The 72,089-nt window shown below is 39.5% G+C and overlaps 1 long non-coding RNA gene across 2 annotated transcripts; it reads left to right on the forward strand.

The window, feature by feature from the left end:
* The first annotated feature begins 16,650 nt into the window (after positions 1 to 16,650).
* Positions 16,651 to 30,969, forward strand: LOC105731615 (uncharacterized). 2 transcript variants are annotated; one of them, XR_001110790.2, is made up of 3 exons: positions 16,651 to 16,829; positions 28,794 to 28,862; positions 29,865 to 30,969. It is a non-coding gene; the product is annotated as an uncharacterized LOC105731615 (long non-coding RNA). The 2 variants fall into 2 exon arrangements; XR_001110792.2 differs by lacking the exon at positions 16,651 to 16,829 and adding an exon at positions 24,139 to 27,578.
* Positions 30,970 to 72,089: the final 41,120 nt, after the last annotated feature.

Genomic DNA, 72,089 nt, shown 5'->3' on the forward strand with positions numbered 1-72,089 from the left:
CATTTACTTCACTTGAGGTTGTTTCCATTCTCTTTTCTCCAACAATATTTTTTCTGTCTGCAGAATGTTACTCCCTGATTTCTTAGGTTCTTATTTTCCACTATTCACCTACTCAACTCTCCAACCACATTTAAATAGCATATTTAAGGAAAATAAACAGACAAATAGTTAATTCATCAAAACATCCATTTTCAAAGTCACTGTTTGAATTCACAAAGATGCAGTTTCTAATCTCAGCTTCATAATTTTCCAACATTTAATTAACCTTTCTGCACTCTGTTTCTTCTCTTACCAAATGAGGATAACAATAACCAACTCAAAATACAAGTGCATAGCACAGGGTCTGATACATGCAAAGTACTTAATAAAAGGAGGTTAACAAAATCGCCCAATGTTAACAGATGCTTGATGATAGCTTATTAATAAATAATTAGCAGTTCAAAAACAGCCAGATTCTTTTCCAAATACATGTGTTTGTGTCTATATACTGCCTTACATAACTTTGGACATCCTCAAAAGTAAATAAAGACACAGAAAATCCACTAACTTAACATTTCCCTGACTACTTATCACTTATCATTCCATGTCCTTTATGCATAAAATCAAACAGATCTATGCTTATACATAAAATAAGAGCATTCTTTTAAAATTATTATCTTGTGTAGTGTTTTTACAGCTCTCTGACTGCTACAATTGTCTGCAGCACAATTTTTTATTACCTCATAAACAGACCCAAAGTCATGATCACGTCCTCATGTACTCCCTGCAGCCCAGCAGTCCCCATAAACGTCGTTGACAACACTGATGAGTGCGAAGCAGCATGCAAAAGGGCTCATCACGTTGAAAAAGGATTTCCATAATTTTTGTTGTTCATGTCTCACATTGCTCCTTCACTTAAGACTGACTCCATTTATGAAATCATTGCTTTAGCAAACCCTTAATAAACTATGTGGTTTCAAGGGGGACCTCATAAAAGGGAAATTTTTGCTAATATTTTTTGCGTATGTTGTCCTAGCAGATGACCAAAAGTGTGAAGGTATTGATTTCTCTTTGTATTCTTTAAACTAGATAAGAGCATCTGTTCTAATGTTAGAAACATGGTCAGGATGACCATGGTAAAGACGTCCTTAACTTGTTTATTGACATAGCTACCAGGGAACAAGAGTCACTTTTTTAAGGAAGTTCTTCAATGGAAGCCCAAGTGATGTCAGGGTACCGCTATCACTCACAAAGCAAAGATGTCTGCTTTCCCAATTTAGCAAGTGATAAAAATGTGTCAGCAATTACTATTAATGGTCTATATCAGGTCATCGTGTTCATCACCAACCTACATTTTTCAAAGCCTTATGAGACTCGATTGTCCATAAGTAAATTTATAGTTTCAAGATTGAATGTAGAAAATATACACCAGCTTGAAAAATAAAGCTATATTTGGGTACTTGGTTTCAAGTATGATTTTTTTTTTTTTTAAAGAGAAAGAGAGAGAGAATAGGAAGGAGGAAAAAGGAAGAGAAAGAGAGAGAGAGAATGGGGAGGAGGGAGAAGGAAAAAAAAGAGGGAGAGAGAATGGGAGTATTGCTTTCTTGCCCAGGCTAGAATGCAATTTAGTAATGGGTATTGAAAACCTCTTTTATACTGATAATTATACTTAATGATGTAGTCAGGAAGGAATAAGGGAAGAAGATAACAAACAAACAGCCAACCAATATTTAATTTAAACCTATGAAATGCTATGCGATTACTGAGGAGTGATTTACTTCCAATTATATAGTCACCTTTGGAATAGGTGTGAGGTGGTAATGTATGTTTTGTGTATTTGAAGTGGAGAGTTCTATAAATGTTTATTAAGTTTACTTGTTCCGGGTCTGAGTTCAAGTTCTGAATATCCTTGTTAATTTTCTATCTCGTTGATCTATAGAATCGTTAGCTCTTGTTGCATTGATCCTTTTGCCATTATGTAATGTCATTCCTGGCCTCTTTTGATCTTTGTTGCTTTAAAGTCTACTTTATCAGAGGCGAGAATTGCATCTCCTGCTTTTTGTTTATTAGTTTATTTTTACTCTCTGTTTGATTGGTAAATCTTCCTCCTTCTCTCTGAGTCTTTGTATATTGTTGCATGTAAGATGGGCCCGGATGCAGCATACCGATGGGTTTTGGCTTTTTATCCAATTAAAATATATATAAGTTTAATACCGGCGTTTGATGCTAGCTGGCTGTTTTGCCCATTAGTTGATGTAAATTTTTTATTGTGTTAAAGTTCTTTGCTTTTTGATATATTTTTGGAAAGGCTGATATTGGTTGTTCCTTTATATGTATAGTGCTGCTTTCAGAAGCTCTTGTAAAGCAGGCCTGGTGGTGGTGAACTCTGTAAGTACTTGTTTGTTCGCAAAAGATTTAATTTTTCCTTCGCTCATAAAGCTTAGTTTGGCTGGATAGGAACTTCTGGGTTGAAAGTTCTTTTCTTTAAGGATGTTAAATATTGGTCCCCACTCTTTTCTGGCTTGTAGGGTTTCTGCTGAGAGATCTGCTGTAAGTCTGATAGGTTTCCCTTTATGGGTAACCTGACCTTTCTCTCTGGCTGCCCTTACTATTTTCTCCTTCATTTTAACCCTAATAAATCTGGCGATTATGTGCCTTGGGGTTGGTCTTCTTGAAGAATATCTTTGTGGTGTTCTCTGTATTACCTGGAGTTGAATATTACTCTGCCTTGCCAGGTTGGGAAAATTTTCCTGAATGATATCCTGAAGAGTATTTTCCAACTTGGATTCATTCTCTTCATCACATTCAGGTACACCTATCAAACGTAAATTAGGTCTTTTCACATAGTCCCATATTTCCTGGAGACTTTGCTCATTCCTTTTCATCCTTTTTTCTGCATTCTTGTCTTCTCGTTTCATTTCACTGAGCTGGTCCTCGACTTCTGATATCCTTCCTTCTGCTTGATCAATTCGACTGTTTAAACTTGTGCATGCTTCGCGAAGTTCTCGTGTTGTGTTTTTCAGCTCCATCAATTCACTTATATTCTTCTCTAAATTGTCCATTCTCGTTAACATTTCGTCAAACCTTTTCTCAAGGTTCTTAGTTTCTTTGCATTGGGTTAGAACAAGTTCTTTTAATTCACAGAAGTTTCTTATCACCCACGTTTTGAAACCTGCTTCTGTTATTGGAACACACGTGTAATCTATTAAGCCTTGTTCCATTACTGATGAGGAATTGCAATCCCCTGTAGAGGGAGAGGCATTCTGATTTTGAGTATTCTCTACCTTTTTACGCTGGTTTCTTCCCTTCATTATATATTTGTCCGTCTGTCGTCTTTATAATTACCGGCTTTCTAACTGGGTCTCTGACGTCCAACTTGTTGATTCCCTGCGCTGAAATCTGAGCAATCCACTGAGCAGGCCAAAACAGCGGTGTTAAGATTGATGGTGCTTTTCTGCCCGGGAATCTCCGGACTCTGCACCAAGAACTGGCGGGCTAAGGCACCAGCAAAACTGCCACGCCGGCCACAAGAGTCGCCCTGGCGACCCGTGGACTCCTCCACTGGGAATCTCCTGGTCCGTGAACAACTAATATTCGTCTGAAAGTGTGGCGTCCTCTCGTTCCTTGCGCTTTCACTGGGAGGTACATGCCCGAGCTGCTAATCATCAGCCATCTTGGATCTCTCTTCCTCAAGTATGATATTTTAAATAAATACATTGAATAATTAGTGACACTAACTAAGTAGTCATCAGTTTTAGCGACTAATTGGTTAACTGGAGGATAGGAATAAGAATATTTCAGCCATTTTTCTTTCAGTAAGACTAAGTGACATAAAATAAGTATAAAGTATAAGAAATTGATTGACCTGGTATGAGTGGAATCACCCAGAGGTTTTTTGCGTGTTTTTTTTCTTATTTGGGGGTTCATCCTGATTCACTATTAGTGTATTTTTAAAAATCAGGAAGGAACACATCCAAACCTCAGGTCATAGGAATGGAATTATTAATAACATTGCTGTAAAACCAAAAAATGAGGGGAACACACTTTGTTACTCTGGCTAGCAGGAACCATGAACTAAGCAGCCATGTGGACCTTGTGACTCATTCTGGGAAAGAACTCTCCTCTGCCACTCTCCAAAGGGACCTGACCACTTCCACCAGACATAAGCCCAGCTCTTTCCTTTAAGCATATTGAGAGTCATCAAAGTTGCCTGGAGAAAGAAGTGTGTGATGTATCATCAATGTATGTGAAGACAGCGACTGGGATTGTGAGAGAGGCTCTGAATAATTTTCTTTCCTTAGCATTTATTTCAAAGTAAAAACAAAGTTGTAACAATGAAGCTTTGTGGAAAAAATTCAGAGTTCTCTTCAAACGAAAAACATTACAGGAATTATTATTATGTTTTACCTCAATCAGTGTTTTTTCAAGTAAATATGACACATGCCATTTAAAAACCTTAAGTTGGGAAAAATCACATTGCTTCCAATTAAAATAGTCTACCAGAGAGTATTTAAGTATTCCATGAGAGCCTGAAAACTAAATGCAGTTTGGGTTGTTTGTTTTTGTTTTTTTGTTTTTGATTTTTTCAGAAGGGGTGTGCTACAGTTATCTCCCAAACCCCTGCCTGTGGTTTAGTCTCTTGCAAATTTCCCTATTTGCTTAGAAGAGGAAAGCTACTTACTAGCTGGTTGAAACAGATTTCTCTTTCACACATCCTATCAGATCATACTGCAGTGGTTAACCCTCAAATCTCTGTTGCTAAAACCACAATGGCTTCTCATTCATACTACACAACCACACAATCATTACGGTCATCTGGGGTCTCTGGTCACCAGAATCAGGGAAGCAGTCACCATCTAGATGTTTCTTAGAGTCTGCCAGGTTAAAAGAGAGCTCAGAAAGTTCTCACACTAATTGCTAGACTGGAACCAACCCACATCAAATATTGGCCTGAACTAGTCACATGACACCATCCAACCACAGAAAAGCCAGGAAGTAAAAGCTTTCCTTGTGTTGGAAATATCGATGAACTGCATTAAACATGACCACACATATAACTGCACATCTACATTAATTACTTAGAGGTTGGCCTTCAATTGCTTCTTTCTGGCATGGAGGTGTCAATGAATTTAAAGTCTCTCACAATTTATGTGATATAAATTGTTTCATCTCCTCGTACCTCAATTTTTTATCATCTGACATTATTTTGGGTTCAATATATGGAGTATTTTGAGTGTAGTCATCATCAAACTAGCAGTTGACTATACATTCATCTTCAACGAAAATATGAAAATTCATCTTTTCATAGGCCAAATAACTCACTAGTTATCATCCAATTGAGAATTTGTGCTCTCTTCTTCATGCATAGGAGATTTTATGTTTTTCAATTGCAATGCAAGAGTTCACTAATTGGAAAATGCCTTCCCTCCATGAACCCACAGAATATGACTCAGCTTTCCAGTTAGAAAAAGAAAAGTTTTCAAAAATTAATTTTAATAGCTGCAAATTCAATGAATATCTTGAATACAGTTTGAGGACTTTGCAACTATTTTGAAAACATTTCAAAATATACTAATAGTAATTTTAAGATCATGTCTGCATCTATTTTTAGTCTAAGGTGTATAACATGAAGGTATCTGGCAAATGCTTTGAAATTGTATTGTTTCAAATTAGTGTTAAGGCTATTAATCACGAAAAGCTGCTATAATGACATACTACTGCTAGAAAACATACTTTAAAAATAATAAATAAAAGTTAATAGAATTTTGTGTTTAGAGGTCAAGTGTGATGGTCTTCACATGTTTATCTGTGTGAAATAAAAATGTACTCGGAACTGTAAAACAGGTAAAAGTAAAAGTGAGGCTGCTTCCCTGACAGCTGCAGGATGGGTGGAGTTGAGGCAGGGCTGGAAAGCTTTTCACTCTTACCATGTGGCTTTTCCCTTGCCCTCTCTACTTCATGATGGCTTCTGGGGCACTTTCAGAAAACCCCATGGTTTCATAGAGCGCAAGTTCAAATCTGATAATCTACAGCTAGTTAGAGGAAGAAACAAGATACAAAGAGGTCAACCAGTGGGCTGAAGTGGTTCAGCTAGTTGATTGAAATGCCAGGTCTCTAGCAGTAAAAGACTGCGGTTTGGGGCTTTTAAAAAATTATTTTATTGATAGACTCCAAGCATGAAGCATATTTTAGCAACATTTGCTATACCTCAGTCAGCATATATTTATTGTCTCTCATTTATTGAGTAGGGTGATATATCCTTGGTGTCATGGGATGAAGAAGTAAGTCACATTTCCCATCTCCAAAGAACTTAATGTCTGTTTGGAAAAGAAAAAATTATTTATTTTTCTAAATCTAACTTCTATCCATCTGCGCATTCCATGAGCACTTACCCAATAAATATTTTAGCAAACATCTTGTCTGTTAGGCATGCTCTATGCAATTTCCATATGCCTCTTCACCCCTTCCATATTTCCTCCTGTTACAGCCAGTACCCCCTTTTTTGTTTTCTTTATTCCTGGTCTCTTCTTCCTATTCTGTCTCCTCCTTTACCACCACCATATAAAATCTCACAGCAATCAAATTAAAGCCTGGAATTTCTTTGAGCATGGAAAATAGTCTTTCATTCCACATTTGAAGATAAAAGGATTAACATGCAAATGAATGGTTGAAAGCACAGGTTATACTTGTGTGACTAGATTTCAGTTAAAGTGCAATTAATCAATCCATCATCAGGTGTAAGTGAGGGATAACAGAGTCTTTCCTGTTTTCATAGGTGGAGAGGGTGGAGAAGAGAGAGGCGAAGGGAAGATAGTAAGAGGCCTTTGGGCAAACGAAGGGGATGGAATGGAAGAGGTACCATCTAGAAACAGAAGGCGGTCTGGGACTGCCCATGTCTTGATAGTTTCATCTGGGACAAATAGAAGCATTCCCCCTGAAGTATCTGTGGAGTGCAGCTGCAAAATGAAGGCAGCTCTGTGTGATTTATGAAAGGGCTCACATGATTTATGAAGACTTAAAAAAACATCAGCACAGCTGACTTTCTATAAAGGAGTTTCTTTCCCCGGGGATTGAAGGAGCTTGGAATTTAATGAGGGAAACTGAATCTACAATGAGAGACGATAAGGAAATGAGACTGTTTCTCACACAGACATACCAGAATTTATGTATCCTGAAACTCTGGCCTTCATAGGTCTCAACCAAACGCAGCTACTCCTTGGTCCCAAAACACTTGTTGGAACTCTTTCACTCTGCCCTTCACCCTGACACCCTTTCTAATACAGATCACCTCTGAGGATTGTGTCAGACATTTAGCTCGCCAGGACTGCCTGCCCCAAGTCCTCTCTTCCCCTCTCCTAGTTGAAATCTATATATTCTTCAAGTCTTAATCCAGTGTCACACAGAATCTCTGCTACCTCCAAACTTTTATAGTACTCTGTGCATGTCTCAATCATAGCATGAAATGTATTTTACTTTATGTTATTGGTAAACATGGTCTTTCAGTTGTGTGTGTGTGTGTGTGTGTGTGTGTGTGTGTGTGTGTAAGACAAAAACAGTTAAAATAAAAAATGAAAAGCAACACTTTGGGAGGCTGAGGCAGGCAGATCACCTGAGGTCAGGAGTTAGAGACCAGCCTGGCCAACATGATGAAACCCCATCTCTACTAAAAATACAAAAATTAGAAGGGAATGGTGGTGCATGCCTGTAGTCCCAACTACTTGGGAGTCTGAGGCATGAGACTCGCTTCAACCCGGGAGGCAGAGGTGGCAGTGAGCTGAGATCTCACCACTGCACTCCAGACTGGCAACATAGCAAGACTCAGTCTCAAAAAAAAGAAAAAAAGAGAGAGAGAAATGAGAAAGATTAAGGTGTAGACGGGCTGCGTGTGGCCAGTGGTATGATGTATACAGATAACAGATAACAAAGGAATCCCCATCTCTATGGGGATTATGTTACTTCCCCTATGCTACTTCCATTGAGTAGAGGATGGGGATTGCTTTTGTTTGCCCAGAAGCCATTCCCATGACCCTGGCATGGATGACAGGAGAATGGTGGTGTGGAACATGCTTGGGCATGGCCCGTTAACCTACTCCTATTTCTGTGGATATAGTGATTGGCTGAGGAGGAGGCAGGTGTCTCAAATCCAGCCAATAAGACTTCTTGCTCGTAATCTCTTGATCTAAAATTAGGTGAGAAGCATATTAGACTATGATGCTGGCACGTGTGGCTGCTGGTGTTTGCCTGCAGTGAAAAAGAATGAAGTCAGATAGACAAGTGAAGATGAAAGAGATGGAAGGAGAAAGAAATCTGGCTATTCTAAGTCCCCATTCCCATCCCCCAGGTCATGGTTCCTTAGGTCTTTTGTTTCTGGGATATACCCTAGGCAGAATATACCTAGGGCTCCTGTCCCCCTGGCAGCTGCATCATTCCCCACTCCCCACTTCTGCCCCAAGGATGGTCACTGCCTACGATACATTCCTCAGTGTGGCCTCTGAGCCCACGGCTCCCGCAGCAGAGACCGGACAGAGGGATGGGGCTGGGTGAGTGGGTGCACCTCCTGTTAGGGTTTCTATTTTGTTTTTTTTTGTGCTAATTTAAGCTGGATTTCTATCATTTGCAAGTAAGTGTCTTTGCTAAGTAGACTTCAATTACAGAGAATGATCTTAAGACTTGCATGAGTGGAATGAATTTTTAAATCGGAAATACAATCATTTAACAGGTAAAATAATTCTAACAGAACATCTTGTTTTATAAAAATAAACAAGTGTCCTGGTCTCAGTACAAGGGCCATTTGTCAATGCCCAGGGAGAAATTATGAGAAAAAAAAGAGGTGCCCTAACTTAGATATTTTAAATATAGTTACAATTGTGAAAGAAAAACAAACAAACAAACAAACAAACAAACAAACAAGCGTCATAGCAGACATGGCCAGATGCCCACCAAAGACTCATATTCTCTTCCCATGGCTTAGAGTGTGGCTGGGAAGAGGTCGGAATGACAGGCCTTTTTGGTAGTCAGGTGACTGGTTTCCACCAATGGCGTATGAGTAAAGGTGATAGACAGTTATGGAGCAGGTATACCTTCTCTACCTCCACATTCCCCTCGAAGCCTTAGGGGAAGACAGAGTCATAAGTGATTAAGTCCCTGAGTCATGACGTGGAAGCCATTCCTATTAATTCATAATAAGAATTATGAATTGCTCTGAGTATAGAATAAACTTTTATTGCACGAATCCACTGAGATCACAGAGTTTACCTATTATAGTAGCAAGTGATATCCTAAGCAAGTATCCTTGTTTGGAGAGCAAGCCACCAAGTCCTAGAAAAATTCTGTGACAAATCTTGTGTGTTGTTAGAAAAGAGAGCAACACCTACATAATTTATATCAGACTAGTCAGAGTGTTATCTGAAAACCACTCCCAGGCCAGAACAACAGTGAGATATATTTGAATATTTAGTATATCTGGATGTAGACAAGATAATTGACATGGATCTCTTGATATCCCTGAACGCAAGGCACATTTGTAAACAGCTGAACTAGAGGAGTTGCCTTGCATTGATTATTAGACTGATATTATCTGGAGGATGACTCTGGTGGGAGGTGACAGGACTCCATGCTGTCCTTAACCTGTACTGTACCTGCTTGGATGCGTTTTTAGAGATTTAATAAGAGATGTAACACATCATCCTTACCAGATTGGAGCCCTTGTGAAAAAGGAATGGATTCTAAGGTTTGGCAAACTTTTCCTGTAAATTACCACACAGTACATACTTTAGGCTTTGAAGGTCAAGGGGTAAAATTGAGAATATGTCATGATCAACCCCTACTAACCTCGTAACAAAAACCACAAATCAGCCTCACAAGGTAGGGTGAGGGAGACAGCGCTTAGGAGTAGAATGAGTTTAAGTGACTTTAAAATATTCCTCCCTGAACCACATCTCAGAGGAGTGGTCCAGGACTCTGGAAACAATACGAGGAGGCACAGAGTCTGGGATATTTGATGAGCTGTTTCCTGAAAGTGGAACTGATGTTTTCAGAGCACAGTCACCAGAAGTATTCCTAGACTTAAGCACAGCAGATAAGAAGATGATCCAGGAGCTGAGCTCCCAGTGATGGTCGGCCTGCAGCACCCTTAACCTCTTTCCAATCTTGAGGGTTTCTCTTCTTCATCAAGCTTCTTCAAGACATGGCAGGTGTCCGTGTCATGACTCTACCTCTCACCATAAATGTCTCATGAATATTTACTAACCAGTCAGCCTACCAGAACTTGCAAATTCTTTCATATATGAGCCAAGTATAAATTCTCCAAGCAGAGGGAGGTGGGGAGCCTGAGTGAGAGGCTTTGTGGAGTAAAATGCTCAGGGATCTAACTTCGTTGGATTCAATACAAAGTTTGGCTCCTGTTCTTTTTAACCTTGATCTTGAGGAAAAGATAATAACCCTAGGGGTTTTATTCGCCATCCTCCGACTGCATTGCATTATTGCTTTTAAAAACAAAGCAGGACAAACATGTTCTTCCGGCTTTCAGGCCAAGCTAATCCCGGATACCCTCCAACACTCACCCACACATTACAGTGCGGGAAGCTTCCCCATGTAAGGCTGAGTTCTCCAGTTTGGCTCATAAACAGGCAGCACACAAGTCCTCAGAAGCCCATTTAACAAGTGTCATCCAGGACTTACAAGCTGGCTGCAAAAAGAGAGAGGGAGCTCAGTAAAACATCCAGTGGCTTCAGACCTCCTGCAAACCAAATGCAGAGGCAGGCACGCGGGATCTCTCAGCAAAAGTAATTTCCAGAGCTTACTCATGGCCAGCGCCTGGCACTTTGATAGGCATTTAGAAGGGGTCCTATTACTACCGAGAATTACCAGGCAGCTGCTGCGGCTGGATTTTGCCCCAAGGGGGAGGGGTGAACTGCAGGTCAGGCCAGCACACTGCTGAGTCCAGGGGGCCCTGCATGGGGGCACAGCACCCCTCAAGCTCTTATTGTAGGAGCAGACACTGTGCTAATAAGTTCCATCAGGAGGGCGGCCAAGCCTGGGCACCAAGGTGAAAGCAGTACAGAAGGGACGGAGTTGCCAGCTTAGTCCCCATAAGGCTGGGATGCAGAGAAGTGAGACAAGCAGGCCGTGTCTCTCATCTAGCATCTCAAACAAAGGAAGTGTAAAGGGCTATTCATTTCTGCACATCAAGTCTAACAGTCTTTAAACAGACACCGAGAAGCTTGTTGTTTTAGTGGGAAGTTTGCTTGAGACAAGCCCCACCTGTTCCCTCGGCTCCCAAGAGACCCCTCTGTTTATTCAACCATCCAGCCGTTTCTTATGGGACTGTGATCAGGCTCTCAGCCTTCCAGACCCACCTCCTCTTGCCTGGGGCTGGGCAGGCCTGGTGTCCAGGGAGGGGGTGGCGCTGTGTGCAAGCGGGAGAGAGGGATGATGTGCCTGCTGGTCTCTGCCCTGTACCCTGGAGTCTGAATACTTGGCAAAGACTTCCAGTTTCAGTCTCTCTGGGTGAATTTCAGAAACTCCCCAGGAGAGCTGCACTCTGAGTGTTCATGGATGAGATTTTTCAAAAAGTAAAGAGTACATTCATTCCCTGATCGTTCCCTGGGTGTTCAGTCAGCTCTGGGCATTACTAAACTGCTCCTCCCCACACATCCCTGGTCCTCCCCTAAGGACAGTCAGGAAAAGCAGAGGAGCTCAATGGATGACATTCTTTGGAAGACAGGTGGGAATTGTGTGAAAGGAGCAAGGTGTTCTTGAGTGCTCCTGCCGGAGTTCCTGAGTTGCTGACAAACCCACTGGCCTTCCACAATCCCTGGTCAGGGACTCAGATCTCCTCAATCACACATTGCTTAAAACTCTTTAGTGCAAAGTGCAAAGTTATTAAAATGGTATCAGAGGCGCTTCATGTTCCAGGCCTTCCTGCCTCTCTGGTAACATCTATTAATGATTTGTTCTACCAGCCTCCCTGCTGCCCCTCATGATCAATTTGCCTCCAAGTCCCCACTCTCCCTCTGGCTCTCTCCACCTGCCTCACCTCTGGCCCCACAGCAAAGGCACCCACCCACCTGGCTGGCATCTACTCACCCTGCACACATCAGCATTGATGTTAGTACCCTCAGGTGGCCTTCCCTGACTCAGTATCCTCCCCACCCCCAAAATGTGTTCTGTGCCCTCCTAAGTCCTCTCTAAAACCTGATCCTTACCTTCATGGTTGAACGGTCACATCGCCATCATGCCTGCATCACTCACTAGACAGGAAGTTACAAGAAAGTCATACCTGTTTTCCTCACTGTTGTTTTCTACGCACCTAGCACAGAGCCTGGAATCTAGCAGGAGCACAGTGAAAACTGCCTCATTGAATGAATGAATGAACGTGCTTTCCCACTGCTTTGTTCCACTGGCTGGCTGAGATTACACCATCGCCTCTGCATCCACTGGCTCTCTGTACCATGGATGCTTAATGAAGGGTGCCTTGCATGGGCAGCTCTCCTGCACCTCCTCCTGCACTGCCCATAGGGTCCAGCACAACGGCTGCCCTCATTCCCATAGGAAACTGATCCAGGTGCTGACCCCTCCAGTCTGCTCCCTTGGATTACAGTTCACTTTCCCACATGGTGCCTAGGGACCCAACAAGTGAAGTTACAGAGATGCAACTTGGCATCAATAGTCAAGGACCATCCTCAGAATTGTAGCTGGCAGTGTTCTGTGGGAACTGCCAGGGAGTTGCTGAGAGCACTGCTGTGCTGGTGGGAATGCTTGCTGGAAGACTATGTTGATAGGGAGAATGTGGTGGCCCATCCTGTCACACACACATCACATAAAACCTCTAGGTGGCTCACGCCTGTAATCCCAGCAGGTTGGGAGGCCAAGGCGGCCAGATCAGAAGGACGGGAGTTCAAGACCAGCCCAATCAACATGATGAAACTCTGTCTCTACTAAAAATACAAAAATTAGGTGGGCATGGTGGCATGCTCCTGTAATGCCAGCTACTCAGCGGGAGAATTGCTTGAACCCAGGAGGTGGAGGTTGCAGTGAGCCAAGATTGTGCCACTGCACTCCAGCTTGGGTGACAGAACAAGACTCCTTCTCCAAAACAAAACAAAAAACCTCTAGAGCCGATGCAGTTCAGGACATTGTCCAAAGATGAAAATGGAGAGAATCATTCTGGAGGAAAAATAAAACACACAAACAACTCGACTTAACATAAACCAAGGTGGAGGAGGAGAGGAAAGAGGAAGCCATTCCTGGGCATGCTATTCAAGTACATGAAGGCTGCTTTTTGGAAGGTTGATTACAGCCTACAAGGCTATGAGTGTGCTTTGTTGGGAGGGGCCTGATCCATGAGCTCCCTGAATTATAAGCAAAACCTCAATGGTATGTACCTTTTTGTTCCTAGAGAGAGTCCATAACTTCCCTGCTGTGATGGAGGCAGTCAGTATTGACCAGCATGAGGGTCTCACTTTCACTCCCCCAAGCTCCAAGAGTGGCCCTGCTTCCAGGAGCATGACAGAGTTGAGTATTAATTACTTGCTGAATTTCATGCCGAATAAAACCACATGTGTCTTTCAGCTGTGGTTTGGAAACATTTCTACCCTGGATATTATCTATGAAAATTGGATGGGATTACATCACCTTGCTGCTGGTTTATGCATGTTCAAATTCCATGTCAGCAGAGAAGAGAAGGTGCTTCTGTGTGCTTCTCCTGGAGTTTTCCAGAGAGGCAGCAGACAGGCAGAGACAGGGTGAGGCCTGGCCTTAGTTTTCACATTGTGGAAAGAGCTATACCTGCCATCTTGGGAGCCAGGAGTTGGCCCAGCAGGCAATAAAAGGAAACCCATGACAGTTTGATTTTAAAAACTGAGTGGTGGGTTTGTGTGAGCCTGGTGGCAGCATGGAATAAAGAGAACATTGGAGGAGAAGCAGGGATAAAAGTTAGGCAGAGAGGCCTCAGAATTGCAGATGTAAAAGGTGGGAAGAGTTTTGAAAATTTTTTAGAATGAAGACATTGATAGGTATGATGATTCTTTAGACACTGCACAGTATGAGGAGGGGAGAATCATAGGTGAATTTCAGGTTTCTGGCCTAAGTGGCTGTTGCAAGGTGGAACCATGACATGTGAAGGTAGGGATGACAGGAAATAGGTCTTAGGGAAAAATAATGAGTCATGTTGGACTCCTTGAGCTGTGAGGTATCTATGTGACAACTATTGTACACATTCTGGGGCAAGGAGGTATATGCATTTGATGTGCTGCTGAAATGTGAAGGTGGGAAAGATGGCTTGGTGGGTGGGGGGGGGAGGTCATTGTCCCACAGGTGGTAGATAAACCATGAGTATGGATGGGATTACTCTAAGGTCAGTTGAGGACCTTACTGGGCCAATGAGGGAATCCTAGGAATTCTGATATTTCTATGAAGAAGATTGAGAAGAAATGCTCAACTTTGAAGGTGGTGTGTCAGATAGCAGTACAAAGAGAAAGGGAGTTGACTTGCAAGGATGCAAAATCTGAAGGTAGTGGTTACAAGAAATCCCGCATATGCAGGATTTCAAGATGCAGAATAGTAAAATGTATCAAATTATGTAAAGAATGAAGAACGATAACAGCATTTTTTTTAAACCTAAATGTTGATAGGGAGAATATTGGTGATTGTTGCTAGAGCAGTTTCAGGGGTTGTAGTGAGGGTAGAGGCTACATTATAAGGGTTTGAGATGAGACTGGACAGTGAAGAAATTCAGAGAGGAAATATAGTCTACTTTTTCAGGATGCTTGACTTACAAGAGAGAAGAGGGATAGGTCAAGGGTAAAAGGATATTGTTAAGAAAGTGGTTTAAGTGTTAAGATTTTTGTTTATTTGTTTTGATGGAGGAGATTTGATCAAGCTTATAAGCCAAATGAAATGAGACAGCAGAGCAGGATGGGTTGAAGGTAAAAAGAATACACTAGTAAGTGATAGAGCCAGGTCCTGAACAGATAGAAGCAGAGTGGGCCATGAGCACAGTTGAAGAGCTTGGCTGTTAATAGAAGAAAGGACAAAGTAGGAGAGAGGATGTGGTATCTAAAGCTTGAGAAATGTGTAGCCAGTTTCCTCAATGTCCTCCAAAAGTGATGTAGGATGCAAGCCAGCTTTTGAGAGAAGAAGGGTAGGTATAAGAGCGTGCTTGAGGAAATTTGTGTTTTACATCATTGCTCGAGTGGAGAGTGAGCTAATTAAAGGTCAGAAAAGGAATTGTCAAGAAATATTATGAGGAGACTAGGGAATTATAATTGCACTAATGTCCAGAGTTCCTACCAGCTTTTAACCACTGAAGTGTAGCAGTTGGCATGGAGCTGTGACCTTGACACAATGATGCAACTGAGAGCACGGATATGGAATTCACCTAGGAAGAAAGAAACATAGAGTAGATTGGGGGCTGCATCTTTTGCCATAATCTTTAATGAAAGTGAGGAGTGGCTGGAATGTGCTTACGAGTAAGAGTTTTCAAGCTAAGTACGTTCGGTTTGGGTCCCAGTTCAACCACTTCCCCACTTCCTTGGCATAAGATCTGACTAGTGACCTTGTGGCTTCTTGTATCTTGCAGGCCGAAGTGCTGGCTGGAATGCTTCTTGTATCATATCATTGGAGATTGGAAGAATTGAGCTGTCTCCAGCTGTGGGTGTTCAACCCAGCTCTAGTTTGTCAGCCAGTATCCTGCATGCATGAAAGTGGTGTTTAATCTAAAAGACTTGAGACAAGAGAGTAGGTTATCATGGGTTGTCTTTCTGCTGTAACCAGGCAATAAAATGAGAACTCAGCTCACTAATCACTTACCTGCCCCCTCCTGGACAAGACCCTGGCAAAACTAAAGATACAAAGTAGAGGTGTATCCAGGCTCTCCTATCATTCTTTAATGTAACTACTACTACTAATATCTTGTTAGAAAATAAAAAATCCAGGACAAATGCAAACCAAAATGGATTCTAGGACAGCAGGCACAAACCAGGACTCTGAAGCAAATCTGAAAGTATAGTCTCCCTAGATGGAAGGATGAACACTCACCCAGAGGGAAGGGTGCAGGGAAAGCAACATCTTTAGGGAAACAGTTCAGATCCAGCTGGAAGCGGGCCCAGGTCTAGATTCAGGCAGCTGTCCCCAAGCCCGTTTCCCAGTGGACAAATAAATCTCCACCTTCAGACACAACTAGAGATGCAGGCATTTTCCAGGCACTGCTTGGTCTGGTCAGAAGAGTGGGCAGCACTTGGGCATTCTTCCATCGCAGCCTTTTTAGGGTTGCCTTTTTATATTTTGCAGTGGCAGCAGCTCAGAAACATTTTTCTGCTGTGAAGATTAGCTTTCATCTTTGCATTCTGGTTTCTGGTTTGGAGGCCACAGAGATAATAAGGCTAAAGCCTTCTTCCTGTTGTCAGAAGTCTCCTTGCTTAGAATAAACAAAGTCTCCCAGTGCACAGGGTCATTGCAAGCAAACTAGGGTGATGCCCACCTGATGGAATGCAAAAGACCCACACAAAAATCTCTCCCAATGTTTTACACCACAGTCAATGCCTTATGATAACTTTGCCCTTGTAAAATATCAACAACCTCTGGAAAGATAGAATAATCCCTACTTTTTCATATTTCACTGTGAATTATTTTATCAGCCTTCTTTCCTTCAATATTAAAGAGGCAAGCACATGGAGAGACCTGGAATGAGAATGGTACAGAAGTAGGACTTACAGATCAAAAGGGCAAAGACAGGGCAAAAGGGTAAACAGGTGTGTGGGGGCAGGGGTGAGCCTGGTGAGAGCCAGGTGCCTGAGACAAGTTACCTACTACACAACTTTGTCAGGCGTGGTTCAACTGGGGGAATCTGGGTGAGTAGCATTTTTTTGTTTTTGCTCTTTGAATTTTGGTCTTAGAAACACTTTAGGTGAAATTACTTGACAGAGTCCATATTTGTTGTCCCTGTGTCTAGTCTGGACTTGGCAGCAAAAGTAGAAAGACTGATGTGTTGAGAAATAACTTTCTTCCCAGACTCTCTGGAAATATTTAATGTCTAAAATATTTGGATTGTTAGGATTTACAACTTTAATGGACATGCAGAGAGTAACAAGGACTTCCTTACTACTGAATCTGATCTTTCAAAGTTTTATTTTTATTTGCTTTATTGAGAAATATAATACAAACACAGAAAAGTATATAAAATATACATGTAAAATTTAAAAACAATAAAGCAGGGAATGAATGAACTATTTCTGCATGCAACAAAACGGGTCGATTTCATAAACAAAATATTGAAAAGCAGCCAGATTTTTAAAAAGTGCATACTATGTAATTCCATCAATACAAAGTTCAAAAGCAGGAAAAGCTAATCTGTAGTGTTGAAAGTCAGAATAGCAGCTACCTTTGAGAGAGGGTTAATGACTTGCTGTTGCTTCTTTTGTATGTTTTTGTTTGCTGTCTTTCTCTTCATTAGGATAGAGATTCAGATGAAGGGTGTTTTGGTGCTGGTGTGCTGGAGATTGCTGGCTTCATTCATTCAGCTGCATGCTTCTATTTGTACACTTCTGTGTATATATACTACATTTGAATAAAGAGTTTGTAAAAAATAAAAATAAAACAAACACCCGAAAACCCAGCATCCAAGTAAATACATGAATTGTGTCATTTTCTTAGATACCAGGTTCTGTGCTTCACCCCATCTCCCCACCAAATGTAACCACTATCCTGACTTTTGTGATACTCATTGTCATGGTTTTCTTTAGGATGTTACATGACTTTAGAATGCATCCAAATAATGTATTTTTTAGTTTCACTTATTTTTGAAATTCATACAATTGGAATCATACTGCATGTACTTTCTCTGACTTGATTTTTCTTATTATGCTTTTGTGATTGTTTTGTGTTGATGTCTAAAGCTGTAGTTTATTCATTTGTACTCCTTTATGCTACTCTATTGCATAAATATGCCATAGTTTATTTGGCCATTGGGTTTTTTCAATTATTTGCATGAGACTGAAATGTTTTGAGATAGCTACAATATACATGTTATTTATATATTACATATAGATAGTATATCTTTTATATTATAGTTTACATATTATATATGTACACATACATACACACACACACACTCACATACATTCTTGAATACATGTCTTGGGGCACATGATCAATAATTTATTTCCTTTGGGTAAATGCCTGGAAATAGAATTGTTCAACCATACTCTTTTCAGCTTTTTATTTGAGCATCTGTTAAAATGTTTTTTATTTCTTTAAAAAAAAATGGGTTATTTAACCTTATGTTAAATGGGTTGATCATCTCCTCAACACAAGATTATTTTGGGGGCACAAATTATAAATACAAGTGAAGACACGTTGTGAAGATTACTCTTCAAATGTCAGTATTCTCATTGCTTTTGAACTAGAGAAATTGTCCTACAAGAGTTGAGTATCATGTCCAAAATCACACTAATAATTTATTTTTCAAATCAAATTAGTCTCCATTCAGTAGGAAGATAAGTGTGAAAAAGTATCATCTTTTCAGTAACAATGGTCTCACTCTCAACATAGCCTTTTAATTTTTGCAACATTTAGCAAGGCATTATTCTCCTGAATTCTCAGAAGCCCCCTATCCATTAAATAAGCTGTAAGCAATATTGTTGAGGTCACTCTGAAGAGCTGTAGTACAGTCATGTGCGGTGCACTCATGAGAGCTGGAGAAGGAAGCTGGGGTACGCAAGAGGCGCAGAAGGTCCAGCCTCTCCTTAAAAGTCCTGTTTTCTATTGCCCACAGCCCCTTAAAAGAGCTATCTCCTCTGGGTATACTTCACCCTCCTGATCGTAGTGAACCCACACTGGGACGGCTGAAGGCAGACATCTGTCTTTGTGGCCTCTTCAGTGTTTCCACAATTAGGAAATGCTGACTGAGGCTGTGTTTCTCTCTCAGGGGCCTCAAGCTTCTCTGGGTCATTTAGTTGTGTAAGTAAGGAAAGTCCAGATAATGTCCCGAGCATCTTCCAGGTAGCTGAATCAGCGGCCACACAGGACTAGGCAGAATCCTGCAATGTATTAGTATTCGCTAATTATTTTTCATTCTCTGTGTCCTCTGATGGGATTCAGAGTGCACTTTGTGCCACTCGCCCCATGCTCAAGTAGCTCAAGACAAGCAACATGGACTGAAGGAATTCACCGTCTTTTCCAGATGAAGTGTTTATTTATAAATAGAAAGATTCTTCTAACAAAGGGAGGCAGATGTTCACCATCTTGATTCATTTCAAATGTGCTCGGACTAATTCAACAAGCTTCACACGGGGGATCAGAGGGCAAGCCCTGTTTTCCTGACATCCTTCAGGGTCACATTAAACCCATGTTGTGTTTTCTGAGAGATTAGAAACAGACTGCAAAGTGGACTCAACAGATTTTGGGAGACAACTTTCTGCACTGAATATAAAACCCCTCAACCCCCCAGTCTTGTTTTCCATGTGTATGATGTAGGAGTTCATTCATGCTAACTACCCTATTATTCAAAATCTCAGACATGCAGGGAGGCTTAGATGCCAATCATTTTACACACTATGCTCTGTTTGTCCTTCATCAAGGGCCAAGTGACTTCAATATGAATAAGACTCAAGAGATGTTAAGAGAAACATTCTTAATTTCATAACAATAAAAATATGTGTTTTTCAAACTGAAAAGGCAGCACTATATGAATAAGATTCCTTTGAGTCCAAGGGGTGATGTTTAACTTTGAGAAGTTTATTCTTGCCTGAAATAAAATGAAACTAGTAAATATCAAGTACCAATGCAGATTGACTGATTAGCAAATTGCTTTAATACAAACGGAGAGGCCAAATATTCTGACTTAACCATTTTTCATTGAAGTCTTTCACTAAACCTGACCACAGCTGTCCTTGAGGCCAGATGTTAGCTGTAAAAATCAGCGCATTTAATATACCGTGCAACCTCCTTGCCTTTTTAGACAGGCTGAAGCCCACAGCGTCTGTGTGTATTAGCCGTACATAGCTCCGGTCGCTGTGTCGAGATGCCTATTATCCCCATGTGGTTTGACGGTGGCTCAGATTTCCTCTAAGCTTGTGCACAATCACTTCATTTAGAAGCTATCTGCTTCTATTGAGGTAAAGGAACCTCACAAATGCACTTGATACTGCCTGTTCCTGAAAGTATTTGGACAAAGTCAAATACCTTCCCTTTTTGTCATTGTTAAGCTGCTCAAGCCCAGTTAATTGTGGCCTCACCAAATTTTTCCTAGAAGCTTGCACGATCTGGCCTGGCACTCCTCTCAGGGGAATGAGTAGTTTGCAGAGTTGTCCAGCGTTGTCCAGGGCCCTCTGCTCCCACCTGAAGCAATGTATTTTCTGCTCTGTTAATTAGAGGCTCAGGTCTGTGCAAATGCCTGTCTGTAACTCCTCAGGGCAAATTCACAAAGCCTGGGGAGCAGTGATGCAATGGAAAGACCATGGATTTCAGAACTGGAAAGACCTGGGCATAAAGTAACCAACGCCAGTGAATTTCCTGAATACCCACTGATTTCAGTCTATGCTCTACTTCTGACGTAAGGCAGTACAGTAATTTCCAAGCCAGAGTGAAGACTGCTTCAGGGTTTGCAAATGTTTGAGTGACTTCTTAAATACCATATTTAAAACTTAAAAAAAATAGTAATTAGAAAGCACATACACTCAAGTGTGTTAGGTACTAAAATGCAGTGTTTCCTAAATAGCCTCTTTGTTCTTATTGTTTACCTTACAAACATGAAATTATAAATTAAACTTTTATTCATAAAGGCCTATTTTAATCTGTATTGTAAGGTAGAATCACAGTTGTGGTTTCATGTGGAAAAAAAGCGCCCCACTGGTAAGAATGCTTGAAAATTATTGCTTAAGAATGTGATTCCAACTCTTCCAAAATGTTCTCTTCCTGAGATAGCCACTGTTTCCTGTCAACCCATGAAATGCTGCAGTTTGAAGGTGCTTAACTTTCAGATCTCTCTGTCATCATTTCTTGTAAGGTTGTCTCAGCTACTTGGGAGGCCGAGGCAGGAGGATTCTTGAGCCTTGGAGTTTCGGGCTGTAGTACACTATGATTGTGCCTGTGAAGAGCCACTGTACTCCAGCCTGGGTGACATAGCGAGACCCCCATGTCTTATTTTTTAAAAAGGTTTGAAAACTGACATGTATTTTTAAAGAGAGCCATAACGGGGATGCAGGGCGGGTTTGACGAGGCACATCCTCTATGTTGGCTAAAGGATAGGGTCAAACCTAGGCACAGATAGTTCCACCCAGTGAGCGTTCCATTAGAAGTCTTAACACACAATGTTGTCACTCTCAGGCAAAGGTGGGGCAGAGGGAGCAATATAGGCAAAGGAAGAAGACGGCAGTGCCTTTGAAAGTTGGGGGTTTTTCAATATGACAGAAGCATGAAAAAGAGAGGCTGACGAATACACATAGAAGAGTAAGCCCAGAGCAAATGGTGAAGATTTTCATTCTCCTGCAAACCTATTTGGAATTTTTCCAGCAAGAAACACTGGAAGTGTTTTAAAAAGCAGAGATTTGAAAACTTCTGCATAGATCTTCTGTATTTTCCCAGGGGCAGTCTGACTCTTCCCCTTTTTAGCTCATGTGATTAAATTATAAACTTATTTTTGGAATCATATAGGTCAAATAGAGCTGTTTAGGTTTTGTGTAGTCTTTGCCATTTACTAGTGTGACTTTAACCAAGCTCTTAAATATTGGAATTGAGTCTGGTACCATATTCTCTAAAGCAGATTTTAGTTGCCTGTAAGAGAAAACTTCATTTACACAGCCTCTTTCTTCCAAAAATACTCTTCTGACTTCTTTTCACCCAGGAAGTTTTCTTTTTCTTAGCACAGATGTCACTTCCCTGGGGACACCACCTTTGGAAACTCAGACTGAATCAGGGCCCTCAGGAGGATACCTTCCAACAGCACCCTGCACTAGTCTACAGAGTTGCCACACATGGAATGATTACTTCTTCTCCTTCTCCTTCTCCTTCTCCTTCTCCTTCTTCTTCTTTTTGTGACAGAGTATCACACCATTGTCCAGCCTGGACTGCAGTGGCATGATCTTAGCTCACTGCAACCTCCCCCTCCTGGGTTCAAGCAATTCTCCAGCCTCAGCCTCCCAAGTAGCTGGGACTACAGGCATGTGCCATCATGCCCAGCTAATTTTTTGTATTTTTAGTACAGACGGGGTTTCACCATGTTAGCCAGGATGGTCTTGATCTCCTGACCTCGTGATCTGCTGCTCACCTCAGCCTCCCAAAGTGTTGGGATTACAGGCGTGAGCCATAATGCCCTGCCAATTACTTACTTCTTAGTTGAAAAAAGGTATCACAGATGCTGTATGCTCAGGGTTCTTATATACTAAAGTCTGTCAATGGCCTTTTTTAAATCACTAGGTGAATAAAATAAAATTATATGGCAATGGAGGAACCTGAAGTTAGCTTGATTTTTTTTCTTTGTTTTTTATGCTTATATTGTTGAGTAACTAATTTTTAGAGCTTTATTGAAGTATAATTCACACACAATGAATTGCACATATTACAGTATACAATATGATGTTTTAAAATATATATGTGTGTGTGTATATATATATTCCCATGAAATAGTCACCACCATGAAGATAATGAGCACATCCACCACTCCTAAATGTGATCTTGTGCCCGCCCCCATTTTTTTTTTTTTTTGAGGTAGAGTCTCACTCTGTCTTCCAGGCTGGAGTGCAATGGTGCAATCTTGGCTCACTGCAACCTCTGCCTCCTGGGTTCAAGCAATTCTACTTCAGCCTCCTGAGTAGCTGAAATTATAGGCATGTGCTGAAATTACAGGCATGTGCCACCACGCCTTGCTAAATTTTTTGTATTTTAGTAGAGGTGGGGTTTTACCATGTTGGCCAGGCCGGTCTTGAACTACTGACCTCAGGAGATTTGCCCTCCTCTGCCTCCAAAGGGCTGGGATTACAGACGTGAGCCACTGCACCTGGCCCTTGTGCCTCTTTGTAATTGTTCTGAGCTGCCCACCCCAACTCTCTCACTCCCACCTCCTCAGTCAACCACTGATCTGCTTTTACTCACTGCCTGTTGGCTTGTATTTTCTAGACCTATATGTAAATGAAACCATACAGTATATACTCTTTTTGGGGAGAGTTGGGGATTTGATTTCTTTCACTAAGCACAATTATTTTGAGATGCATTCATATTTTTGCATAAATAAATATTTATATTGCTGAGCAGTATTCCATCCTATGATTATACCAAGATTTATTTATTCATTCACCTGTTGATAGCATTTGCACTGTTTCTAGTTCTTTGCTAATATTAATAAAGCTGCTATGAACATTTGTGTGTACATATTAGTAAATTGAAATTTATCAAAATAAGAGTTTTTGCCCTTTGAAAAATATTGTTTAGAGAATGAAAATACAAAACTATGCATTGGAAGAAAGTATTTGCAAACCACATATCTGATAAAGATCTTTAACACTCAATAATAAAAAACAAAATACCTAACTGAAAAAAATAGGCAAAAGATTTGATCAGACACGTTCCAAGGGGTTCAGGTCTTGCTTCTGAACTGTCAGGCTGTACCAAGCAGCATTGGGTCTAGAGCTAATTCTTTCCTATGACAAACTATCTCACTACTCTACCCCATGTCCCATGAGTTATGAGTTTTCCCAGTTTGGCTCTTGGAAACAGGAAGAGTTTCTGGCTTTGTGTGAATCTCAGAAGTTATTTTTTTTTTAATTCTTTCAGGTGATTCTCTCCCTGGCCTCAGGTGGCTTCTTTAGAAGCACATGTTGATCTATACTCAGCTGAAGACTGAAGGAATCCTCTGCAAATCTTCAGATCTTACTATCTGTGAAGCTCTCTCTTCTCCAGTACCTTTCCCTGAGCCTTCATAGACTCCCATTTCCATCAAGTTAACTCTGGGAAACCACTGGGCTCTGTTTGGGATCCCCCACCTACACTACAGCCTGGAAACTTTCCGCAGGTTAAAAAAAACGTGGCAACAGCAGAATTCACCTCAGTTCTTACTTGTCTCTCAGGGATCTTTATGGTTTGTTGCCTCATGTTTAATGTCCTAAAAACCTTAGTTTCATACAGGTGGCCCAATTTTCTAGTTTCAGGTGGGAGAGTAAATCTGGTTCCTATTACTCCGTGTTGGCCAGAGTGAAACTCCCTGAATGCTGATACAGGTACCTAACAGTTATTGAACACATTTACTGATAGTTGTTTAATCTGGATTACAACCCTATCAGTGGTGTATTATTTCCAGCCCAGAGAGGTAGCAGAGATTGCCTGGGAGGACACAGATGGTGACTGGAAAGACTGTGATCTGAGCTTGAGCAGTTTGAGTCTCAGCCCCATTTGCTTACATCACGCACTACATAGCCTATTTTTGAAATGTAATATCTTAATAAGCATTTCTCTCATACCTAAATTTGGTATATGTATGTGTAAATATATATAACTATAAATATATGTTTGTGTGCATATATATATGTATATGTTTTTGAAACAGAGTATAACTTATTCCATGGATATCTTTCTCTTACAATTTTGAATACACCTTCAAAAATCCATTCTTTTAATTTTTATTCAGCAACATCATTTGTATGTTGGATTATCTTTGACACAAATATTTATCAATGGTGGAATGACTCAATGCTGTATTTTCTGACTAAGCTATGGTAGCCACAATTAAATGATGATATGCTATTATGTTGCCATCATCGAGATATTTAATGAAAGAAAAACACAAATATCAATAACTCTGAGTTGAAAAGTGATTTAGAACAATTGGTTACAATGTGAAGAAATAGGACTGTCTTAACTAATTTATTGTATTTATAGTATCCATTCTTGTGTACACCAAAATGCTATGTGTACAAAATAATCTATATTTAAGATTAGATAAACTCCTTTGGTAAGTATAAAAATTCTAAGAAATAAGGCAGCATTACATTATAGTGCAATTGTAGCACTTTTTGTTTTTGAGTGGTACATAGAATAACAACATGACTTACCATTAATGACACATTTGGTTTAATGAAATACGGCATAATTTATTTAAACGTTTTAATTTTTTATATTTATCCCCTGCACTAATGCTTATGCCTTATTTTAATAATTCAATGTCAGGCATGGTGTTCTATTTATTATAGTTTCTGACATATGTGATTTTAATATTGTTGTTTTGTGCCCTATTTTATTTCTTTAACACCGTGTGTTTGTCCATTCTCATATTGCTATAAAGAACAACCTAAGATTGGGTCATTTATGAAGAAAATGAGTTTAACTGACTCACAGTTCCATAGGCTGTATAGGAGGCATGGCTGGAGAGGCCTCAGGAAACAAAAGGGAAGCAAGCACATCTTCACATGGGAACAGGAGAGAGAGTGTGAAGGGGGAAGTGCCACAGACTTCCAGATCTCGTGAGAACTCACTCAATATCACAAGAACAGCAAGGGGTGAATCTGCCCCCATGATTCAGTCACCACTGGGAATTATAATTCAACGTGAGATTTGAGTGGGAACACAGAATCAGACCGTATCACATTACAACCTAATTTTTCCCCTAATTTATTCCATTGGTATTCTTTTTTTTAAGCTTTCTTTGAAAATGAGTTTTTATTAAGTTCTGTGGTTGTAAGGGAATTATTTTATTTTTGTTAGACTGAGTTGTTGCCTATAGAATTAATTTTCCAAAAGAACTTTCTCACTTTATCTTTTCTATTTATGCTGCAGCCAGTTTGCCCCATATTTTCCATTCCCTACTTCAGTAGTGGCCTTCCCTGCCCTGCTCTGCAGTTCAGTTTGTCACATCCCCATCAATTTCTCAATGTCTATCTCAAAAACTCTATATTTAATAAGATTTTCATAATTTTATGGGATTGATAAGACCTCTCCCTCTTTCAGACTTCGCAAGATGCTAAAAGGATAGCACCTTTCCCAAATCTTGTAGATTCTATAGATTCTCCCTTGAAGTTTAATTATTTATGGAATTGTGGAATAGGTTTGTTTTGTTTTTTTTTTTTAGTATGTCTTTGTATTCCCCCAATTAAAGCAAAATGACTTGTACATAATGGATACTTCATAAATACTGGCTGAATTGAATTAAATTGATATATCTAGGTTATTAAAAACTCTGTTATATGAACAATTAATTTTCCAGTTTTTCTGTTGTTGTTTTGTTTTGTTTTTGGAACAGGGTCTCACTCTGTCACTCAGGCTGGATTTCAGTTGTGCAATCATGGTTCACTGCATCCTCAACCTCCTGGGTTCAAGTGATCCTCCTCTCCTCAGCTTCCTGAGTACCTGGGACCACAGGCGTGCACCACCACATTTAGCTAATTTTTAATTTTTTTGTACAGACAGCATCTTGCCACGTTACCCATGCTCAATGTCCTGACATGATTTTAAAAATTATTCAGGAATCATTAATCTTAAGATTTAAGATGGTGGTTCTCTACCTTTAGGGTATATCAGAATTACTCTTGTAAGGTTTTCTGTTTGTTTTAATAGTAATTCTTGGTTCAAGCCAAATCTACTAAAACTATAATTGCTGAGAATGGGGCCCAGGAAATTGTTTGTAAAAGCTCCACAGAATATTATGATGCTTGTGGAAGTTTAAAAATGCTGATTTTAGGAAGCAATACGATAATTTTCTTCTGAGCTCTATGCAGATTTTGGAACATTTCTTAGTTCTCCTAATAACTAGACATGTGTCTTAATTAAGCAAAATAGTGAAAGTGCTAGAATAGCCAAAATCTCTTTTCTCAGGAAAGAAAAAGATAGAACAAATTAAATATGGGGTTTACTTTAAGCCATTTCTTCACATCTTCGGTATAAGTTTTTATGTAGAAATAATCCAGCCCTGACAATATTCTCCTTCCTTCATTCTTCGTCCCTCCCCACCCCAGTAGCATAGGCTACTATAAAAGGATACACATTCTCACAACTAAGAGTAACTCACCTTTTGGCAGTATCAGCTTAATTTTGTGTAAATAGTCTGGAAACATGATTTTCATCACAGCAAGCAAAGCTCGTATAGACATGTTTGTAAGAGCATATTTATACACCACCCCAGGTAAGTCGTTAATCATATAATGGGCACAGTTTCCTACCACATACTGAATAACCCAGTGTTAATCATCCTGAAGCATTCGTGACTTTATTAAGAATTTATGTGATTAAGTTAGTTTCTATACAGATTTCAGAATAGCCTGTAGGGTCTCCGTCCTCCAGAAATTTAGAATCTAAGACGAGTGAAAGAACGTGGATAGGACTGAATTTGTTTAAATGACAGAACTGATAGAATAAATCTCTTCCCCCATTAGCTCTAAGTAAGCATGTCTTTGGATCCAAGACTACTAATGAATTTGCATAAACCATGGGGCAGAAAAGTGATGAGTCTTCCCTAAAGATACAGAGACTTGAAATGCCAAGTTTTGGAAAACCAGAATTGCAACATCTGAGTTCTAGGAAAGATAGTCTGGACTTAAGCTATGCATATCTTCTGTTATGCCATCAAGTACCTGACCACTCTGACGTAAATTTGTGGCTTACCTATGAGGCATCCACAGGTAACGAATGTTTACATAGATAGAGAATGCATTTTGAGTTAGTTGAGTCACAAGAACATAAGGGTTATGATCCCCCACTTAGTTGCTTTGAACTCCCCAAACACACTCTGTGGCATCAGTCTGAGAGGGGTGTTTTTGTGTGATTGTGAAGTAGGATGTAAGGTTCAAGGGGACAGAAAATTTCTTTGTACATGTTGTGTCCGGAATTGTGCTAGGGATATAGTAACTGTTCAGTGAATGTTTGCTGACTGCATATTTATTATTTAATTGGAAAAATCAATGTAATAACTTCAATTTAAAACTTACGGTTTTATTTTAATAACCTAGTTCCTACTTATAAAAGTAAATAGGTTTACTATAGAAAATTGGGAAAAATTTTTTAAACCTTCAGAAGATAATAGAAATTTTTATAATAACATTAACTAGAGAAACTCATCATAAATATTTAACATAAACAGTTCATCTGTGAGTGTTTTTATAAACATGATTTGGTGCATGTGTTTGGGGGAGAAGTATGGGTATCCACATAGAAAATAATTGAAATTGCGTACATTAAGTTTTGGACTGGACATATCACGAGCATTTTCTCATATAATTAAATGCTTTGAAACTATGATTGTTAGTGGCTACATAACTTTCAATCAAATGGATGTGCCAAAATTTGTTGGACATGTACCCAATTTGGGGCTATTCAGGTTGCTTTTGTTTAGTTATTTTTGGTAAAAATAAATAATACAATCATGAATATCCTTATGTGTTAGACTTCTAACATCACTGATTATTCCCTTAGGATAATTTCTCTTTGAAATGGCTATGGTAATCTGTATACAAACTAAACATTTTCAAGAATGTCTCTTGCATTTCACTCTCAACAACAGTGATAATCATGCTTTTAAGTTTTTTTCTAACTATGTAAAAGATAACATCTCATTAACTGTGAATTTGCACTCTATTAGTTGTGCATAGCAATATGTTTTCATAAGTGGATGTTTAATTAAATAATTACTAGTATATGTGATTTTTTTTTTGCTATCTTTTTCTTAGTGGCGTGTTAAAACTCTGTATATATTACAGATAGGAAGCATTTATATACTGCAAACATATTTCCCTCTTTGCTATTTCACTTTAAGTTTTACATTACTTTTTGATATACAGAATATTTCTGTACATGTCAAAATATTAATTTGTGATTTCTTGTACAACCTTTGTTCCTAGGATGCTGTTTCTTAAATGACATCAACTACATGTAGTCCATTTCAATTCTTTTATGGCTCTATATTTTAGGTAGGTTACATTTTAAAATTCATCTGTAGTTTATTTCAATATAATGTATGAGACAAATTGTATTTTTTTTTTTTTTTTTGAGATAGAGTCTTACTCTGTCACCCAGGCTGGAGTGCAGTGGCACAGTCTCAGCTCACTGCAACCTCCACCTCCTGGATTCAAGTGACTCTTTTGCTTCAGCCTCCTCAGTAGCTGGGACTACAGGCCTGCACTACCACACCCAACTAATTTTGTATTTTTAGTAGAGACAAGGTTTCACCATGTTGGCCAGGATGATCTCGATCTCTCGACCTTGTGATCCACCTGCCTCGGCCTCCCACGGTGCTGGGATTGTAGGCATGAGACTGTTACCCGGCTGAATTTTATTTCCTAATAATATCTTCTTATAATTTATTCAAGAATTGTTCCTATCCTCAGTTATTTTGTATACAAATTCAATTGTTATTAAATTATGTTCCCGATTCCTTCTGTTTAATTAAAATACTTGCCTTTTCACATTTGTGCAATTGTTAAAATTAAATAACGTGTGGTAAAGTAAGTCTCTATTCTTTATAAAATGTCAAGACAATTCTCATCAGCTTCAAAATTGTAAGAAATCTTTAGAATCTTATTAACAAATACAAAAAGGGGAAAGATGATATTTCTATTGAAATTAAATAATTTGCCTAAATTAAAAAATATGTGGGATGAATTAATATGTTTATAATATTGAGTTCTCCAACACATTATCCATATGCCCAGCACAAAAATCTTTTTACATAAATACACATCCCTTTTGTCATCCTTTTCTCGGTCCCTCATCAAAGCTGTAACATTTTCTTCAACTAGAATAAGTGTATTTCATATTATATATTAGCATCTATCTTAATATTTTTCTTGGGATTTTAAAAAATGGTTGTTGGAAATATGGGTTTTTATTTTTTGGTTATTGTGAAGAATGCTCCTATAAACATTTATGTACAAGTTTTTTTGAAGACATATGTTTTCATTTATCTTTGGTAGATACATAGAAGTAGAATTGCTGGATCATATGGGAACTCCATATGCAACCACTTGAATCACTTCCAGACTGTCTCCAGCTGCACATTTTGCATTCCCACCAGCAGTATATGAGAGTTCAGATTTCTCCACATCCTCATCAACACTTGTTATTATCTGGCCTTTTGATTCTAGCCATCCTAATACGTGAAAACTGGTATCTCATTGTGCTTTTGAATTGAAAGTTTTATGGTATGTTTAAATGAATTATTGTTGTTATCAAATAAAGCTATTCTAATTATTGTAACTGATTTCCCCATGTCCTCCTATGTCTCTGTCCCACACATTGACTGATGCCTCCTGCACACTGAATACTCCTGGCAGATGGGCTGCTCTCCAGCATCTACACAGGGTGCCATGAGTCAGGGCAGTCCACTACTTAAAAATACAGGTTTTAAGAAAAATAGGAAAAACAATAGCATTGAGATATTTGTGAATAGTACAAAAAGTGAAATGTGTCAGTTAGTGAGACCAGACCCAATTCCAATTTTAGGGGATTAAAGTTTTATAATATTAACATATGTTGCTATAATTTAAGCTTATTTAATTACAAGGAACTAAGGAGTAATGGAATTCTCACTTGAGTTTTCTTTGAACTTCTCTGGGATCAGGTATCCTAAAATGTTAGTAGAGTCAAGAGAATCCAATGGAAAAAAACCTAGTAAAGCTCTGAATATAACCTGATAGACTAAATACTGTTGTATTGTTGAATGCCTAATCAATAAAAAGCAACATTCTTAACATTAAAAAAAAAAAGATTCTGTGTTCATACTAACTGGGGTCAAATCTCAGCTCTAAAACTTACCTGCTTGTGCAAACTTGGGCAAGTTATGCAGATCAGCTTGCAGATGTCCTCAAAGTCTTGCATTAATGGATGTAATTTATGCAAGAAATACCAAGGGGCATTTTAATGAGTGCACACATGCTAAAAGAAATAGCCTTAGCTTTATACCCCCAAATTTGCAAATTGTCATAAATATTTGCTCTAAGTTGAAATCATATTTTTATGTATGTATGTACAAGTTTTAATGATTCTCTCCTTTAATAGTTTTTCAATTAACAAATCAAATCCTGCTACCAATGTTATTAAATAAAATGTTCCAAGTTTTTAAAATATTTATTTTGTGTACAGTTAATTTTTCAGTTATTTCTAATTGATTTTTAAGAAATGTCATCTATAAACAATGACGTGCTGGTAAATGTTTAATAACTGGCTCTGGAAAAACGTGTGTGTGCATGTGTGTGTGTATATGAGGAGATACACAAATTTATTACAAATTTTGCCTATATAAAGGAATGTAGCACACCCTTTACAAAAAAAAAGTAGTAAAATAGCAATAATTTTTATTGGCAGTTCAATATAAACAATTGATTCTCACAGAACATTTTCATTGATATTTTCCAAACTCTCATATTTGTAGCCAACCTATGGTTGCAATTCAACGATGGATTGAAAAGTAGAGTTACAACTCTAGTCGCTCTTTCCAGTGCATTTATAGTCATCAAATTGGGTGTGTGATCTATGGTTAAACTCTTTCTTACCCTTGATCAAGAGCAGACCAAGGACATTAATCCATGTTATCCAGGTCTTCACCACTACTAAGATTCTGCTACTCAGGAGGTTGTCTAGCAAATGCTGCCTGTAGTTGGAGTACATTAGTCACTCTGTGCCTTCTGATGCAGAATCAATTGTTGAATTCTTTAACTGAACTGTAACTTTTTTTTTTTTTTTTTTTTTGAGACAGAGTCTTGCTCTGTCACCCAGGCCAGAGTGTGGTGGTGCAATCTCTGCTCACTACAACCTCTGCCTCCCAGGTTCTAGCAATTCTCCTGCCTCAGCCTCTCAAGTAGCTGGGATTACAGGCATGTGCCACCATGATTGGCTAATTTTCTTTTGTTAATAGTGGAGAGACAGGGTTTCATCATGTTGGTCAGGCTGGTCTTGAACTCCCGACCTCAGATGATCTGCCTGCCTTGGCTTCCCAAAGTGCCGGGGTTACAGGCATGAGCCACCACCCCCAGCCAGGACAATAACTTTTAAGACAGTTTTCAGATATATCAACCAACTATAGGCAACTAGGAAAAATTAACTTTTATTTTTCACTTTCTTCTTTTTATCTTTTCCATGTAAACTTAAAATTTTTCATATGTCTACTATTTTTCCAACACGATTTTTATAAAAGCTCATCTTTTATACTCCACCTGTATTGTTTACAATCCCTCAACCAGCCAATAAATATTTTTATTCTTTATGCTGACTCTCCTGAGCAATATTCATAAATGCTGGAACTTGATTCAAAGATAAAATGTCCTCTTCAATCATTTAGAATTGAAAATGAGAGGTTCTTTAAACTTTTCTCTTATTCCTGGCAGCAATTTCTCTGGTTTCCTAGAGAATTTTTCTTCTGGTTGACAGATAATATCTTTGCATGGTTATTTTTTATTTGTTCATCATTATATGTTAGTTTAGAGTTAAACATTAGTTATACCTATTTCAAGGAATAAGCACTATATTAGTCTGTTCTCACGCTGTTAATAAAGACATACCCAAGACTGGACAATTTATAAAGAAAAAGAGGTTTGATGGACTTACAGTTCCATGTGGCTGGGGAGGCCTCACAACCACGGTGGATGGTGAATGAGGAGCAAAGTCACATCTTACATGGTGGCAGGCAAGAGAGCATGTGCAGAGGAATTCCCCTTTATAAAACCATCATATCTCCAGGAGACTTATTCACTATCACAAGAACAAGACCCACACCAATGATTAAATTACCTCTGCACCGAGTCCTTCCCGTGACATGTAGAAATTATGAGAGCTACAATTCAAGATGAGATTTGGATGGCAACACAGGCAAACTATATCAAGCACCTTCCTGAAATTTTTAAATCCAGAATTTTTTTTAAAAGATGACATTTACTGTCTGTACTAGTTTATACAGACTCGGCAAAGCTAAGGAAGTAGGTAGCTGGTTAATTTATAATTTTAGAGTACTTTGCTATTTCTTCTCTATATTTGAAAAAACACAAAGGTGGACACAAGCTGTCCTGGTAATTAGCTTTTCTCTTTAGCATAGTCCAATATCCAGGAATAGATCATGGCAGAAGACCATGCTCCTTTCCTGTTCTCACCACCCCATCACCTGTGGCCTACAGGAGCACCCAGGGACTTCCAGGTGGCAGAGGGCTCTGTATGTCCAACGGTCTTTCCTCACCCTAGCTCTCATTCTCTGAATCAGGAGATCATAGCAGGATTTGATTGGCATCTTCTCTGATTACTTCCCAGGCAGCTGCTGTTTCTCAGAAAAGGAATCTGATTTGCATTACTTCCTGTTTACTCTATTCCCTGAGGTTTCCAATATGTGGATGGCAATCCCAATGCTCAGGGAGGTTTATCTCCACTTTCACTTCTGTTCATCATTTAAATAAAAATTTGAGAGCTGAAGGTATATTTGTGGTTTTGCTATTCTTCTCTGGAAGTCTGTATTTTAAAATAATCATTAAAGAGGAAAAAGCAAAAATATTCAACTAGAAAAATTATTTTAATTAGGAGTCACTTTGAGGCCAATTTGACCTGTTTCCTAATTAGCTGAAGAAAGTTTCACAGGTAGTCTTCACCTTTGATCCTTTCTGTAAACTTGAGACATCCTAGATGAATTTTAATACTACTTGAATAAAAACACTTCATATCTAGCTTTTGAGGGAGAGGTCAAGCAACATAAGGAAGAAATACAGAAAGAGGGAATATTCCACTCAAATTAGAGAAATGGAAAAAATAAAAAGTAGGCCTGAAATTCCAGCTAGCCTAAGAGCTTTCACAAAACGATCTGACTTTCCTTTTCTCTCCCACTCTCCCGGCCCTTCCTCTTCCCCGCTCCACCACTAATGAGACTTGAGTCTAGGCAAATTCACTGTGATGCATGTGGTTCTCCTTCACACAGACTCTACCGGCAAATCTTGGTGTATTCATTTCCTACGCTGCTGTAGTAAGTTACACAAATTTACTGGCTTAAAACAACATGAATTAATTATTTTATAGTTCTGGTGTTTGGAATTCCAAAACGGGTGTTATGAGGCTACTATCAAGGGTTACGTTTCTTCTGGAAGCTTCAGGGAAGAACACTGCTTGCTTTTTCCATCTCATCTAGGCGGCCTGCATTCCTTGGCTCTGGCCATGGCTACACCACTCCAACTTTGCTTTTGTCATCACATCTTCCTCTCTAACTCTCCGGCCTCCCTCTTTCCCTTATAAGGCACTGTGTGGTTACATTGGGCCCATCTGAATATTCCAGGATAATGTCCTCAAGAACCTTAACTTAATCACACCTGTAAAGTCTCTTTTGCCACGTAAGGTAACATAGTCACAGGTTGCCAGGAGTAGGATGCAGACATCTTGGGGGAGTTGATGGGGGTTGGCACATCACCCTGCCTACCACATTTGTCTGTCATGTGTAACTTATACTGCCCTGTTTTTGCAAACAGGGTTACCATGATGAAGAAAACTTCTAAGTTCTTCATTGATTTTTGTACATATGTGAAACAATTTCTGGGACAAATTTTGAATATGGAAGTTTATTCTTCTGCTTACTACAATGTAAACAGTATCAAGAAAATCCAAGCAATCAAATTTCTTTAGCATAAAAAACATCTGACATCACACTTTTGAGTACAGACAACATTTTACTTTGAGCCAAGTCAATGCAAAAACTATCCTGACACTTGTGAAACCAGTAGGTTTCTCCAGGCACACCAGAATTATCCGACTTGTTCTCTGGACTTTCTCACGAATGCCTCAGGGCTTTTAATTAGCTCTACAAGCTGACTTCATCAGCTTCTAAAATTAAGACTTTTCCTCTTATTAATAGGGCCCATACTTGACCTCACTATTCACTGTTCTGTTACATTTTGTGTCAAAATCCTAGACAAGAGCACGAATGTTTTCATTGTGCAGGGTAAGAGCCCCAGACCTGGCACTCAGCAATATCTACAAGCCACTACAGTTTAATTTCCTCAATCCTAATTAAGATGCCCCTCCCTCCAGCCATCTGCATCCTTTGTCAGCAGGAAGCAGCCAGAGTGGTCACTGTCCAATTCCCTCCTGCCTCAAGATTGAGGAAATGAACAAGTCAAGGGGGGACTGAAACCATCCTCATGGGGCTAGCTAGACTTACACACTAGGCTATAGGCAGAATTAGAGCACTGGTGCACTTCAACCGACTTTTCTGCAGCTGTTTACCTGAGAGTCTTATAGCACAGTGACCAGCTGCTCCTCCACTGTTCCTATAGATAGAATCTCTGATGATGGACCTTTCTCCCCAAGAATTGTGTAAGGTATTTTCCAGATCCTGAATTCCAGCAGGACAGCTAATCTGCAGGCCCTCTCCAAGGAGCCCACTCAGCACAGAAATGCAGTTTCTTCATCTCCCTGTCCCATGACTTCACCCCTCACTTCTTGGCTAATCAGTGACCACTACCCTTTAGCCCATCATCTGTCCAGGTCCCTTAAAAACTCCATCCCAAAACCTCCTGGAGAGGCAGATTTGAGGTTTCCTCCCATCTTCTCATTTGGTTCACCTACAACATTAAACTCATTCTCTCCTGCAACTCCCGCTGTTTCAGTGTACTGGCTCATTACTGTGCAATGGCAATCAACCTGGTGGTCATATAGCATTTCATTGGTAGGAGCATGGGAAATAGCTCAAAATCTTGGCTATAAAATGGGACATTTATTATGTTTAGCAGAATATGGATTAGTTATTGTTTCACATAATAATTTAGGGACTTCTTGTGAATGGTAATCTGCTAGTGGTTCTATTCTTCCATTTTACAGTATCAGAAGATACACTTCAAGTTATTAGTGGCTCCTCTGATCAGTCTCTACCAGGCCTTTGTAATACAGACTGTGAGTCCCATCCTAAGAATACAGGACCTCCTACTGACCACATCTTGTTGTGGGCCTCCCTGGAAAATGCAGCCACCTCCTCCTTCTGTACTTTTCATTCAACTTGATCCTATGTAAATAGCTTACCAGCATATCCAAAGAGATCTTTTAAATAAAGATGCCATTTATCTTTGGATATGATGGTACAATAAGATCATCTAGTTGAAGGATATTCTCTAAAAGTTATTTATGTCCTAAGGCTGATTGTAAATCCAGAAAATCTTGATGCTGAATCAGTTGGTATGGTGGGTCTTAGTGTTTGGCAAAGAAAAAAGTTGTAATTTTAGTTACAACTGAATGATGTAAATGTTTGACTCTCTTCTTTCTCAATGAACAATGATGTAAATTCATCAAAGACTTTAGACTGAACATAACCTGACCAGGTTCAACATAGAGCACAATAGCCTTATATTAGTGATAAAATAGTGAAAATGTTCTCAGAAAAGACCACAATATAGGCATATCAGACTATACTATGAGGATAAAATATTCAAAACATCACTTCATAATAATAATAGGACTAGGACTACAAAAATTTGAGGCATATTTGAGATGTTTCCTTAATTAGCAAAGTTCATAAAAATTATCCTGTCCTTGAAGTTCTCGTTCCTGGCTAGATGGCATAAACACACTCTATCCTATGACTCTCTCACTGAATGCAGCAATAAGCTCTATACAGAATTCAGGAAGCAGCTAAGTGCCCCAAAAGTCAATGATAGCCAGCAGCTTAACAAAAGAAAACCCAGTTTGATATAATACAACACTGACAGTGAGTTTCTCATTTGTACTCACTCCAGAATCATCCTGCCTGGACTCAAAGGCAGCCAAAACCCGGAAGTACACAGCAGATACAGATGGAAAAAGCTCCAAAAGAATTTCTCTCCTACAAATTTAAGAGCAGAAAATAAGACTCCTAAGTGTCATAAGGAGTGTGTGTATGTGGGATATTCTCTCTTTTCTTTTTCTGTTCTTTTCCATCCAGCCCCAAGGCAATAACATGATGGCACGGTAGAGGTGAAAATGAGGGGAGCAGTGGCTATATGGAACCACTTTATGTAAGGAGAATTCACTCTGGCCAGGGAAGCTGTAGTCACAAGAATGACTATATTATTAAAGTGCTGAAAGAAAGAGTGGTGTTTTCTCTCTGACCTCATGCATTTTGGTATTAATATAGATGTAGACATGGGAATTGTGAAGCAGAACAGAAAAAACAAAGCCGATTTTCTGACTATAGTATTAAAAAGGGAGAGTGGAGCCTGGAATCATGAAGAAAACATCAGACAGATGTTTTCTGTCTGATGGAGAAAAAAAAGGAAGGAGAGTGAGAGATAAATTGCATAATGTTGTCTATGAACTCCAAGGCTCATCTGAGAGCTGTTCGTGAGTGTATCTAGTCTTGACAGTGTATCATCATCTTCGAGAACTTCATTAAAGTGTAGGCCACCAGACAGGCCTCAGACTGGCCACTGGGGCTATGCATAGGGAATAGACCTAAGTAGCTCTGAAAGTAATAGAGAAATGAGTAGATATTGGAACTATAGCTGGAAGAGAGTGGGTCAGGAGTTGTAGAGTGACAGGGCAAGAGCCAAATCACAAATGAATTCCCTTTCACAATTGCCACAAAGAGAATAAAATATCTAGGAATACCCCTAACAAGGAAAGTGAAGGACCTCAATGAGGAGAACTACAAACCAGTGCTCAAAGAAATCAGAGAGGACACAAACAAATGGAATAACATTCCATGCTCATAAATAGGAAGAATCAATATTGTGAAAATGACCATGCTGCTCAAAGCAATTTATAGATTTAGTGTGATTCCCATTAAACTACCATTGGCATTATTCATGGAACTAGAAAAAAATTATTTTAAAATTCATATGAAACCAAAAAAGAGCTCATATAGACAATGCAATCCTAATCAAAAAGAACAAAGCTGGGGGCATCACACTGCCCAACTTCAAACTATACTACAAGGCTACTGTTACCAAAACAGCATGGCATATGGTTCCATAGACCAATGGAACAGATTAGGGAACCCAGAAACGAGACCACACAACACATCTACAACTATCTGATCTTTTACAGGCCTGACAAAAACAAGCAATGGAGAAAGGATTTCCTATTTAATAAATGATGCTGGGAAAACTGACTAGCCATATGCAGAAAATTAAAATTGGACTCCTTCCTTACACCATACACAAAAATCAACTCAAGATGGATTAAAGACTTAAATGGAAAACCCAAAACTATAAATGCCCTGGAAGACAACCTAGGTAATGCCATTTAGGATATAGGCATGTGCAAAGATTTCATGATGAAAATGCCAAAAGCAATTGCAACAAAAGAAAAAATTGACAAATGGGATCTAATTAAACTAAAGAACTTCTGTACAGAAAAAGAAACTATCTTCAGAGTAAACAGATGACCTACCAAATGGGCAGGAGAATTGCTGGAACCTGGGAGGTGGAGGTTGCAGTGAGCTAAGATCATGCCATTGCGCTCCAGCCTGAGTGACAACAGTGAGACTGTGTCTCAAAAAAAAAAAAAAAAAAAGAAAGAAAGAAAGAAAGATGTAGTAAAGATATTCTCAGATAAAGGAAAACTCAGAGTATACATTATTAGTAGGCCTGTTATGAAACAAGTACTAAAGTAAGTTCTTCTGGCAGAAGGAAAATGATACCAGAAAGAAACTTAGAGCAGTGAAGGAAGAGTAAAAGAAATGCTATATATATAGATAAATAGACTATTTTTCTCTCATGCTAAAATAAGAGAAATTAAAAACAATTTAAACAATTAAAAAATGTTATAGCATAGTCTGGAGAGGCTTTAAAGCATGTAGATGTAATATATGACAACTACAACACAGGATGGGGAGAATAAAGAGATCTATATGGCAGGGAGGTTTCAGCATTCCATGTGAAGTAGTAAAATATCAACCCTAAGCAGACTGTAAAAAGTTAAGTTTGTATATTATAATTTGCGATGAAACCACTTTAAAAACCTATACAAATAAATATAGTCTAAATGGAAAGAAAAATTCAAATGAAATACTTAAAAATTCAAACAAGGAGAAAGCATTAAGGAGAAAAAGAGAAATGTAAAAGAGAAGAAGCAAACAATACAAAAACCAAAATGGTAAACCTAAATCCAAATATAAAAGTAGTTACATGGAATATAGATGATCTAACCATACCAATGGAAACATTTAGATTGTCATAATACATAAAAATAAAATTTAAACCATAAACTATCTAAAACAAGCCCATTTTAAAATAATGATATGGATGAACTAGGCATAGTGGCACATGTAATCCCCAATACTCAGAAGGCTGAGGTGTGAGGATGACTTGAGCTTAGGAGTTTGAGGCCAGCCTGGGCAACAAAGTAAGACTTCTTCTTTAAAATAAATAAATAAATAAATAATGATATGGCTAGGGTAAAGATAAAACAATGGAGAAGATAACCGCAAATAGTAACGGATAAAAAGCTTATGTGGCTGAATAAATATCAGACAAAGTACACTTTAGAGCAAGGAAAATTACTAGGGATAAAGAGAGACACTACATAATGATAAAATCACAAGTAAATATAATATCCTTTGCATTCCTATACCTAACAACAAAACTTCAAAATGAAGGTAACACAAATAAAAGGAGAAATTATAGTTAAAGACTTTGACATCTCTTTAAGTAATTAATAAAAAGGTAGGTGTAAAATCAGCAAGAAAAAAGAGGAACAAAAATAATACCACAGCCAAATGGATTCAACTGATATTTATAAAATGTCCTGTTCAACAGTAACAGAATACACATATGTTTCAAGAACACATGGACATTTATCATGAAGACTATATTCTTGGTCATAAAATAACAATTTAAAGGAAATAAAATCAAACAAAGTATATTTTCCAACCATAATGAAATTAAATTAGTAACAGGCAGACAATAATGAAATCTCCAAACTGTTGAAAAGTAAACAACATACATCTAAATAATAAGTCAGATAGGAAATTCAAAAGGAAAGTAGAAAAATGGAACAAAAAATATCAAAATTTGTGGGATGCAGTTAAAGCAGTGTGCAGAGGGAGACTCATAGTATTAAATAACCGTGCTAGGGTAGAGATGCCCAGAAACCAGTTTCTACCTAAGAGGTTGCTCTATCAAATGGAGGTCAGGAGCAAACACATTGAGGAACTCAAATTGTATATTCAGGCTCTGTCAGGTTACAGGGAATAAGAGCAAGCTTAGGGAACCTCTCTTAGTGAGAGTCTGCATGGGGAATTAAAAGAAAAACCGTTTTTAAAAAACGTTGGAAACACATTGCATTCCTTCACTGGGATCTAGTCTTTGTTCACCATCATCCCGGGTCTAACAAATGCACAGGCTTTGAATTCAGGCATATTTCTGTTTTGATCCAGGATCTGCACTTACTAGTTAGATGATCAGTGGCCATATACTTGAGTCTTTGGCATACAGCAAATCCTTAATAAACTCCCAATAATAGGGGTGATGGTAGCAGTAGCAGTAGTAGGTCATAGCTTTAGAGATGCAGCAGCAGCCTCAACAGTCTGTGTGCTGTTGATTCAGCTGCTACGTTTCTGTCTTTCACTGCTTCTTTCGTCTCTCATTTCTATTTCCTCCCCTTAGATCTAGTTTTGGGGTCCTTCAGGATTCTGTTTAAAGGATGAGCCTAGGGTTCTGTGGTTCAGCAGCACTAACAGCACATGGAGACAGTGCTCCACACTGAGCATTTATTAGCCCATTTCATTCTCACCAGGCCCCCATTAGGTAAATGGTTTTATCTCAGTCTTATCAGTTATGAACAGTGATTCAATTTGCAGGAGAACAAAGTTGACCAACTGTCAATCCTGTGCCATCTTTCTTACACCACACTGTTTCTGGAGAGACTTCAAATACATGGCATTTCCTTTACTGTGTTTATTAAGTAGGCTCTTGCCCCTCCGAGTTTAGGAGGCCACTTCCTAGAGCAGAGCTGCTAACCTACAGCAAAACTGACTTGAGTTTTTCTCTCCAGTTTCCATCCATCAGCACTTGGTGGAAGTTCTAAAAGGTAGTGAAATGATTAAAAGTTGGTGGAAAAAAGAAGCGAAGGGCCACAGAAATCCACCAACCAGAACATCTCTTATTAAATACTCAGGAGTAGACTGTTTGCATGTATGCTCTAGTTTGGATTGCTAAGGAGTTCCCAGGGGGGCCGTCAGAGGATTATTTAAACCTAACAGGCTCTGTTTACCTCATTCCCTCAAATCCTCGATGTTTTGGCAATCCACGTATTAGAAACTGTTCCACATCTGCTTCATTGAATGGAGTTTGCAGAGATACCAGGGACTATCTTAGGGAAGCAAGAAGAGCTCTGAGTGCAATGGGCCACACCCCAGGAGACAGCTCCCTCTGGTCTTCCTCAGCCTTTCTCAATAATCCATTCTAGCGTCTGCATCTCAAGACTTTCCTGGCAGAAAGGATCTCCTTATGATGAACTGCATCCCCTGTATTGCCACTTAAGCCTACATCCTCTGGGAGAGGATGAACAGCTGGCCACCCTTTTCTGCATAATTATCCCTCAGGAAATCAAGCATTTGTTGCTGGTATTTTTAATACATGTTGAGATTATTGACGCTGCCAAGAATCTTGTTGAAGGGTGTTACGTGTCTTTGCTTTCCGCATCCCAAGATGACACTGCTGGTGAGTTGTTTTCCATGTGTGTCAGGAAGGCTAAAATAACAGAAAATGTCTATATTTTGGAAGACGTCTGTATGAATATTGTCTGTAGGCTGATGATAGAATCTGTTGCCACTTAGGCCCCTGCCTCTTGACCTTGCAAGATTACCTAATGGCTTTGCTCAAACATTATTTTGTTCTGTGCCTTGTCCCCTTCCAAATGTGTCTAGGACTGCTGAGTTGTGGGAGCCTCTCTCTTCTTCAGTTCCTGAGTGTTGCTCAGTTATACTACATTCTTTGAAAGGACTTCCCTCATCGTCATCACAGTTCATTAGCCTTCCTGGCTTGAGTTCTTTCTGCTACAGCTTCTTTCAAATCTTGGGGTCAGTTTCCATTCTGTCCCAGTTAACGGGCTGTTCTTGAATTATGGTGGCTGCCTATACTGTTAAAATTTAGCTACCAGCCTTACCCTAAACATTTTGCTATTTTCAAACAGTGGTCCTTAAACTTGAATACACAGTGAAATTTCTGGAACTCCGGTAAAATACAGATGAGCAAGCACCATCCCGGACCTGTTGAATCAAAATGAGCTGAGAAGAGTTCCTCATGCAGATTATTAAGAGAAAGCTTCCATCGGCGGTTCTGAAGTGACCAATGGTTAAGTGATTCTGACCTATCGCTAAATAACTGTGGTTCTCAGCTTCAGTGTGCTTCAGCATCACCTAGAGGGCTTGAGAAAATACTTAACTTTGTCCCACTCTGGAGATTTGCTTCAGTGGGTCTGGGTGACGTCCAACTGTTTGCCTTTCTACCAAGTTTCTAGCTGGTGTTAATGCTGCTGCTGTAGGATCACACTTTGCAAATGACTCTTTCAGAGAATCTTTTTACTCTTCGGTTTACAGAGTTAATAATTTGTACAAGATGAAGGAGAATATGGGTGTTTCCTTCCAAGTGAATTTCCAACATGTTTCAAGAAAATGTTTCCCTCCAAGTGAATTTATTTGACCAAAGATAATGACTGACATGGGATTAATAAGTTAAAACCCTGAGCAGGGAGGCATCCCACCAGACATAATTATGCATGAACAGACCAAGTGGACACTGGTTGATTTCTTACCTGCCTGACATCTCTTCATTTATCTTCCATTAAAATATTCCCCTTACTAAGAACATATTCCATATAGATGGAATGAAATAACTCCATCTTCACTTCCATCACGGGGTGGACACATGTCCTCGACCTAACCTATCATAATTCTGAATTTCCTTGTCACAGATTTTGGATTGGGGATGATCCATCACCAAAGTTAGACAGTGAGTGCTGTTTCTGAATTTTGCTGAGATTCTCAGAAAGGAAGCCGTCTTTCCTTCCACCTTGTACAAAGAGCCTATCCGGGGGAGACAAACAAAACCAAAATAACAAAACCAAATCAAACAAAGACAAACCAGAGAAAAACAGAGCCGAAAGGTGCAATGGGGGAGAGAGAAGTGACTGAGGGGGCGCGAGTCACACACTCCAGCTCTCAGCAACATAAGAAGAGCATTTTGTTTTTATCTAAGCTATTTTGCATTGAATTTTTTATCACTCTTAGCCCTAAGAATTCTGTCTAATATAATGCATACTCCCAGGTTACTACCATCCTAAGCAAATTCCTAACCCATAATAAATTGAGATTTCTAAAACATGCAAAGAATGAATGTACTTTGTGTAACATTATGGTACACAAAAGGGTTCTAGTGGTCAAATACATTTGGGTAATGTTTCAAATTATATTACTCACATGAAACTGAGTTTCACATATTTGTATATTTAAGAACCTCAGAAGTTCTGATGCAATAAACCATTTGTTTTATTTTTTTTTTCAAATTCAGCATTTCCCTAACATATTTGACCATGAAGACTCTTTGTGGAGCTGTATCTCCATCATCCATAACTTTTATTTTATTTCTGTGATGAACTTGAGGAAATTTTAGAATGGTCTATAGGTGAAGTATCATTCTTACATATAAGCCGTTCCTCCAGAAAACACATTACACCTGTTATAGAAGAAATACTTCTTGAAAACAGAAGGCATAAGGCCCCTTTCCTGAAAGAATCTCTCTATAAAAAGTGTTACTTTTTAGCTTAGACTATGAAAGATTAAGTGACATGATCGAAGTAAGGGAAAAATTTTTTCTTTGATTTCAAAAGAGACCCATATTTTCTCAGCAGCTGGTCTCTCTTTCCCGTACGGTTTTGGAGATTGGCCTCAGAATCTGCTGTGGTGAAGGGCATTTTGCACTGGCTCTTCGCAAACCTGTAAAGATAAAGGACGTGGGCCTAAAGGTCATTACTTACCAGGGAAGAACAAACTCGTGGCTTGAGGTTAGGAGGAAGAGCTAATTGGATCCACATTCTCTTCTTATATTCCTGCTGGCACAAGAGCAATTCTCTGATTCCTATCTACTCTGATTCCCTCAGCTACTTTTAAACAAATGGAAAAATAATTCTGGATTATTTTTCCAGATAAGAACAAAATATTTATTTCTTTCACTCTGGTGTGGTCAGGGGTAACTCAGAAAGTTGGCTGAAGCTTGAGTGCTGAGTGATAGTCTCTAAGCGTCATTCAGCTCTGCCAAGTCTCTAGCCCTCGGGGCCACTCTGCTGGAACCGAAGTTTTCTCTGCACTTCTTATACTGTAGCCCAAGCTCCAAGGGCCCGTGCTTCTATTCAACCTTTCTGTTCAACCAAGCTTCACTAAGTAGGCGCTCTGCCCTCTACTTCTATCCACCATCTTGGTCACCACATTCCTTGATATCAAAACCTCACCAGAGTCAACACATTGCCACAACTGCATGACATTTATTGCGTGGCACTGAAGGGAGAGACGCCTCTTTCCCTTTCATTTGTGTGTGTTTATGTCCCTTCAAAGGGATCCCAAAGCAGCACTGCATATGGCTGATTTCTTAAAGATACTTCTGTGAAATAACTCAGAATAATTTTGGTTCCCGATTTCATGAGGATGAAAAGGTAAGTTTGATGAAGTTGTGATTGGAAAACAAATTTCAATAACTAAAACTGTGCTGTACTCAGAAATGCCCCTCGGTGTAGCCAACACTTTGCTACTGAGGTGAGCCCTGTGTTTCTGACTTGGTCTTGCCCCAGATGAAGTTCTCCAAAGATGCTCCTACTCCCCATGAAAATGGGCTTCTAGAGCTCTCACTTTCCCTGCCTAGATATACCTGAGTCTTATATTCGAGCCAGAAAACCCAATACAAGGTCACCAAATGAAACAGCCAAGATAGCAAAGGTATTATAAAGAGAATGCCATTGACATTTTACACATCTTGAGTGACTGGTAGTCATAGAGATACATGCATACAGTTTCCATTTACCTTATTCCATGTCAGAGGCTAGAAAAACATTTTCTTTAAAGGAGCAGACAGTAAATATTTTAGGCTTTGCAGGCCATCTGGTCTGTGTCTGAATTACTAGCGTAGCTCAAAACCAGCCATAGACAATATGCAAATTAATGGGCATGTTTGTGTTCCAATAAAGCTTTATTTACCAAAGCAGGTGGCAGGCCAGATTTGTTCTGCAGGTTGTAGTTTGCCAACCTCTGTTTCATGTGATTGAGGTATTTCAAGATCTTCTATCTTTGAAGTGTAAATTAAATGCTTGTAATTCATTTTGCTGATCTACATACTGAAAAAAAGCATTTGATTGATATTTTCTTTTGTTGTTGTTCTTGGTCTTCCACTTAAATGTTCAGTGCTTTATAATTATGAACTGTTGAAACATGCCTTTAAGGTCTCAAATTGCAGTTAACTTGGGAGCTTGAGATATGAACAGTCTGGGAAATGTTTATTTAACTCAGTCATATTGCCAGAGCTAAGTAGGTATTTCTCAACCGCTCTCACAAGTACAGAAGTTAAACACAGCCTTAATGCTACCTCATGTCTGCATGAAAAGACAGCAGAGGTACCTGATTCTTCTAAAACATCTATCAGCTTCTTCACTGCAACCCATTCCCAAGTAGTTTTAAGGCCAAGATTATTTTAAATCCACTTTCTGTAGCTGAGCCAAGACTGTAAAAACTTTCTCCTACTTTGTTTTCTGCCCCTTTTCCTTTCTTTTCCATCCCTGGTTCCACCCTTTTGCAATTATGCCTTCAACGAGTGTCTAAAAATAGGCATATGAAACATTAACATCAGGATTAAGAAAAAGATAAGAAGAAATAAATGTAGATGCACTATAGTTCCATGTAAGAAGATCTCAAAGTTTGAAAAATATATCACTTTATTTCAAGAATGAGTTAAATATTCTTGCTTTTATTCAACAAACAAGCATGGAACATCCAGTATCTGCCTGACACTGTGCCTTGTATTTTACATGAGTTATCTCATTTAGACACTATTAAATGGTGCTGCCTAGTGACCCTCTCCAAAACCTACTAAATTCAAACAAGAAATAGCATTTTCATGATTTTAGGCACTATTGAAAAGCAAAAGTGGGCTTATCTGCAAATATCCTGTTGGTTACTCTGCTCCTGGAACCACAAGAAGATTTTAAAGTGAAATCTAACAACAAGAAATTAAGAATGTAATTTCACTGAGAAATGACACTAAATAGTTTTTTAAAGTTTTCTTATTTTGAACTTTTCCCAAATATCCACTTAAAGGAAGAGAAAGCTGACAGGGCACAAAACGCCCTTGAGAGTTCATGTCGCAATTCTCCAGGTACCTCTTATATGGGACCTCAGATGGGATGGCTGCTCGGCCCTCACCACCGGGTCCTCACCCTGCAGCCCACTATCCTGGGCTAGTCACCTAGTGGCAGAAGGCTACTGACAGCAAGAGAGCAAGCACCAATGTGCAGGCACTTTCAAGCCTCTGTCTGGATTACTTTTGCACTTGTTGCATTGGCCAAAACAAGTCATTGGTCAAGGAGTAGAGACACAGGCTTCACCGCTTATAAGAGAAGCAGAAAAGTCACCATGAAAAATGTCATGCATACAGAGATGTATGAATGCATTGGGGTCATGATCACAACAACCTATCTCAGCCAACTCAACCTATGATAGCCGTACACATTCTTTCTCTAAGGAAACACACAAGCTCTGGTATGAAACACAATGGGACAAGTTCAAGAAAAATTATCATACTCTTTGCTAATACGAGTCACTGTCATGGTGCCAGGGAGATGCTGAAGGAAGAAACACAGTGAAGAGGTCACAGCTAATTGTGGAGAGAAACTAAAAGACCACCACAAAGAGAAGAGGGGAAAATTGCTAAAAAGAGCTTCTGATAGAAGACAGTCACCTTAAGTCATTACTGGTCTCTAAGAGCAAAGTTAATTTTTTGACCTTAGAATTGAAAGAGAACAAGGAGAAGAAGAGATTAGAGCCAAAGAGAAGAGAAAAGGAATAAAGTATAACAAAATAACTCATTGAATATGATGGGAATAGAGGAAGGGAGATATTTAGAGTAAAGGGGTTAAGTGAGAAGGAAAGAAGGAATGAGTGATTAAGTGACAGAGGGGGAGGGAGAGAGAGAGAGAGCGCACACCACAGGAACCCTACTCAAAGGTCAGATGCACTAGAGAGAGTTTATAAACATTTCTCAGACTGGTAGTAATGAGAAGAAGGAGCTTTGATTCTGAAACTTACTTTCCTTCATTAGTTAGTTTATCTAGTTGAAATCAAACCCCAGAAGTAAATTCCCTGTAGACCGCAGCATAATAAATAGGTTTTTGAGGTCTTTTCTGCAAGCCGCTGAATGAGTATCCTCCAATCCTTTTATTATTTCCTCCTAAAAGAGAATTAGAAAAGGGTGCTGCCGGCACACAAGCCATAATACGACCAATGCTGGCAAACAGGAAGGCCGGAGGCTGCACTGCCAGGGTGTGGGTGTTGCAACCCAGGGGCCTCACAGAATGGTGCTGCCAATTATACTGGGGTGGAATTATGGCTTTCTACCTTGTATAGCTGTCCCACTGGGAAAACAATGAATAAAAATAATAGGAAAAAAAACCCTCCCTACACTTACTGTGGGCCCCAGATTGATACTGTATTTAAGAACTGTACCCCTTATTTGGAAGAATGTCTCTTCTTCCTTTTAAGCTTTGATTGAAATAGAAGAAAAAGTTACCCTTCTCGGGTGCCCCAGTGAAAATCAGCACACCACACAGCCCCGAACACTTGGCAGGAATTTTCAAATGCACATAGATGTGCATGAACACAAAGTCATTTTTCATGAACATAAACATAAAGTCATGAACATAAAGTCATTATTCCTCAGTGTATTTCCAACAGGCATGTAGGATTCTACAGAACTGAGGAGCCAAGAAAGGAAAGAGATATGCATTGCCTCTGATATGAAGAGTACATGGAGATTGTTTTGTGGGAATTGAGCAATGTAGCCAGGAAATGCTGAACTCACAAGGGCTAAAATTTAGTGGCTGTTTTGTTATAATTAAAACTTTCAGGTTGATTCTGAAACTCTGGATTTTAACTTTTTGTGGGAACCAGACCTTCCAGTTAGGTTTCTAGCACTTCTTGCTACTAGTTAGTGTAAGTGCAAGGTCACAAAACAAAACAAAATAAATAACTATCTTCAGAGTTAGGAGGAGGAGAGGGAGTGGGAGAGGTGCTGTGAGCGTGAACCTCTTTGCCAGTCATGGTCCATCCAGGAAAGAAGATACTATTTTAATCTTTCACATAGAGAGGATTTAATTCCTGGGATTGGTTACACAAGTGATAGAAAAGCCAAAAGACCAAATAGAGGAGGATGACACAATCAAAGATTATCAATAGCAAGAAGCTTCTCACACCCCAGGTAGTCAAGACCAGCTGCCAGGAACGTGCTTTGGGACGTAGAGTCCTAGGAGGCCCTGCAGTGGGAGCTGGAGCCACCCAGATGCTGCTGGTGGAGATGCAGCTGGAGTGTTGTGCCCTCCCATGTCTTAGCTAATGCCTCTTTCATTTGGGGGCACATTATTCTTTAGTTCACTAACTAGCTTTCTGAGAGTCTTCTGAAGATTCCCCTTTCTCTGACCACCTCCTCCTAGGGATCCCTCCGTGGGCTCCTGGTCACCTCACTCTTCATACTCTTCCTGAGCAATGAGATCCACACATGGGGCTTTGCTTTCTACTCAAAAGTTGATGATTCAGAAATGGCTCCACCCCAAAACCCTCTCCTGAGCTTTGGACTGCAATAGTTAAACTACTCCTGTATATTTTCACTCTGATTTCCTCGAAACATATCAAACTTAAAAACTACAAGCAAAACAACCTCTGATCCTTCCCATGCAGCACTGCCCCACTGCCCAGATCAATGGCACCTTTGTGTATCTGGCTGCCTAAGCAGAAACCTGTATGCCAGCGTTGAGACTCTTTTGTTTCTCTCCCACCACCTAGGGGAGAAAAACACCCTTCATCTTCTTCATATCACACTGAGAATTTTCCCAATCTGTCCATCTTGTGGCTGGCAACCTTTGGTTCAGAACATCATCATTCCGCGCCTAGATTGTTACTGGGCCATGTGCCTGTATCCAGTCTGGATCCTTTTCAATCAGTGCAATCTTTCTCAAGGGTAAGTTCTTTTAATACCTTTCAGTGCTCCCTCACTGCCCTTAAGACAAAGTCTAAAGTCCTTAACATGGTTTACAAAACTGTCATAACACGACCTTACTTAACTCTTCATCCCAGTCCTCAACTTTTCTTCATTTGCACTCTTAACTCTCTTCTCTTTTCTTTCCTTTTTCTTCTCCTCATCCTCGTCTTCCCTTTCTCCCCTCCTTCCCCAAACTCCCAATTCAGGTTATGTGTAAACAACTGTGTTTTCTTAACATGCCATTTCTCTCATTTTCAAACTTTATCTCAATAACCTCTCTTTTTGGAAGATTTCTTCCACACTATTCACTTCTGCCCAACACAACAACGCAATAGCCGCCTTCATCAGGCTAAATCCTACACAGTCTTCCCTTACGTCTCTTCCTTACCTCTATGACTTTTTTAGACGGCTTTCCTCTTTCCCTGTAGAACTGCACTTTTTCTTTTGTAGACTTTAACATGATGTACTCTAATATCTTGGTCCTGTTATCTTATCTTTTTTTCAAAAATAGATTCTTGAGGATGTAACTATGCCTTTTTCCCCACTCTATCTTCAAGACAAGGCACAGGGCTTGGCAGAAAGTATGTCTATTTACTGAATAAATAAATAAGCTCTTCTGCTTTAAATTTATTAAATATTTACCTGTGACAACCAGGACTATTTTTGCTCATGAATTCATAATCTTGAAGTAATTATTACCTGTAAAATGACTATATTTTAAAAGTCATTTCAGTTTTGTAGTTGTACTCCTGTATACCAAGCCTTAGGATGTTTGAAAAAACTGTCCAGTTGTGTTCAATATATGAAAAGTATAATTTATCAGAAAGAAAATCTGATGGATTAAAAAAAAGACTATACCAATGTCTTTTTAATCTAAGGAACAACCCAAAAATTTTTAACATTTGTCTTTATAAAGACATCAAATTGTCTTTATAAAACCTGTCTAAAGCCTGTCTTTATAAAACCCCTAAGACCAATGAATGGATAGTATAAACAAAGCATAGCTTCCTGAGAGTGAAGCTTACCCTCTGAAGACATGGAATAAGATGAGTCCCCCATCACTAAGTAATCCAAGTGTGGATCAGATCAAATCATCAGGTAGAGGTGGACTCCTCACCTGATTCTGAGGTTCTTTCTAACCAGCAGTGTGATTCTGATTCTGATGATTTATAAATTTACCTCTAATGCACATGCAACTTTAGACCTGGAAAATATCTTAGAAGTTAGCACAGAATGTCAGGGTAGAAATCTCAAAGAAAGTTATTGCATGAGCCTTTGAGTATGCCTGTTTAGTTGAATAGCTAGAATTTCTATTTTAAGAGAAAATTCATTTTTAAAACTGAGATTAAGTTGTTTTCCAGTTAGGATATTTTTAAATGATTATCTTTGAATGACAAACCTCTAACATATTAAATAAAGTTTAAAGTTGAATTCCACAAACATCAGTTTTGCCTCTCAGCTATTGACTGAGTATTCAGTGGGCAATAGGCAGTGTGTACATTTAGGTTGTTATCCAGCCATCACAACACCATAAGGTTGCATAGTTCATCTTGGTTGTCATTTGGTCCCCTTTTTCTGCCCAAGTCCTAAACCTACCTTATCTCTCAGGGCTTTAAAGCTTTCTCCATGATTCCCAGATTCTTCCCGCTGTGATGCCTCATCTGTAACCACTCCTCCAGTTAGTGTGCCACAAACCTGTGGGTACATGTCAAGCCACCTCAGTTTCTCCAGTAGACCACTCTTTGGAGACAGGTTTTAGACCACATATGTGTACAGTCACCTTTGGGTACAAGCGTGCACTTCTGAACAGGGCTACCACATTCAGCATTCCAAGAGTAGAATTCTCGACCATCACTTTCTGTATATATAAGACTGGGACTCCAGGAAATAATCCCAAGACCTTTGTGATTCCTGCTTGGCTCTCTGTTCCTGGTTTGTAACTCCACGGTATTATAACTATTGGCCTATCCCATGATTTTTTGGTTAGATGAAAGTGTGTAAATATAAAAAAGAAACAGAAAAGACTGGGGCAATTTACCAAAGATACATCAGTAAGCAAATTAATTCTATATCAAGTAGAAATCCTTGCTTTCAGCCTTAGTACTCCAGAACTTGTGCAACATTTCTCTCTTATCTAAACTACATGTTTAACTCTCATTTCCTCAGGGCTCTGCTAAGTGAATCATTATCTGATCTCCAAAAAATTATTTCAATAGATTATTAATGCTCAGCATTATCTATTATCTTCTCCCAGAAAATATTTGCATTTTGAGAGATACCTTCAGTGTCTTAATCAAAATATTGATCAATATGTAAATTTTAGGCATCATTCCCAACATTTAGAACATTTAAGACATATTAAATCTACAAGAAAGCCACTTATGCTTAGTGCTGTTCTAATTCGTGGTTCTGGTCGTTAGGAAGTTTTTGAACCCATGCTGGGGAAAATGTTCCAAGAGTGGTTAGTGAGGGGCCTGCTTTAGGTCCAGTGGCTACAGTCCAGCTTCCAGACTTTATATCTCGTGGCGTTGTAACCCTGGACATATATATCGGCCCTCTCTCTAAATGGTTGTTGCCATGACAAGAAACATCATTAGAATTTGTCATAAATCATTTGTTATAGATTGGAAATGCCCCACTGAGAAACCCTTTAAATATGAAATTTTTGTTTACTAAGAAATGCCTGCGTTTTTCAACTACTAATTACAATGGGATTTAGAAAAGTCATACTGTTGTTGATGACAAAGGAAGTGACACATGAAATGGGTGTGGATAAATACCAGCAAGGGCTTCCATCTCTCCGAGTTGGCCTAGTGTTGTTATTTGGCAAACTTTCTTTTTTCTCTAGCTGGTTTATTCATCTGTTTACAGAATCTTGAGCCTCTATTTATACTTTAAAGGCAACAGAACTTTACTTAGTTTCTAAGGCAGCATTGCCTTAGGAAGATCATAGAACATATCCTGAGGGTGGCGTTTGACCTATAAAGATGGATCTGTTGTTCAACTCCAGCGGTGGACCTCTGCAGCATGTTATTTTAGAGGGCAGTGTAGTCCACTTCACCGCAACCTAGAAAATAGCAAGCTATTTGCTCTCCAGCAGTGACCATTTTTTCCTAAACAAATGGAGATAATTGTCTATTTAATTTATGACTCGGGGCAAGTCACTTATTGCCTGAAAATATTCATTGGAAGAGGCTGGCACTTTCAGATTAAAATATGCTACAATTTGGGCCACAGTGGGTCATTTCTTTTAATCTAATCATCTTCTTTCCTTTTTATATCAACAATATTGATTAAAGATATATATATTTTTTAAAAACAGCTCCTTCCTCTTTCTACTAAATTACCTATTAAAAATCCAGAAAAGCATAAACACTCATAACAACAGAGAACACTATAACTTACAAACAGCCCTTTGCCAGAATCTGGGGTAAATTTCTACTAATTACAAGGATGAAATAACTGGTTTGAAGTAAAGAAACCTTGATTAGGCCACATGCCAAGTGGTGAGTGTCAGAGATTAGGTTTCATGAGGCTGTAAGTAAGAAAAGGAAAGGGTCCCACATAAAGCAATACAGAACATCAAAAAATGGAGAAGCATTTCAAGTTAGAGACTTTTAAGGAAAAATAAAGTTTACGCAGTAGCAACAACAGGTTTGGAATAACAAGAACCTTCACCAGATATTCAGTAAAATTTTTACTATATAAACCTGTTAGCCGGTCATTGATAAGAAATCCGGTTTTTGTTCTGCTTTGTCTGAGGAAAGTTAATGAAACTGATCTGAAAGATTAAGAGTGTCTGAGAGATACCTCCTACTCATTCTGTCAACAGTACAGTTCTTACCACAACTTACTATTGCAGAAGAAAATATAAAAGCATGCCTGGAAACAGAAATAAATATATTTCTTAGTTAAAAGATTGCTAGTAAGTGCTAGTAAGAACCTAACAGCATTTTCTTAATATATGTAAAAGTTTGAAATATTTTCAATTTTTACTCTAATTAACATTTATGAAATTAACAGGTTAGAATAAAAAGTTCTAAGGTTTCTCCTTCAAAAATCATGTCTTAAACTTCAAGTTTAAAATTGAGCTAGATGATAGCACATGACAAAGCTTCTCCAAAATCCCTACTAAATACCTCCAAAGAGGAATTCCACTGAGAGTGATAGCAGTGTAGGCTGTTTCAGATCAACAATCAGGCAGAATACAAGTCAAAACATGGAATATTTTCAAAATACTTTTAAAAATCTGCTTGAAAGGATCAGAAATCTGTCAATGTAATGATAATTTCTAGATTAAGATTTGAAAGAAGAGGGAAATCAAATAATTGCCAGTTTCAAAACAAAAAGTTGCATGTGAATGGCCAAGAGGCTGAGTAGGTCTTTGGCAGATACAGTGAGGCAGAAAGACAAAATTTGGAGTTTAGAATCCATGAAGGAAAGACCCTGGTAAAAATGCCAGCTTTTCACTTACTATCTTAAAGGCTACATCTTAGAAGTAATGGTAAAATGGAAAGAAGAGTTCTCACAAGGACTGAAACAAAAATTTGAATCTTCTAAATTTCTAATAGATTAATATAATCTGTCTCTAGTTTAGTTGTCTACCTGAAGCAAAAGTAAATCCTATTATTCTTAATGGAACATCATAGAACACCTTAAAACTCCATTCTATTTTTTCCAACACAATGTATATACTCAAACAAAAATAATCAGGCATACAAGAAGATAATAATTAACCAAAGCACAGCAGAAAAACATAAAGTAGAAATAAATCATGGAAATTATGATATTGGATTATCAGACATAAACATTTAAATAACTATGCACATATACCATGTTTGTGAAATGGTAAACTGAATATACTCATTGCCCAATATTGATGAATAGATTAAAAAACATACCAATCAAATTATCAGTAGGCTTTTTAAACGGAAATTCATAAGCTAATGTAAAATATGTATGGAAATGCAAAGGATCTAGTACAAACAAAATAATTTCGAAACAGAAAAAATATTGGAGGACTTATACATAAACAGAATAGAGTATAGAAATATATCCATACTTTGTGGTCACACTTATTTGACAATGTGCCAAAGAAACTCAATAAGGGAAATAAAATATTTCCATTAAAAGGTTTTAGAACAATTAGATGTCTACATGGAGAAGATGAACTTCAGCCCCTAACTCACACCATATACAAATCTATTATTTATTTATTTATTTATTTATTCATTTATTTTTCTTTTATTTAAATAGATTTTTGGGAAATAAGTGGTATTTTGTTAAATGTGAAAGTTCTTTCATGGTGATTTCTGAAATTTTGGTGTACCCATCACCTGAGCAGTGCACAATGCACCCAATGTGTAGGGTTTAATCCCTCACCACCTTCCCATCCTCTTCCTCAGGTCCCCAAAGTTCATTGTATCATTCTTTGTTTTCCTCCTAGCTTAGTTCCCACTTATGAGTGAGAACCTACAATGTTTGACTTTCCATTCCTGAGTTACTTTACTTAGAAGAATGGTCTCCAGCTCCATCCAGATTGCTCTGAATGTCATTATTTTGCTCCTTTTTATGGCTGAATAGCATTCCATAGTATATATGTACCACATTTTCTCTTTTAAAATTTCCATAGGTTTTTGGGGAACAGGTGGTATTTGGTTATATGAATAAGTTCTTTAGTGGTGATTTCTGAGATTTTGGTGCACCCGTCACCTGAGCAGTGTCCACTGTACCCAATGTGTCATCTTTTATCCCTCATCTCCCTCCCACCCTTTCACCTGAGTCCCAAAAGTTCATTGTATCATTCTTACACCCTTCCATCCTCATAGCTTAGCTCCCATTTATTGAGTGAGAACATAAGATGCTTGGTTTTCTATTCCTGAGTTCACTTAGAATAATGGTCTCCAATTCCATCCAGGTTGCTGCAAATGCCATTATTTTGCTTTTTTTTTTTTTTTTTTTTGTGGCTGAGTAGTATTCCATGGTATATATATACCACATTTTCTTTATCCACTTGTTGATTGATGGGCATTCGGGCTAGTTTCATATTTTTGCAATTGTGGATTATGCTGCTATAAACATGCATGTGCAAGTATCTGTTTTGTATAATGACTTCTTTTTCCCTGGGTAGATACCCAGGAGTGGGATTGCTGGGTCAAATGATAGATTTATTAATACTTTTAGTTGTTTAAGGAATTTCCACCCTGTTGTCCATAGTGGTTGTACTAGCTTACATTCCCATTAACAGTGTAAAAGTGTTCCCTTTTCACCACATCCATACCAACATTTATGGGGTATTTGTGAGGTCTTTTTTGTTGTTGACATTATTGTTTTCTGTTTGTTTTATTTTTCTTTTAACAGTCAAGCCACTCTTCTCTTGGGCTGCTGTGGTTTGCTGGGGGTCGGCTGTAGACCCTAGTTGCCTCAGTTTTTCCCATACCTGGCAGTATCATCAGCGAGGTCTGTAAAACAGCAAAGATGACAGCCTGCTCTTTCCTCTAGAAGCTCCATCCCATGAGTTACTGACCTGTTGCTGGTCTGAATGTGCCTGTAAGAGGGGGCTGGAGACGCCTGTCTTAAATAAGACTCCAAACTGCTGATTTAAGCAGGTCCCTGGTGAGACCTCATCAGGAGAAATAGGAGCAGGGACCTGCTTAAATCAGCAGTTTGGCTGCATTTTTTTTGGCAGAGCAGTTGTGCTGCATGGTAGAACTCTTTCTCATCTGGACCCATTTGTATTCTCCAAAGCCAGCAGACTGGAATGGCTGAGTCTACAGAACCACAAAGATGGTGGCCACCCCTCCTCCCAGGAGCTCCTTCCCAGGAAGGGATCAGAGCTTTGTCTGTAAAACCCTGGTTGAAGTGGCTGAAGCCCCTTGCAGTCAGTAGAAATGGATTGGGGTTCCCTTAAAGAAGTAGTCTGGCCACGTTCTGGTAAGGCAGCTGCATTGTGGGGGACCCTTCCTTGTCCAGATCATTTGTATTCTCCAACGCCAACAGGCTGGAACAGCTGAGTCAACTGAACCACAGAAATGGCAGCTGCTCCTGCCTCCAGGAGCTTTGTCCCAGGGAGAGATGAGAGCTCTGCCTGTAGAACCTTGGCTGGAGTGGCTGAAGCCCCCACAGGGCAGTCCCACCCAATGAGGAGGAATGGATCAGGGGACTGTTTAAAGGAGTGATCTGGCCATGATCTGGCAAAGCAGCTGTGCTGCACTGGAGGAGACCTTTACTTGTCTGGGCCATTTGAACTCTCCAAAACCAGCAGGCTGGAAAGGTTGAGTTGACCAAATCACAGAGATGGCAGCCGCCCCTCCCCACAAGAACTCCATCCCATATCAGGCAGACTCCAGCCTGTTGCTATTGGCTGACAGGAATCCCAAGCTAGTGTGTCTTAACCTGTGACGTGCTGTGAAAGTGAGACCTGCAGAACAATGCTGCTTGGCTCCCTGGATTCAGCCCCCTTCCTAGAGATATGTATGGACGGATCTCCTTCCTTGCTGGGGATCCGTCAAATCCGTCAAATCCATAAAAATCCTTGGTATATGTGTGTGCTTGAGCAGCTTCTTTGCTGAGACTCCACACAGCTCTGTGTATTGGACACAAGGCCCTGGTGACATGGGCTCTCAGGGGGATATCCTGATCCACGGGTTGTAAAGATGCATGAGAGAAGTGTGGAGTTGATAGACAGAGCAAAGACATAAAGTGGATTTGAGGACTATGTCCTAAAAAATGGTAAGTGTGGACTGGGCATGGTGGCTCACACCTGTAATCCCAGCACTTTGGAAGGCTGCCATGGATGGATCACCTGAGGTCAGGAGTTCAAGACCAGCCTGACTAACCTGTATCTTATAGAGATGAAACCCCATCTCTACAAAATACAAAAATTAGTTAGGCGTGGTGGCGGGCGCCTGTAATCCCAGCAACTTGGAAGGCTGAGGCAGGAGAATCACTTGAACCCAGGAGGCAGAGGTTGCAGTGAACCAAGATCATGCCACTGCACTGCAGAAGAAAAAAAAAGGAAGGTGTGATTATTAGCATATGAAACTGACCAGAAGCAAACAGGTCAGACCTTTCTAAATTTTTGAGGGAACTGGATTGTCAAATATATCACAGGACTAGATTAGAAATGCCTTTTACTGTTTGAGTTTTGAATTAACCCTTGTCCCTGTCTCCTCCCTCCCCCAGTCTCCCATAAATAGGAGGCAGCTTCAATGTTTACACATCTTCTAAGGAGGGCATGCTTCACAATCCCCACCTACAAATGGGGGAAAAAAAAAACAACCTGAAAAGGCAGAAGTCTCTCTAAAGGTGGAGGAAGGGCCCATGGAGAACAATCAATAAAGTGGTTCCTCCCAGGAAGCAGACTTTGGGTTTCATCAAGGAATCCCCACACTCTAGTCAGTCTTCACTCTATCTGACAGAGAAATTCTGGAATTGCTATGGGCCAGTGACTACCATGGATTTATCATCCTTTACTTTGAATATTGAAATATCAAACAACTCCGATTATTTTTGTTTAAAACTTTTTTTTTTCTTTTCTCTTTTGCGTATCTCAGCAGGGGACCTCTGCCCCCTGTAATCACTTCAAGGTCAGGTTTAGGAACACTCCACCATCATATGATACTCCATGTCAATACATATCTTTGGTGTTTGCCATGAAAGGGAAACAAAACATTGAGCATCTCTCATAGCCTTTTAAGTGTGACAGTCATTTCCGCTCACGTGGTCATGTCTCAATCTAAGGAGACAATGACCAAAAGGAAAGGAGAAGCAAAAATCCGTGTGAGCACTAGAAAGATATAGCATAGTTGTCTGACTTTAAAATTTTTGTTTACAAATTCAACTTTCGTGGAAATTCTCTTTCTGCACCCTCCTCTCTTTCTGTCTTTCATCTTCTGTCCTATTAACCACTCTGTATGCAAAACATTTTTTTCCTGACCCTCTTCTCCTGAAGCACTAAGATAAGACCCAATATTATATTTGCAACTATAATGGAAATTATTTCATAGAAATACTGCAGACAGTAGCACTGAGTCAGTAGTTGCCTTGACCCATGTTTGGAGTTCTCCATTAATTCTGTGTGATAGAGTCTGACTCTATTACTTTTTGTTCAGCTACTGATACCATGTAAGCCCCATCTACTCCCCCTTCCCCTTTCTCCCCATATCTGAGCAATTTAGTGAGAAAGCCTAAGTGCTCCCTCCTTTGATGCTGGAAGGAGGTTGAACCATGCAAGCCCCTGCCCACACACTGGAACACTTGTCCTGGCCCCATAATCTGCCCATCATAAAAGTCCAAAGCCTGTCTCCTCTCTCTGCTTTCTCAAATCATGAAAGGTCTTGGAAAATTTGTACAGATTTTCAGGTTTAGCCTGCAGGCCATGAGAAGTCATTGTAGCATTTTAAGCAGGTGCATGGCTTGATCTGAATGACAGATTAGGAAATTTCTTTTCTGACTGTACAACAGCCATATGATTGAATTTGGAAGAACTGGAAGCAAGGATTGCCGTTTGGGGCATGTGGCTGTCATCTAGGTAAGAGGTGACTATTGACACCACTGGGGAGGAGGCAGTGGAATTAGAGGAGAGTGGAAGAATAATTCAAAAGCCATTTAGGAAGAAGCTGTAACAGAACTTGCAAACTGATTGTACAGGGAAAGAGGGGTTGGGAAAGAAGGAGAAATCAAACAGTGATGAACAAGTTGTAGATATTAAAAAATTGGGTAAATTATGATGCTCTTCATTGGGAAATAAAATGTAGGAAAAGCTTGCCCCATTGACAAATTTTATAAGGGTAGTGAGAGATGAAAATTATCATTTTACTTTAATGATGTCACAAATTGTATACATCCCACAGACTGGTTACAGACAGAAAGAAGGGGGAAAAGTAAAGATGGCACACAGCAAAAGACCGAGATGCATCCAACCAAGTTTGTCCTTCATAAATTCTTTTCAGTGGCCAGCATGGTGGCTCACACTCCTTATCCCAGAGCTTTGGGAGGCCAAGGCAGAAGGATTGCTTGAGGCCAGGAGTTCAAGGCCAGCCTAGGCAACATATTGAGACTCTGTCTCTATACAAAATTTTTAAAAAAATAGCCAGGGGCAGTGGCTCACACTTGTAATCCCACAACTTTGGGAGGTTGAGGTGGGAGGATCACTTGAACCCAGGAGTCTGAGGCTGTAGTGAGCCACGACTGAGCCACTACACTCCAGCCTACGCAAAAGAGAAAGAACCTGTCTCAAAATAAATAAATAAATAATTGTTATCAAAAGTTCCATCAAATGAATTTCACTTACATCTCATTGGCCAGAACTGGTTATCATCCCCTTTCCTGAAAAGAAATCTGATAAAGTATTTTGAAAATATTGTCACCTTGACCAAAACTGAGGTCTTAATAGTTAGGAATATTGGGTAGACAATTAGCGGCCTCTGCCAGAAATTGTCTGTGAAATGTCCAAAAATAGGAGACTAATACTTTGGGTATATAAATAGATATATCTATATATCTGCAGATCTGGACTGGATGTAAAGATTTGGGAAGTCTTAGTATTTAGATGGTAATTTAACCCATTGGCATGGATGCAATAAGAGCTGCCGAGGGACTAAAATAAACATGGTGAGAGCAGAGAGGACATTCATAGAGATAGTAGTTTAGTAGAGACAGGAGTCCAGAATAATTCTCATATGTTCTAGGTCAGCTGGGTGCATCCACTGCCATCGTGATGATAAGTGGGAACTGAGTAGGAGCAGGCTTGTGGGGAAAATGACCAGAAAGATTTGAAAACGTTGAGTTTGAACCATTTGTGGAAAACTCAGGTGTGATTTCTTGGAGGGAATTCAAAATAAACATCTGTATGTCAAAAGGAAATCTGGGGAGGGAGATAGTGAAATAGACATCCATGGGTACATGTGAGATTCTTCAAAGACAGTGGATAAATGAGTAAACAAAAGGCCAAGGATAGAGCCTTGAACTATATTAAAATGTAAGAGGAAATTCTATCGACCTGTGCATTTTCTGAGTAGTTCCATGTTTAGACTCATTTTCCCTAAATAAATTGTGATACCTTTGAGGAATAAACAAAACAAAACAAAATACCCACCACCAAAAGACCAGTTTTGTCTCAGGGCACCTAATAGTTTACTGGACACCTATTAGATGCTAAAAGTTCAGGTCAGAAGACAGAATATATGCACAGAAATTACTTATGAGTTCATTCAGGACAGAAATTTTAAAAAAAATAATAAATTGAAATAAAACGCATAATTAGACTTAAAATTATAAAAATTGGGATTCTCCAAATCTACAAGTTACCAAATAACTACTATTTACATTACTCATTTTTTATTTAGCTGAGAAACAACGTGGATGAGAAATGGACTTCGAGTTTCATCAAGTTATTGAAACTCTTACTTTCACAAAACTTCGGTTTTAACAAATTATTGTGTGGTCTTACTTCTAAAATAGCTTGTTATGTTTTTAAAGATTATACTATCATGTAGGAATCACTGATCATTTTAATTGGCTATCTTCTATCCTCAGTCTGTTGGACCTTGAGTTTCGATATTCCGGGTCCTTCCTGTGTGTATATGTTGTCCTCTACCCGGGAAATGTCTCCTGGCTCCCGTGGGTGCTCTGGACAGAGGCATCCTAAAATTCCCCAGATTCCTCTGCTGATTCAGCTACCACCTGGGCTTCATTTCTTTCAAACACACCACCAGACCTAGAAAAGATTTGTCAGCACTATTCGTGGAGGTTAAGGGTTATTTTCTTAGATAAGAGGTCAAGTGAAGAAAGTAGAACTTATTTGCTCCTTTTGAAACTTAGGACAAAAGGGTCAGAGAAAATGCTTTTGTAGCTCCGTTTAGCCATTCTATTTTGTTATGAGAAAGTTGTTTTAAGCCTGCCTCTGCTCCATCCAAATCCCTGTTTAGATATCAGAGTCATAGCTCCCTGATCCGGCTACCCGAAGCCTGCATTAGCTTCACCCTCCGCTAGTGCCTTGTGGTTGGGAAATGAATCACTCAGACTCATGCCATTCTGACAGAGAGCTTAAAGGCAGCTCAGCCAGGCAGAGTCGAAGGGAGCGTGCGAGGGCGCCCCGGGTCCGCCACGCTGCACTCAGGCCTGTGCAGCTGAGCTGCTTAATTGGGTTCTTGCTCCTCACAAGCCTCCAAATAGCTATTCGAGTCCCGGAGTTGGTGGTGGATTTTTTTTTTTTTTTTTTTCATCTGGCTAATAAGATTTTCCAAGTCACCAAAGCCAGAGGGGTTTGGGAAAGAAAGCCTTCTTTGTTAAACAAAGCAAGTTCTATGGGACTTTCTGCGTTTGAATTTAGGGAAACCGGCCCAATTAAATTGTGAAATGATTGTGAATATTGAGGCATCTTAGTGGACAAGGCAGCCTCTGACCCTGATGAGCATGGGCTAGGAATATTGGTTTTAGTGCAAATCCCTCCTTCGAAAGAGATGGAGGCTGAGACTTTGTTCCAAACAATTTAGAGAAACATCACAGAGTCAAAGGCAGCAATAGACTCTCCAAAGAGTCTGCGAATTTAAATGTGTTTGTGTTTCCAGCCGTCATGCTACAGATTCATTTTTTTTACGTAAACTCAGGCAGTAGCCAGCATTGGCAGATGAGTAGAAGTCAGTGAAATTTATTTTAAAGCTGAGTGAAGTATTCCATTAGGTATTAGTTAAGGCTTCTAAGCCAAGGTAGAAGTCTAGAATAATATATTTTATGCAAATTTACAGGAAGCTTTATTTCCTTCCAATGTATCCATATTTAACACTATAATATACCCTATTAGCAATAGATAGCAAACAGTAGGAAATGGTCTTCATTCCAAGTGTTATAGCAAAGTCAAGCCAGCAAGGGAGGGATAATCCTAAATGATTAGTTGTGTAACCCAAAAATACTTCCAATAGGCTTTCAGATTTGAGTTTGAGCATGTCTGATTTCTTGAGCATGAAGGGATCTGTAGGGAGAAGCTGAAGGGAGGGGAAGACGTGCCTGTCTAAAGGGGGCAGCAGCTTTTTGTCTCCAGTAAAGGGCTGCCAGGTGGCAAAGATGCCCAGCAATGCCAGTTATCCTGATTTTTCAAAAGAAGCTGGAAATCCAGATTTATGTGTGAAGTCTTCTGATACAAGAACACGGTGGCATATAATTTAAAAAATGTAAACAACCTATGTTTGGCAGGGCTAAAATTGTGTCTTAGCATACAAAGGTCTCAGTTGGCATGAAAATACATCTTTTACTGAAACAACAGGAGTTTAGATTGATATAGTCAGCCGGGCACAGTGACTCACGCCTGTAATCCCAGCACTTTGGGAGGCCGAGGCGGGTGGATCACGAGGTCAAGAGATTGAGACCATCCTGGCCAACATGGTAAAACCCCGTCTCTACTAAAAATACAAAAATTAGCCGGGCGTTTGGCACACGCCTGTAGTCCCAGCTACTTGGGAGGCTGAGGCGGAAGAATCGCTTGAACCTGGGAGGTGGGGATTGCAGTGAGCCGAGCCTGCGCCATTGTGGTCCAGCCTGGCAACAGAGCAAGACTCCATCTCAAAAAAAAAGATTGGTACAGTCTACACCTGTGTATTTCTAGGGAAGTAGTTCTCAAGGTGTAGTTGCAGAACTAGCAGCATCATGACCTCACCTAGGAACTGGTTAAAATGCACATCCCTGGGCCTCACCCCAGACCTACAGAATTGGGAAACCAACAGGTGCAGCCCAGGGACCTGTGTTTTAACAAGCCCTCCAGTGATTCTGATGCAGCTAAAGTTGAAAACCTTTGTTTTAGGATATTGTCTGTTGAGTTCCAAGACTTTGGTATTTTTGTTTATTTTCCAAATGTTTTAAGGAGAACATAAATTTTTTTCACATTTCATTTGAAATATTAGAAGATACGATGCAAACCAGAGCTTCCATAGGGGAAGTGGAGGTGGGGAGTTTCCAGTCCCAGTCCATGACACTTCCTCTTGTCTCCTCCCCACTGAGGTTCCCACACCACCCCTGACCCAAGTAGCTTGGTAGAGTAGTCGGCCAATCATCTGTCAAATATGCTTCATCTTTCTTTTTCTAGAAAAGGATTGAAACATTAAAATGAAATAACTCCTTATCTAAGAGGAGACATTTGCTGAGAGTGAGATCTTACGATTAGTCAATTTAGCAAAACATTAGTCAAAGATTTGAAGCATAATATAAAGAGCACCCAATATAAGTATAATTTAAAAACTCATCAATAAATGAACACTGACCTCTCTTAACAGCAGAGCACTGAAAATTCTAATATAAACAAAAAGATGTGATACTGGGGAAGACAAAAGAAGGAGCCAGAAGGACTTAAATGCTCATCCTGACTTTTCCTAGGGCTTATTTGTTAGAATCATAGAGTGACATCATGGTAAAGTCTTCTCAAACCACAGCCTAAGATGAGCTGACTTTACCACTCTTCATATGTCCCTCACTTGGGGAAATCCAAAGTTTGAGTTAAAGTTTCATTGGATACCAGGCTTTGGGGGGAAGCATATGTAAGCAAAAGATAATTAATTGCTTCAAGAAGTGTTTTCACCACCTATTCCACTTACAACCTGAAAGGTATGCCATCTTTTGATTATGTCAGTGCTTAATAAATGTTTTTGGAATAAATGAATCAATATTCAACTCTCAGTTGAATAATCCTTTCATGAGCTCATTGGTACTGTTATCTTCAAGAATACTTTCATAGCAGATGAGGAAGGGTTGGCTAGAGCCACCCCCATTTTGATCTGGCTTCTTTATCCATTAACTCTTGTTCTAATTCACAATGTGTAATGTTTTGAAGTGAACTGCATCTCAAATTTAGAAAAGGAGAAACTCAGGGAAGGGGCGGAGGGGGAGAGACAGCAACAATTCTCCATCTGAGATCATGTATCTTTCATCACAGATACCAACTCCTATGTATCTGCCTGGAACCATGCATAGAAAGTCAGTCTTAGGCAGAGCACATCAGAATCACTGAAGATGCTGATTGAATACATATAGAATGAAGCCTGAGAAACTTCACTTCTTAAAAATCTCCAGAAGTGATTCTGATGTCCAGCCTGAGGTAAGAATCATGGCTATAAGCACATGTCCAGATTCCAGGAAGGAGTGCTGAAATCTGAAATCTATTAGTGATGCCTGCCTGGGGTGTCAGCAAACTAAGTAAAGGTATGGGTCTCCCATACTTTCTGACCTGGCTTTATAGTCTACTCATTTTCCTACAAGACACAATCATTTAAGCTTTTATTATTACTAATCTATCAGAAAGAATGTTAGGGGAGAGAAAGAAACCATGCAAAAGAAAAGGATGCTAACAGGCAAGAAAAAGCCACAAAACGCAAGGCTCTCTAATCTTTGTGTTTCTTAAGAACTTACACTTTTACACAAAGTGAAGCCACTGAACCACCAAAAGTTAGCTCATGTATCCAAAGTTTTCTATTCTAAAGTAAAGAATCAATCAAAATTGGTTAGACCTAAAGGGAACTCACAGTGTCAAAATCAAGATGACCCCAAATCAAAGAGAAGCCCAACAAAGAAAAATTTGGTATTAATAAGTTTTCATAGACAAACTCATATATATATATCTCATTTCCTCAATATTTATATCATATAAGAATCAGAAATATGCTACTATACCTTGTAGCCTAAAACAATCAAGTCTGAAGGGATATCAGGGTCATCCAGGTTAACATCCTGAACTTACAAATAAGGAAATTGAGGCCCAATTGGGATGAATGACTGTTTTGATGCACTTCCAAATTTTTCCTCAGTAATTTTCACTTTACCTACTCCTCATATCTAAGCTCTCTACTTTCTCTGTACCCATCAGTTCTTTTGTATTCGTTTCTTTCACTATCCAGTTTACATTCCATGTCCTCCACTTTGATTTTTCTCTTGCCAATATCCTCAGCTTCTACTCACCACTGCACTTCCCTGAACTCTCTTCAAATCCGCAACCCAAGATTTTTTAACTGTCCACACTCTTCTAGCTGGGTTGTCCTGTCTGGCCAGATAAAATAATGTAGAAAGGCAATATAAATTCATTTACTCCTCACCTCACTGCCCTCTGGCTTCTGCCTGACTACTCCAAGAAAATTATTTTCACTGGGCATCAATGACAGTCTTGCTGCTAAACTGAGGGCCACTTTTAGGATTCATTTCTGTGGCTCTCTTAGTTGCATCTGCCCTTAGTGATCACATCTTTCTTACTGAAATACTTTTTCCCTTTGCTTCTGTGTTTTTTCTCTACTTCTTTGACCATTCCTCAGACACTTTTATGGGGTTTTCTTTCTCCTCTTGGTCCCTAAATGATGTGCATCAGTGTTCTAACCTTAGACCTTTTCCTCTCATTTCTACAGTCATCCATTCTCATGGATTAGGTACCATCCATGTCAGTGGCTCTCACCTGGGGGTGATTTTGTCTCATGGGCACATTTGGCAATGTCTGGAGACATGTTTCATTGTCATGACTTGGACATGCTAACAGACCTAGTAGGCAGAGGCCACGGATGCTGCTGCACATCCCATAGTGCCCTGGACAGCCCCACAGCAAAGCTGGATCTGGCTAAAAATGTTACCAGTGCCCCGGGTGAGAAACACTCCTCTGTAAGACAATGAATCTCAAAATTGTTTCTCTCCAGGAGTTCCTGAGAGTCAGAGCCACATTTCTAACTGTTCACTGGATCTTTCCACTTGATGTTCCTCTGGCATGACAAATTCAAAATATGTCATCTTCCTCTAAAAACCTTGCCCCCTCCGGTGTTCATTGTTAATATTAATAGCCCCACTCTTCGTTCCCTTACTCATGCCAGAGCTCACAGCTCAATCCTTGATTCATTATTCCCCTCACCATTGAAATATTATCTTCAATAAAATCCTGATGATCTACCTCTTGAATATCTCTGAAATCCATCCACCACTCCTCTTCGCTGGACTTCTGCTTCTTCAGTCTTAACATTCTTCCCCCATCCTCTGTCCTGTAACAAACATGTTGCAAACCTTCTCTATTTTAGTTGTACTGAATCCTGTAAGCTGGTGGGTGACGTGCTGCTATTGGCCACAGAACCCTGCATATTCTATTCTCTTTGTCTGCAACAGTTTGCATGTGTCTGACATCTCTTTCTCCATGAGTGCGTATATATGTGCATGCTCACACACACACACACTTTATCTGATGAATTCATTCAGGTCTCAGTGTTGGATGTTATTTCCTCAAGGAAGCTTGCTGTAAGACTTAGAGCCCCTCTTCTGCTGTCGCCTGGCACCTCATTCTTCCTAACATAGTACAACAACACTGTTTGGATAACTTGCCGACTAGATTGGAATTTCTATTTTGTCTTTATATTACTGATACTTATTACATTTCCTGCACATTGTGGGTACTGGATAAATGTCCATTAAGTGAATGAGTAAGTGAACAATCCACTGTTCGTTTATTTAGTTAGTAACAAATTTAGATTCTCATGAATGCTCTTTCTCAAACAACTGTTAATAAAAATTTGGCCACCTTGAAAATGTTTTTTTGATTACAAGAAATTTAAGACAAAAGAAATTAGAAATTATATCACACATACTTTATATATTTGGTTATTTATAGATAATATGCAAATATTTTGGGAAGAATTGAGCTTCCACATAAAATTGGATAAATACAATTGAAACTTACTTTTGATATAGAACATATATATATTTGATATAGAATATGTTATGTTTGGTGTAGAACATATGCATACTCTCTGAACTCACTACAAAGTATTGGACAATAGAACAGAAAAGTTAACAACACACTTTTATGTGATCTTTTAGCTCAAGTAAGGTGCACAAACTATTTACGGGCACCTGCATTTAATCCTCATTTCTTAAATGTTCAACACTGCTTACACTTAGCTTTCCAAACAGGATCATTCTAAAGCCACCTCACTGAGCTTTCTTTACAACTGTGCTTAAGGGTAATATTTGCAGATAAGTGCTAAGTTGAAGTAGTGTCTATGGATGGAAAAAATCTCAACAAAGATAGAAATGAAGACCAAGGTGAATCCTCAACACAGCTTCCATAGTTTTTGGACCTTAGATACTATACCATTCTTGCCACACAAAAGTCGAGATTACCGATGAGTTTCAGCCTCCTACTGTATTAAGTTACACTGTGTAAAAAAATCTACCACCAGGATGTGAACAGAGGGGTGCAGGAAATGACATTCCATAAGGTTTGGACAACTCTATGGAATAACTTAATTTTTCATCCCGGGGATATGTGAACTTAGACTTTAGTCATTATTTGAACCTTTGTAAAATGAAAATCCCTTCATCGTGGTGTCACATACAGTGAAAATGAACTTCTTCCTGGAACATAAAAGAAAATAAAACACTCTTTGCTGATGTTCTTTCATAATCTCTATACAGTAACTACAGAAATCAAATGACTTACTTTCTTAGGCTTAATACTTTTTCAAATCCGTAGACGGCTTGGTGGACCTTCGGTTTCCTGGCCTTCTGTCAAACTGTAACTTATCTGCAACACCATTAGAAACTCATATTAAAATGGAAGCTGTAGAACTCACTTGGCTGATACCATCATGCCCTTTCCTTCATTGGGAAATGGCCCAAAATGTTTCATCTCTGCAGTCTTCCAAGGTGAGGAAAAAATTCCGTGAAGAGGAGTAGTCTTCATTAATAGATTACTCATATGGTATTCTTCTGGGTTGTCTGTGAGCCATTTCAAAATGGAAATAAAATTATTTGTTCAAATGGTTTAACTAACCCAGACTGAAGGTCAGCCTCTACAAACTTTGGGTACATCATAACTGAATAGAATAATTTCAAAGCTTAGTGGGGAAAGCAGACATATAAAAATAAGTATAGAAAAGTACGATAAACACTGTATTAGAAGTTAACACTTACTGGGGCCTTGTCACTTACCAAATACTATTCTAAATGCATGATATGGATAAACCCATTTAATCCCTATAATGGCCCTATGAGGTAGGTTTTATTCTTACACCTTCCCCCCACCCATAATAAGTGTGATGGACTTTTAACATGTCAATTTTTCTAGGCTATAGTCTCCAGTTATCTAGATGATAATCTGGGTGTTGCCATTGTGATACTTTATAGATGCAATTAAAGTACACAATCAATTGATTATAAATAAAGGGGATTATCCTAGATAATCTGGGTGGGTCTGGTTCAATCAGTTGAAAGACCTTAAGAGCAGAGTTGAGGGCTATCACTCCTCAGAGGTCTCAGTGCCATGGAACATTGCATCAAGCTGGGTGACCGTGTACAAGTAGTGGCCTGAAGTTATTTGACTGAAGGAATCACTGCTCCCCAGTGAAGCCCAGTGAAGTCTTGTCATCACAGGGACAAGACTGCCCTGTACAGTCTGGGAGAAATGAAAGGCATCAGCAGAGCTGGAGGTAGTAGGTCAGCAGCAAATACTGGGAAAATCTGATATTCTGTGCCTGGATGTCACAGAATATCAGAATTTCTTCTTCTGAAGAAGAAATTCCAGTCTTGTACAACAGTTTTTACCTGTGCCCCAGAGTTCCAGCTTGCCCTTCTTGACAGCCTGCCCAGTGGGTTTTGGATTTGGGCAGCCAGCCCTCACAACTGTATAAACCAATTCCTTTCAATAAATCTCTTAATATATGTATCTCCTACTGTCTCTGCTTCTCTGGTAGAACCCTAACTTATACTAGGTGAATAAACAAAGACAAGGAGGCTAAGTAACTTGTTCAAGGTGATAGGGCTAATATGTGGTAGAGGACAATTTAAACTCTGTGCGTTTGAGTGAAAAGCCCCTGAAGTGACACAACTATATATTCGTGTTTGATAGAAATGCAGATTCAAAAGAGGCCCAAACAAGAGATCCTTACTTCTAATTGATAGGATTGGTGGTGGTGAAGAAAGGCCTCTCCTAGGGAGATTTAAGGTGGAGGAAGTGCTTGGACTGGGTTTTCAGGGATAAGTTGAGCTTTGCAAGGTGACTAGGATATGAAAACACACCAGACGAGGACTCCAGGAAAGCTCTGTGTGTGGTGCAATGAGCCATGGAAGCACATACATGTGGGAATCATGCATTTCATGTCACTCCCTGGGATCTTAGTCTCCAGTCTCTCATCCTTTAAAAGTTAGAGTAGTTGACCTCTAAAGGTTTAACTTCTCTTCTCCCTCACACCAATGCCTTCCTCCCCTCCAAAGTTCCCTCCAAGTGTCACATGTTCTGATCCTCACGATAAGTTAATATAGCAGACACACCATTATATTCCACCCCTTTCTCTGTAGAACTAAACAGAATATACCCACTGTGTGCCAAGAGCTGGCCTGGCAATGGGAAATGTCATAATAAAGAAAACAGGCTTGGTCTCTAACCTCAAATTGCTTGCAATCTAGTCTGAATGGCATAATTTTAAGGGGTCTATGATAACTGATGTGAAGAGAAAAATACACCAGGCTAAGACAGCAAACAGGAAGGGGCCTTAACTCAAGCTGGGTTGTCAGGGAAGATTTCCTGGAGAAAGGGGCATCTCAACTGGAACTTGAAAAGTGAATAGGAGTCAGCCAAATGGCTACTGTTAATTAGTAGGAAGAGTCCATATGAAGTCATAGTTCATAGTTGAAGAAGTGAGCAGCATAGGGAATTACCCAAGCACCCCTTACCCACTTTCCGCTTAAAGATCATCTATGGACCGACAAGTTAGTATGGTCAGCCTTTTGGTTGGCAGTGCTCAGATAGTGAGAAGGGCTCATATGTGGAATCTCTTTCATCCTGTATAAGCCAGACATGAAAATAAACATGCCTGAATTCAAGTTCACTCCACTGTACACTTTTACTTCTACTGAAGCTTAGAATACTAAGTCACTTGGCATTTCAACCAGACTCCAGCTTCTGCCTAGTTGATGGTTTCCAATGCTAATTCAATGTCCTGTGGTGTGACAAACAAAAATTTAGCTTCTGTAGCAAAATGAAAGGTAATAATTTGAGTGGGAGGGGAAAGTATAGTCATTTTCCTGTGGTGTTACAGAAACTTTTCTAGCCAAATTTGATAAATTTTAATCTTATTTTTCCCTTACAGGTCTTGTATTGTTTCTTGTTATGCAAAAAGAAACATTTTATGAGAAAAGTCACAGGATTTATATGTTCTCTGAACTAGAGTACTATTAGAAATTTGTGAAATCCATCTATGTGTGGAATCTTGGGACAAGATAATGAATAAACAGTCCTGATGGAACTGAGTATACCAGTCATTCAGAGAAAAGGGCAGAGACAGGTCATAATCAGATACCTGAGGCTCATTTAAATAGGGAGCCCAGACCTCAGGAAGAGCTAACGCAAATGTTTGTTTTTAAAAGAGGGTCCCAAGGACTTCAGCTACTTGGCATAGGCCTGCATCCCACTTTACACACACAGGGGAATGACATTTCCCAGAGGGTACTGCCAAGGGGGACTTTGTTTCAGTTCCCACTTGGAGAGCTGAAAGTCAATATGGTGGGACACTCCTCAGAGATCTCAGTGGCATGGAACATTGCGCCAAGCTGGGTGACCATGTACAAGTAGTGGCCTGAAGTTAATTGACTGAAGGAATCACTGCTCTCCAGTGAAGTTCACTCACCACAGGGACAAGACTGCTCTGTACCTGTCCAGGGGAAGTGAAAGGCATCAGTGGAGCTGGAGGTAGTACTAGGTCAGCATCAAGTCCCGGGAAAATGTGCCCGGATGACACAGAATATTAGCAGGGTCAAAAGGAAGGAGGAGCTGGGCCTGAGCAGAGCTGGGCCTGAGCAGAGCTGTGCATAACTAGAGTGGCTTCAGAAGATGCAACAAGAGCAAGAACACAAGAGGACATCAGTATGCACCCACTGGTAGAAATGGGATGACACCTTCATTTGTGTGCAGTGAAAAGGCCCTGGTCCTGCATGCATGCACCTAGGTGCACGTTCTGTGTCTGGGGGGTCGGGGGATTGTAGAGAACATTTATTCACTCCCACCCCTGTCACTTTAACAGAGACAAGGATGTGGAGGAGGCCCCATCCTGGTGCAGAATTGAGAGCCTGTGCATTAAGTCTCTGAGAAAGGCATGAGGGGAAGAATGTCTTCTGTGCTTTGTCAGAGTTTACGCTCACTCCTTGGCCATCTTGAGCCTGAACTATTGTGGAATAAAATACCTGGCAAATGACAGAAGAGATTTTGCCCAGGGTTAAGGGTACATGCCTGCTCTGACCATATTTGGCCATGGAAGGAATGCCTATGAAATGAAGAGGAAAGAGGCTGCTTATGAAAGGAGAAACAGAGAGAGTCAGAGAAAGTAGGAGAAAGACAGAAGGGACAGGATCCTCCTTTTAGATAAACCAGAATTACTAGGACACACTTTTATGAATTTCTACATCTCCATAGCTCTTCTATTTTTGCCTTAATTGGGTCTTTTCTTATTGCAAAGAACAAAGAGAGACTTTAATGACACTTAAGTTGAATGGGCATGAGGTTGGTAAGCTAGAACACAAATAAAGGCAACACATTTAGAACTGTGGTTCATGGAGAAATAGATGCATCTGCATTTGGAAATCAGGCCTTCTAGAGAAGTAGAACATCACTAAACATTCACCCAGCTTCAGCAACCTGAGTATCCACTGATTTCTTTAGCAGTTGTCAATTATTGCTGCTGCATGCTCTCTCTTTCAGGCTCTCAGCTACGTGCTGGCCAGCACACACGGATGGATTGCTATTCACCTTAGGGCTTCTGCCAACTGTGGCTTCCACCTATTCTCTTCTCTCTGCTTCTCACTTGCTGTTTCCCAACTACCTTCTAGATGCTCTTCCACAACTGTCTTCTAGATGTTCTTCCCCAACTGTCTTCTAGATGCTTCTAGATGCTGTCAATAGATGCTGTTGCATCTATTCAAACCCTCTAAAGTGCAGATCTGAACACTCAATGGCAAAGTTTGGAGCCATCATCAACT

This window comes from Aotus nancymaae, unplaced genomic scaffold (genome assembly GCF_030222135.1).
Source record: "Aotus nancymaae isolate 86718 unplaced genomic scaffold, 86718_ANA_hifiasm-v0.15.2.pri h1tg000065l, whole genome shotgun sequence".
Taxonomy (NCBI): domain Eukaryota; kingdom Metazoa; phylum Chordata; class Mammalia; order Primates; family Aotidae; genus Aotus; species Aotus nancymaae.